The sequence below is a fragment of the Mesoplodon densirostris genome, chromosome 11 (assembly GCF_025265405.1).
Source record: "Mesoplodon densirostris isolate mMesDen1 chromosome 11, mMesDen1 primary haplotype, whole genome shotgun sequence".
In the NCBI taxonomy this organism is placed as follows: Eukaryota; Metazoa; Chordata; class Mammalia; order Artiodactyla; family Ziphiidae; genus Mesoplodon; species Mesoplodon densirostris.
Window position 1 is genome coordinate 47,074,696 of NC_082671.1, and position 55,072 is coordinate 47,129,767.

General features: G+C 49.2%; 4 protein-coding genes across 8 annotated transcripts; 1 reads left to right on the top strand and 3 right to left on the bottom strand.

Moving 5' to 3' along the window:
• The first annotated feature begins 913 nt into the window (after positions 1 to 913).
• Positions 914 to 20,480, top strand: AAAS (aladin WD repeat nucleoporin). 2 transcript variants are annotated; one of them, XM_060112455.1, is made up of 16 exons: positions 914 to 1,144; positions 9,427 to 9,521; positions 11,879 to 11,934; positions 12,247 to 12,338; positions 12,534 to 12,580; positions 12,839 to 12,937; positions 13,260 to 13,403; positions 18,122 to 18,242; positions 18,588 to 18,712; positions 18,900 to 18,960; positions 19,114 to 19,204; positions 19,439 to 19,532; positions 19,597 to 19,664; positions 19,814 to 19,895; positions 20,005 to 20,089; positions 20,220 to 20,480. In XM_060112455.1, exons 1-16 carry the CDS (start codon positions 1,022 to 1,024, stop codon positions 20,445 to 20,447), a joined length of 1,611 nt encoding a protein of 536 aa, XP_059968438.1. In that variant the 5' UTR covers positions 914 to 1,021; the 3' UTR covers positions 20,448 to 20,480. The 2 variants fall into 2 exon arrangements, with proteins under 2 accessions (XP_059968438.1, XP_059968437.1); XM_060112454.1 differs by having other exon boundaries at positions 915 to 1,144; positions 9,394 to 9,521.
• Positions 20,481 to 20,759: 279 nt separating this feature from the next.
• Positions 20,760 to 27,634, bottom strand: MYG1 (MYG1 exonuclease). Its single transcript, XM_060112567.1, has 7 exons — positions 27,387 to 27,634; positions 27,097 to 27,209; positions 23,828 to 23,987; positions 21,686 to 21,838; positions 21,428 to 21,550; positions 21,129 to 21,310; positions 20,760 to 20,976 (listed from the first exon to the last, which is right to left on the bottom strand). Exons 1-7 carry the CDS (start codon positions 27,603 to 27,605, stop codon positions 20,778 to 20,780), a joined length of 1,149 nt encoding a protein of 382 aa, XP_059968550.1. The 5' UTR covers positions 27,606 to 27,634; the 3' UTR covers positions 20,760 to 20,777.
• A 259-nt stretch (positions 27,635 to 27,893) lies between these two features.
• Positions 27,894 to 31,224, bottom strand: PFDN5 (prefoldin subunit 5). Its single transcript, XM_060113020.1, has 6 exons — positions 31,080 to 31,224; positions 30,770 to 30,872; positions 30,425 to 30,456; positions 29,287 to 29,361; positions 29,083 to 29,188; positions 27,894 to 28,094 (listed from the first exon to the last, which is right to left on the bottom strand). Exons 1-6 carry the CDS (start codon positions 31,149 to 31,151, stop codon positions 28,018 to 28,020), a joined length of 465 nt encoding a protein of 154 aa, XP_059969003.1. The 5' UTR covers positions 31,152 to 31,224; the 3' UTR covers positions 27,894 to 28,017.
• A 997-nt stretch (positions 31,225 to 32,221) lies between these two features.
• Positions 32,222 to 53,978, bottom strand: ESPL1 (extra spindle pole bodies like 1, separase). Of its 4 annotated transcripts, none has more exons than XM_060112797.1 (31): positions 53,896 to 53,978; positions 53,377 to 53,469; positions 52,140 to 53,198; positions 51,751 to 51,855; positions 51,239 to 51,359; positions 48,904 to 49,040; positions 47,512 to 47,705; positions 46,966 to 47,205; positions 46,598 to 46,742; positions 46,351 to 46,489; positions 46,018 to 46,157; positions 44,940 to 45,074; positions 43,747 to 43,866; positions 43,081 to 43,252; positions 42,551 to 42,679; positions 42,015 to 42,171; positions 40,957 to 41,066; positions 38,838 to 39,826; positions 38,048 to 38,396; positions 37,688 to 37,849; positions 37,103 to 37,316; positions 36,811 to 37,001; positions 35,558 to 35,685; positions 35,311 to 35,433; positions 34,264 to 34,419; positions 33,985 to 34,155; positions 33,755 to 33,859; positions 33,456 to 33,571; positions 33,211 to 33,294; positions 32,878 to 33,042; positions 32,222 to 32,582 (listed from the first exon to the last, which is right to left on the bottom strand). In XM_060112797.1, exons 2-31 carry the CDS (start codon positions 53,455 to 53,457, stop codon positions 32,381 to 32,383), a joined length of 6,339 nt encoding a protein of 2,112 aa, XP_059968780.1. In that variant the 5' UTR covers positions 53,458 to 53,469; positions 53,896 to 53,978; the 3' UTR covers positions 32,222 to 32,380. The 4 variants fall into 4 exon arrangements, with proteins under 4 accessions (XP_059968780.1, XP_059968782.1, XP_059968779.1 ...); XM_060112799.1 differs by lacking the exon at positions 53,896 to 53,978 and adding an exon at positions 53,715 to 53,889 and having other exon boundaries at positions 46,966 to 47,148; XM_060112796.1 differs by lacking the exon at positions 53,896 to 53,978 and adding an exon at positions 53,715 to 53,889.
• Between the last annotated feature and the right edge of the window lie 1,094 nt (positions 53,979 to 55,072).

The window sequence follows — 55,072 nt, forward strand, 5'->3', positions numbered from 1 at the left end:
CCCATTCTGCATTAGATTACAGTTCTAGTTCCATCCTTTGGAGTTAGGATAAGATCAATCTCACTTGTTTTAAAAAATTGATTTACAATATTATATTAGTTTCAGGTGTACAACACAGTGATTTGATATTTTTATAGATTATACTCCATACAAAGTTATAATAAAATATTGGCAATATTCCCGTGTTGTACATTACATCGTTGTAATTTATTTATTTCATACCTTGTAGTTTGCACCTCTTAATCCTCTTCACCTATTTCTGCCCCTCTCCTCTCAATCTCACTTTCATTCTGCAGTCAGAATGCCTTATACAGGTTTTGGTATTTTTAGGTCCGATCTCCCTGCGCCTCACTTTCCTTATGGTGATATAACAGTACCCACCTCATGGAGTTGTTGTAAAGATTATACAAGCATTTATCATAATAAGTGCTCAGGAAATGTTAATTTCCCAACTGTTCCCACTTTTCCTTCCAGGAGGCCTAACCTTGTGGGCTCTAGGTTCCGGCGGGCGCTGCACTCTCCCTCCCAAGGCCTCCCGCCTGACTTTCCGCCTCCCGGAGGCTTTCCCTCAACTTTCCAGCCAGCTGCCCCTGACACAATCCTGGGAGAGTTTAATTAGGTACAGCGCTGAACGTGGCTTATTTTGGACTTTTCGAGTGCTGAGAGTGAGTGGGAGAGTGTGTTGGGGAATTCGGAACTGGGAAAAACAGCAGTCTCACAGGAAACAAAACAAAAGAAAACAAAAAAACGCTCCGACCCTTCAATAGTGGTCTGCCCTACGGACGTGTCTATACAGGCTCCCTCCGGCCGCCAGGCGGCGCGCGAGGACGCCGGAAGTCTGTCCCGGGACTGCGCATGCGTCCTTCTTCTCCGTTACTCTTCCATTCACTTCCGTTGAGCTTTGCATAGCCGTTTGTCCCAGGCGACTTCCCGTAGGCATCCTAATCTAACCCGGGAACTCAGAGTCGGCGGAGCGGGATCCGGGCGTTTGCTCAGTCCGGACGTCTTCGGGACCGGCAGGATGTGCTCCCTGGGGTTGTTCCCTCCGCCGCCGCCTAGGGGACAAGTCACCCTATACGAGCACAATAACGAGCTGGTGACGGGCAGTAGCTATGAGAGTCCGCCTCCCGACTTCCGGGGCCAGGTGGTCAGGGCGAGGAGGGAGGAGACCTACAGGCATGGGGGGCAGAGTCGGAGAGACTGGGGGAGCAGAGGCAACGTGATAGGGGCGGGGTCGAGGTCCCCAGACTGGAGTATTGGAAACAGCCTGGCCCAGGCTGGAGAAGAATAGAAGGGCTGGGATGTATTTAAGAGCTGGGATTGGAGGATGAGGGATGCTGAGGGGCTGTGGTGCGGGCCTAGTGGGAACGGAGAGTGAGGGCGAATCTAGGGGATGTGAGGGTCAGGAGGACTTCTGAAAAGTTGGTACAGTATCTGGGAGAACCGGGAAGGCACAACCTGGGGAGTTTTTTCCTGTGGTGTTTCTGGGAAAGAAAAGGAAGAGAAACTTGCGTTTATTGAGCGTTTGCTTGGAAGAAAGACGCTCTGAGTCAGGTGTTCTCCACATATGTTTTAATAATGTGATTTAATAATCACAGCAACCCTATGAAATATTATTCTAGTTTTACAGATAAGGGAGCTAAGACCTGTTTCCCTGTCCCACAAGTGTTACATATATATATGTATATGTATTTTTTCTTTTTCCTTTAACATCCTTATTGGAGTATAATTGCTTTACAATGTTGTGTTAGTTTCTGCTGTATAACGATGTGAATCAGCTATATGCATACATATATCCCCATATCCCTTCCCTCTTGCGTCTCCCTCCCACCCTCCTTATCCCACACCTCTAGGTGGTCGCAAAGCACCAAGCTGATCACCCTGTGCTATGCAGCTGCTTCCCACTAGCTATCTATTTTACATTTGGTAGTGTATATATGTCAATGTTGCTCTCTCACTTCGTCCCAGCTTACCCTTCCCCCTCCCTGTGTCCTCAGGTCCATTCTCTACATCTGTGTCTTTATTCCTGTCCTGCCCCTAGGTTCATCAGAATCTTTTTTTTTTTTTTTTTTTAGATTCTATATATATGTGTTCGCATACGGTATTCGTTTTTCTCTTTCTGACTTACTTCACTCTGTATGACAGACTCTGGGTCCATCCACCTCACTACAAATAACTCAATTTCGTTTCTTTTTATGGCTGAGTAATATTCCATTATATATATGTATATATGCCACATCTTTATTATTTTTTTAATTTATTTTATTTAATTTATTATTTTATTTTTGGCTGCATTGGGTCTTCCTTGCTGCGCACGGGCTCTCTCTAGTTGTGGCGAGCGGGAGCTACTCTTCGTTGCGGTGCGTGGGCTTCTCATTGCGGTAGCTTCTCTTGTTGCAGAGCATGGGCTATAGGTGCATGGGCTTCAGTAGTTGTGGCGTGCGGGCTTCAGTAGTTGTGGCACGCAAGCTCTAGAGCGCAGGCTCAGAAGTTGTGGCTTACGGACTTAGTTGCTCCTTGGCATGTGGGATCTACCCGGACCAGGCCTCGAACCCGTGTCTCCTGCATTGGCAGGCAGATTCTTAACCACTGCGCCACCAGGGAAGCCCACATCTTCTTTATCTATTCATCTGTCAATGGACACTTAGGTTGCTTCCAGGTCCTGGCTATTGTAAATAGTGCTGCAATGAACATTGTGTTACATGACTCTTTCTGAATTATGGTTTTCTCAGGGTGTATGCCCAGTAGTGGGATTGCTGGGTCATATGGTAGTTCTATTTGTAGTTTTTTAAGGAACCGCCATACTGTTCTCCATACTGGCTGTATCAATTTACATTCCCACCAACAGTGCACGAGGGTTCCCTTTTCTCCACACCCTCTCCAGCATTTATTGTTTGTAGATTTTTTTGATGATGGCCATTCTGACCGGTGTGAGGTGATACCTCATTGTAGTTTTGATTTGCATTTCTCTGATGATTAGTGATGTTGAGCATCTTTTCATGTGTTTGTTGGCAATCTGTATATCTTCTTTGGAGAAATGTCTATTTAGGTCTTCTGCCCATTTTTGGATTGGGTTGTTTGTTTTTTTGATATTGAGCTGCATGAACTGCTTGTATATTTTGGAAATTAATCCTTTGTAAGTTGCTTAGTTTGCAAATATTTTCTCCCATTCTGAGGGTTGTCTTTTCGTCTTGTTTATGGTTTCCTTTGCTGTGCAAAAGCTTTTAAGTTTCATTAGGTTCCATTTGTTTATATTTCCATTTCTTTAGGAGGTGGGTCAAAAAGGATCTTGCTGTGATTTATGTCATAGAGTGTTCTGCCTGTGTTTTCCTCTAAGAGTTTTATAGTGTCTGGCCTTACATTTAGGTCTTTAATCCATTTTGAGTTTATTTTTGTGTATGGTGTTAGGAAGTGTTCTAATTTCATTCCTTTACATGTAGCTGTCCAGTTTTCCCAGCACCACTTATTGAAGAGGCTGTCTTTTCTCCACTGTATATTCTTGCTTCCTTTCTCAAAGATAAGGTGACCATATGTGCATGGGTTTATCTCTGGGCTTTCTGTCCTGTTCCATTGATCTGTATTTCTGTTTTTGTGCCAGTACCATACTGTCTTGATTACTGTAGCTTTGTACTATAGTCTGAAGTCTGGAAGCCTGATTCGTCCAGCTCCGTTTTTCTTTTTTTTCTTTTCTTTTTTTTTTGCTGTACGTGGGCCTCTCACTGTTGTGGCCTCTCCTGTTGCAGAGCACAGGCTCTGGACGCGCGGGCTCAGCGGCCATGGCTCATGGGCCCAGCCGCTCCGCGGCATGTGGGATCCTCCCGGACCGGGGCATGAACCCGTGTCCCCTGCATCGACAGGCGGACTCTCAACCACTGCGCCACCAGGGAAGCCCCAGCTCCGTTTTTCTTTCTCAAGATTGCTTTGGCTGTTCAGAGTCTTTTGTGTTTCCCTACAAACTGTGCAATTTTCTGTTCTAGTTGTGTGAAAAATGCCATTGGTAATTTGATAGGGATTGCATTGAATCTGTAGATTGCTTTGGGTAGTATAGTCATTTTCACAATGTTGATTCTTCCAATCCAAGAACATGGTATATCTCTTCATCTGTTTGTATCATCTTTTAATTTTTTTCTTCAGTGTCTTATAGATTTCTGCATACAGGTTATTTGTCTCCTTAGGTAGGTTTATTCCTAGGTATTTTATTCTTTTTGTTGCAGTGGTAAATGGGCGTGTTTCCTTAATTTCTCTTTCAGATTTTTCATCATTAGTGTATAGGAATGCAAGAGATTTCTGTGCATTAATTTTGTATCCTGCTACTCTACCACATTCATTGATTAGCTCTAGTAGTTTTCTGGTAGCATCTTTAGGATTCTCTCTATATAGTATCATGTCATCTGAAAACAGTGACAGTTTTACTTCTTCTTTTCTGATTTGGATTCCTTTTATTTCCTTTTCTTCTCTGATTGCTGTGGCTAAAACTTCCAAAACTGTGTTGAATAATGGTGGTGAGAGTGGGCAGCCTTGTCGTGTTTCTGATCTGAGAGGAAATGGTTTCAATTTTTCACCATTGAGAACAGTGTTGGCTGTGGGTTTGTCATATATGGCCTTTATTATGTTGAGGTAGGTTCCCTCTATGCCTACTTTCTGGAGTGTTTTTATTGTAAATGGGTGTTGAATTTTGTCAAAAGCTTTTTCTGCATCTATTGAGATTATCACGTGGTTTTTATCCTTCATTTTGTTAATGTGATGTATCACATTGACTGATTTGTGTATATTGAAGAATCCTTGCATTCCTGGGATAAACCCCACTTGATCATGGTGTATGAACCTTTTAATGTGCTGTTGGATTCTGTTTACTAGTATTTTGTTGAGGATTTTTGCATCTGTGTTCATCAGAGATATTGGCCTGTAGTTTTCTTATTTTGTGACATCTTTGTCTGGTTTGGTATCAGGGTGATGGTGGCCTCATAGAATGAGTTTGGGAGTGTTCCTCCCTCTGCTATATTTTGGAATAGTTTGAGAAGGATGGGTGTTAGCTCTTCTCTAAATGTTTGATAGAATTCGCCTGTGAAGCCATCTGGTCCTGGGCTTTTGTTTATTGGAAGTTTTTAAATTGCAGTTTCAATTTCAGTGCTTGTGATTGGTCTGTTTATATTTCCTATTTCTTCCTGGTTCAGTCTCGGAAGGCTGTGCTTTTCTAAGAATTTGTCCATCTCTTCCAGGTTGTCCATTTTATTGGCATATAGTTGCTTGTAGTAATCTCTCATGATCCTTTGTATTTCTGCAGTGTCCGTTGTTACTTCTCCTTTTTCATTCTAATTCTGTTGATTTGAGTCATCTCTCTTTTTTTCCTGATGAGTCTGGCTAATGGTTTATCAATTTTGTTTATCTTCTCAAAGAACAAGTTTTTAGTTTTCTTGATCTTTGCTATTGTTTCCTTCATTTCTTTTTCATTTATTTCTGATCTGATCTTTATGATTTCTTTCCTTCTGCTAACTTTGGGGTTTTTTTGGTTCTTCTTCCTCTAATTGCTTTAGGTGTAAGGTTAGGTTCTTTATTTGAGATTTTTCTTGTCTCTTGAGGTAAGGTTGTATTGCTGTAAACTTCCCTCTTAGAACTGCTTTTGCTGCATCCCATATGTTTTGGGTTGTTGTGTTTTCATTGTCATTTGTTTCTAGGTGTTTTTTGATTTCCTCTTTGATTTCTTCTGTGGTCTCTCGGTTATTTAGTAGCATATTATTTAGCCTCCATGTGTTTGTATTTTTAAATTTTTCCTGTAATTGATATCTAGTCTCATAGCGTTGTGGTCGGAAAAGATACTTGATACGATTTCAGTTTTCTTAAATTTATCAAGGCTTGATTTGTGACCCAGAATATGGTCTATCCTGGAGAATGTTCCATGAGCACTTGAGAAGAAAGTGTATTCTGTTGTTTTTGGATGCAGTGTCCTATAAATATCAATTAAGTCCATCTTGTTTAATGTATCATTTAAAGCTTGTGTTTACTTTTTTATTTTCATTTTGGATGATCTGTCCATTGGTGAAAGTCAGGTGTTAGAGTTCCCTACTATTATTGTGTTACTATTTCCCCTTTTATGGCTGTTAGCATTTGCCTTATGTATTGAGGTGCTCCTATGTTGGGTGCATAAATATTTACAATTGTTATATCTTCTTCTTGGATTGATCCATTGATCATTATGTAGTGTCTTTCTTTGTCTCTTGTAATAGTCTTTGTTTTTTTTTTTGTTTTAATTTATTTTTGGCTGCATTGGGTCTTCATTGCTGCACGCGGGCTTTCTCTAGTTGTGGCGAGCGGGGGCTACTCTTCGTTGTGGTATGCGGGCTTCTCATTGCAGCGGCTTCTTTTGTTGCAGAGCACGGGCTCTAGGCATGTGGTCTTCAGTAGTTGCGGCGTGCGGGCTTCAGTAGTTGTGGTTTGTGGGCTCTAGAGCACAGGTTCAGTAGTTGTGGTGCATGGGCCTTGTTGCTTCACGGCATGTGGGATCTTCCTGGACCAAGGCTCAAACCCGTGTCCCCTGCATTGGCAGGCGGGTTCTTAACCACTGCACTGCCAGGGAAGCCCCTAGTCTTTGTTTTAAAGTCTATTTTGTCTGATATGAGGATTGCTACTCTAGCTTTCTTTTGATTTATATTTGCATGGAATATCTTTCTCCATCCCCTCACTTTCAGTCTGTATGTGTCCCTAGGTCTGAAGTGGGTCTTTTTTTTTTTTTTTGTGGTATGCGGGCCTCTCACTGCTGTGGCCTCTACCGATGCAGAGCACAGGCTCTGGACGCACAGGCCCAGTGGCCATGGCCCACGGGCCCAGCCGCTCCACAGCATGCGGGATCCTCCCAGACCGGGGCACGAACCCATGTCCCCCACATCGGCAGGCAGACTCCCAACCACTGTGCCACCAGGGAAGCCCTGAAGTGGGTCTTTTGTAGACAGCATATGTATGGGTCTTGTTTTTGTATCCATTCAGCCAGTCTATGTCTTTTGGTTGGAACATTTAATCCATTTATGTTTAAGGTAATTATCGATATGTATGTTCCTAATTGTTTTGGGTTTGTTTTTGTAGGTCTTTTCCTTCTCTTGTGCTTCCTGACTAGAGAAATTCCTTTAGCATTTGTGATGGTTTGGTGGTGCTGAATTCTCTTAACTTTTGCTTATCTGTAAAGGTTTTAATTTCTCCGTTGAATCTGAATGAGATCCTTGCTCAGTTGAGTAATCTTGTTTGTAGGTTTTTCCCTTTCATCACTTTAAATATGTCCTGCCACCCACTTCTGGCTTGCACAGTTTCTGCTGAAAAATCAGCTGTTAACCTTATGGGGATTCCTTTGTATGTTATTTGTTGCTTTTCCCTTGCTGCTTTTAATATTTTTTCTTGTATTTAATTTTTGATAGTTTAATTAATATTTGTCTCGTTGTGCTTCTCTTTGGGTTTATCCTGTATGGTACTCTCTGTGCTTCCCAGACTTAATTGACTATTTCCTTTCCCATGTTAGGGAAGTTTTCAAGTATAATCTCTTCAAATATTTTCTCAGCCTCTTTCTTTTTCTCTTTTTCTTCTGGCACCCCTATAATTCGAATGTTGGTGCGTTTATGTTGTCCCAGAGGTCTCTGAGACTGTCCTCAATTCTTTTCATTCTTTTTTCCCTTTATTGTACTCTCTGGCAGTTATTTCCACCATTTTATCTTCCAGCTCACTTATCCATTCTTCTGCCTCAGTTATTCTGTTATTGATTCCTTCTAGAGTATTTTTTAAAATAAATTTATTTATTTTATTTATTTACTTTTGGCTGTGTTGGGTCTTCATTGCTGTATGCAGGCTTTCTCTAGTTGCAGTGAGCAGGGGCTACTCTTTGTTGCAGTGCACAAGCTTCTCATCGCAGTGGCTTCTCTCGTTGTGGAGCATGGGCTCTAGGCACATGGGCTTCAGTAGTTAGCGGCACGCAGGCTCAGTAGTTGTGGCTCACGGGCTCTAGAGCACAAGCTCAGTAGTTGTGGCACACGGGCTTATTTGCTCCGCGGCATGTGGGATCTTCCCAGACCAGGGATCGAACCCGTGTCCCCTGCATTGGCAGGTGGATTCTCGACCACTCTGCCACCAGGGAAGCCCCTAGAGTATTTTTTTAAATTAATTAATTAATTTATTTTTGGCTGCGTTGCACCTTCGTTACTGCGTGCGGGCTTTCTCTAGTTGCAGTGAGCGGGCGCTACTGTTCATTGCGGTGCACAGTCTTCTTATTGCAGTGGCTTCTCTTGTTGTGGAGCACAGGCTCTAGGTGCACAGGCTTCAGTAGTTGTGGCACACGGGCTTCAGTAGTTGTGGCTCGTGGGCTCTAGAACGCAGGCTAAGCAGTTGTGGCACACGGGCTTAGTTGCTCCGCAGCATGTGGGATCTTCCCAGGCCAAGGCTAGAACCCATGTCCCCTGCATTGGCAGGCGGATTCTTAACCACTGCGCCACCAGGGAAGTCCAGCCCCTAGAGTATTTTTAATTTCAGTAATTGTGTTATTCATCACTGTTTGTTTGCTCTTTAGTTCTTCTAGATCCTTGTTAAATGTTTCTTGTATTTTCTCCGTTTCCAAGATTTTGGATCATCTTTACTATCATTACTCTGAATTCTTTTTCAGGTAGGTTGCCTATTTCATCTTCATTTATTTGGTCTGGTAGGTTTTTACCTTGCCCCTTTGTCTGTAACATTTTTTTTTGTCGTTTCTTTTTTTTTCTCTTTTTGATGGTGGTGCTGTATTCCTTTCTTACTGGTTGTTTGGCCTGAGACGTCCAGCACTGGAGTTTGCAGGCAGTTGGATAGAGCCGGGTCTTGGTGCTGAGATGAGGACCTCCGGGAGGCCTCACTCTGATTAATATTCCCTGGGGTCTGAGGTTCTCTGTTAGTCCAGCGGTTTGGACTCAGAGCTCCCACCACAGGAGCTTGGGCCCGACCTCTGGCCTGGGAACCAGGGTCTCGCAAGCTTCGTGGCGTGGTAAAAAAAAAAAAAAAAAGAAGAAGAAAAGAAAGAAAGAGAAAAAGGAGCAGTATAATATCAAAGAATAAGAAACAAAATAAGATTAAAAAGATAAAAAATATATTAGGAAAAATAAAACTATAGTTGAAGCAACTGGTTGCTGGGGGTTCCTCCCGTCCCCTTAGGTGCCCATGGTTCCTCACTGGTGCCTGGTAGGTGCCCTAGTTGTGAGGAGACACGAATTCCACGTCCTTCTAGTATGCCATCTTGACTCCGCCCCTTTCCACAAGTGTTATATTTGTGGAAACGGGAAACAGGTCTCTGGAGCCTCTTACCCTCAGCCCTGCCGAGGGTTGGAGATGGGAGGAAGTTCAGTAGAGATCTAGGGAAGATTCACTGTCATACCTCCCTTCTGGCTCTAGTGGATCAATCTTCCTGTCCTAAACCTTACTAAGGATCCCCTGAAGACCCCTGGCAGGTTGGACCATGGCACAAGAACGGCCTTCATCCACCACCGGGAACAAGTGTGGAAGAGATGCATCAACGTTTGGTGAGAGATGGCAAAGGGTCTCCTGGGCCAGTGGTCTGCAGATCCTGGAGGCAATGAGGTCACCACCCCTCTGCCTTGGGCTTCCCAGCCCTCTCTAGCTCAGAGCTGTGTATCATTCAACATATCAAATTATCAGGCCTTTTTGTGGAACTCAAGGCTGTGAAACAGTAGTTCCATTTCATCTCCAGTGACTTGCTTTCCTTTTTGGTTTAATTCTGTGAACCTGTTCCCTCCTTATGTCATTATTACTTTCTGAGCCTTTACCTGAAGCTCAGCAAGGTTAGGTATAAGGTTGCAGGGAATAATCTCATACATAGGTCATTCATTTTGCACATGTAGGAGTGAAGCCTGGATTGAATTCCTGGCTGTGCCACTTTTTAGCTGTGTGACCTTGGTCAAGTTACTTAATCACTCTGTCCCTCAATTTCATCTGTAAAAGGGAGCCTATCTTACAAGGTTGTAGTGATGATTAAATGAGTAAAGCACTTAGAACAGTGCCTGGCCCATATTAATCCCATCAAGAGTTAGCTATTATTATTATTATTATTATCATCATCATCATATGTAGGATGAATTCCTACAAATTAAGTAGCTGGGTTCAAAGGGTATGTTCATTTGTAATTTCATGAGCTATTGCCATATAGTCCTCTGTTTAAGTTGTACATATTTACAGACGTACCAACAGTGTATAAGACAGCTATACTCCAATAAAAATTAAAAAACAAAACAACAAAACAAACAGTGTATGAGAGTGCCTGTTTCCTAACACATGTGCTACGAAGCTTTGCTATTTGATATTGCATTACAGTTCAATTTGCATGTCTCCTTGAGTGAAGCTAAACATCAAGTCATGGTCTGAAAAGCCATTCAGTCCTGGGTGCTTTCTCACTTTCTGCCTCTCTAGCTGCTGCTTCTCTTCCTGTTCTCTCTTAAATTTTGGTGTCCCTAGGCTGGACTTGTGATTGATGCTCCACACCTGGGTGTTCACTTGTCTGCCCAACACCCTCAGTCAGATATTCCACAGGCTTCATACACTCAGCATGTTCAAAATCAATCTCTTCATTTTCCTCTCTAAGCCGGCTTCCTCCTTGTGTTTTTCATCTCAAGGAATGGCCTTCCTAGTCATATAGAAGCAAGTGCTTTGAATGTAGGCTCTGGGGCAGGCAGACAGGTTGAATCCTGACTCTGCTATTTCCTGCTTAGTTCACCTTTGATAATTAACCTCCTCACACTCTCTGTTCTCTCACCTAAAAATGCTGATGATAACAATACCTATTTTGTAGGGTTGTGATAAAGGCTGAATTAGATGATGCATGTGACGCATCTAGCCCAGCCCTGGCACAGTGTAAGCAGTATTAGATGCTATAATTATCACCTGGGTGTTTCCCTTGATATTGCTCTTTCCCTTACTAATGTCTAATTAGTCCTCAAATCCTGTCCATTCTACTTCCTGGAGCACTCAAATCTGTCTTCTTTTCTTCATCCCCAGTGGTTCAGGCCACTTTGGCCTTTCTTCTAGATTCCTGAAGTAGCCTCTTAACCCATTTCTTTCTTTCCATTCTTTTTCCCCTCTAATCTGCAGCCAGACTGATCTTTCTAAAATGCCAATGTGATCAGTTTATTCCTCAGCTTAAACTCCCTCTGTGGCTTTCCATTCACTATCTTAGAGCAAGTCGTTTTTTTAAAAATAAGTTGTTTCTTAAATTTATTTTATTATTATTTTTTATAAATCTACCTATTTATAAATCTATTGTTTATCAATCAATCTATTTTTTCTAAATCTATAAAATTTATTTTTGGCTGCGTTGGGTCTTTGCTGCATGTGAGCTTTCTCTAGTTGCAGTGAGTGGGGGCAACTCTTTGTTGCAGTGCGTGGGCTTCTCATTGCTCTGGCTTCTCTTGTGGAGCACAGGCTCTAGGCACTCGGGCTCAGTAGTTGTGGCTCACAGGCTCTAGAGCACAGGCTCAGTAGTTGCGGCACACGGGCTTAGTTGCTCCTTGGGGGCATGTGGGATCTTCCCGGACCAGGGCTTGAACCCATGTCCCCTGCATTGGCAGATGGATTCTTAACCACTTTGCCACCAGGGAAGTCCCTTAGGGCAAGTCTTGACTCCTTGATCGGTGCACAAAGCCCTGAAAGACCTCTGAGCCTTAGTTGCCTCACTGGTGGACAACTTATATATTGTCCTTTCATGGGTACAATGAAAGGACTATATAAAGTACACGTCACATAGTTGTCACTCATTACATGTGAGTGTTATTTTTAATCCATGTTTATTGAGTGAATGAATAGATGAACTTAGAGAGGAGACTGAAGGGATCAGAGTAACTGATTCACAGCTCCCTCTCCTCTTCAGGCGTGATGTGGGACTTTTTGGTGTGCTGAATGAAATTGCAGACTCAGAGGAGGAGGGTAAGTGTGTTTACCTCCAGCCTTCTCTAGTTTTATGGTTGCCATCTCCCGTCCATATTCTCCCTAATTCATCCCAATACCTTTAGGCCCAGCGCCTTTCCCTTTAGCCCTGTATTTCCCGGCCCATTTGACTCTGCTGGTGCCATCTTCTCTTCCCCTCTACCGACCCCCATACCACAGAGTGGGTGCCCAGAGCACTTGTTGGGTAGAAGGATCTGGGGAGTGCTTGCCCTTGCTCGTCCCTCACCTAGGAGGGTGCCCAGTGAGAACCCTGTGAATGGTTTAATCACAGCTGCTTTCTCAACCCCACAGTGTTTGAGTGGGTGAAGACGGCGTCCAGCTGGGCCCTGGCACTCTGTCGATGGGCCTCCTCCCTCCATGGGTCTCTGTTTCCCCATCTGTCTGTAAGTTTGGCTTCCCCCCCAGCCCTCCCTGGCTGCTGCTCCCCCACTCCCACCCCCTCTCCACTTCCTATGTCTTAGGGTCAGGGTGTGATGAGAAGACTGCAGAGGGTATGAATGGTCCAGCTCCCCTGTGGGGGCATTGAGGGGATAAGCTCCTTTTTCCCAGTGCAACCTCTATCCGCTTTGTTATTACAGCTCAAGAGTGAAGATCTGATTGCTGAATTCGCTCAAGTCACAAACTGGTGAGTGTACAAGCTCTGGAGCTTTTGTGGGAAGCAAGTCCTGAACCTTGGAACTTCTTCTGGGGAGAGGGAAATCAAGGCAGAGACTCCTCACACCCCTTTTCTGACTGCTCCCCACATTCTCCCTCCTACCTCCCCCAAAAAGAAAGAAAAGAAGCAGTGAAAAATAACAGTGTCCTCACACGGAAGGGAACCTGAGCTCTGGGCCGGGAAAGGCGAGGTGCAGGTCAGGACTCCTCACCCTCACTCCTGCCCCAGGTCCAGCTGCTGCTTGAGGGTCTTTGCATGGCACCCACACACCAACAAGTTTGCGGTGGCCCTGCTAGATGACTCCATCCGTGTGTATAATGCTAACAGGTATGTGGGGGGCACGCTGGGTGGACTCGGAGTCTTCAGTCTCCATCGGTCAGTCCCCACTTCCTTCTCCAGCCTTGGTGCCCAGGGAGTCCTGCAGTTCCTGGGCCTGGCCCATGGCTCCTTCCAGAACTGGGGTCAGGGAGGCCCCACAAGTGGATGCGTCCTCTTTCCAGATCCAGTCTTTATCCTGTCCTCTGTCCCACAATACCCACAGGCCCTGGATGATCAGCTTTCTCTCTGGATTTCCCTCCTCAACCACAACTCAGCTCCCCTGCGCCTTAGTGTCCCTGCTTTGACCCCATCCCCTCCCCTTTCACCCCAGCACTATAGTCCCCTCCCTGAAGCACCGGCTGCAGCGAAATGTGGCGGCCCTGGCCTGGAAGCCCCTCAGTGCCTCCGTCTTGGCTGTGGCCTGCCAGAGCTGCATTCTCATCTGGACCCTGGACCCCATGTCCTTGTCTACCCGGTGAGTCCCAGCAGTCTCTCTCTTACCTTGGCCTAAGGGTCGTGGCCATGCTGGGGTGGTGAGGAGGTCTGGAAGGAGAAGTTCTTTTTCCTCACAGCACTTCCCAGGGCTACGGGAGAAGCAGACCTAAGGCCAAGGTGGAGGTGCTGAGAAGATCTAATCTAGAGAAAGGGACAGAACTGAGGGCTTCTGGGATTGTGGGGAGTTGTACCTATGGATCATGGATTGGAAAGACTGTCTCTTTCAGAGGACTGCCAGATGTAGGTTTAAAGGAAAGGGGGAAGGGAATTAATATGGATAAAAGCTGAAACCGATGAAATTGGAAAAAATCCCCATGAGGACTAACTAAATATAAAACCAGAAACTGGTTCTTTAAATTATGAATAAAGAAGAAAACCTTTTGGCCAGCCTTATTAAGGTAAAATAGAAAATCAAAGTACACTATTTTCAAAATGGGAGAGAGAACCACAAATATGGAAGAAAATAGAAGAATTATTAGAGCATATTATATATGTTTAGACTAACAGATTTGAAAACCTAAAGGAAATGTTGTCTAGCAAAATATATGTTGTCAAAGTGGACTGTAGAAGCAATTAAAACGGATGAGCTCTACCCCTAAAAAGATGCCAGGCTGAGATGGTTTTATGAGAGTTCTATCTAATTGTCAAAGAAAAGATAATCTGGGCCTCCCTGGTGGCGCAGTGGTTAAGAGTCCGCCTGCCGATGCAGGGGATACGGGTTCGTGCCCCGGTCTGGGAGGATCCCATATGCCGCGGAGCGGCTGGGCCCGTGAGCCATGGCCGCTGGGCCTGCGCATCCGGAGCCTGTGCTCCGCAACGGGAGAGGCCACAACAGTGAGAGGCCCGCATACCGCAAAAAAAAGAAAAAAAAAAAAAAAGAAAAAAAAAAAAGAAAAGATAATCTCCATGTTATCTGAACTAATCCAGATCATAGAAAAATTTGGAAAGCCTCCTGATTTGTTTTATTTTCCTTTTAATAAACTTTGTGCATAATTTTAGATTTTTAGAAAAGCTGCAAAGATAGTAGAGTTTTGGTATACCCTTCACACCATCGTTAATGTCTGATATAACCATGTTAGATTTGTCAAAACTAAGAAACTGACATTTGTATGTTGTTATTAACTAAACTCCAAACTTTGTTCTGATTTCACCAGTTTTCTCATTAATGTCCTGTCCCAGGATCAATCCTGATTTATTTCTTTTTATACAAATCTTTAAAAAAAATATTTATTTATTTGGCTGCACGGGTCTTTAGTTGTGGCACTCAGAATCTTTGTTATGGCATGCGGGATCTTTCATTGCGGCGCATGGGCTCTCTAGTTGTGGCACACAGGCTCTAGAGCACACGGGCTTGGTTGCCCCGCGGCATGTGGGATCTTAGTTCCCCGACCAGGGCTTGAACCCACATCCCCTGAGTTGGAAGGTGTATTCTTAACCACTGGACCATCAGGGAAGTCCCCATCCTGATTTATTTCCATAAAGCTAACGTAACCTAAACCTGACAATAGGTGGTATAAGAAAGAAAATATTTGAGCATAGATTTTATTTATTTACTTACTTACTTCCCTCCTTCCCTCCTTCCTTACTTTACTTCCTTACCATGCCTCGTGGCTTGCGGGATCTTAGTTCCCCGACCAGGGTTTTTTTTTGTTTGTTTTAAATTTTTATTGCAATATAGTCAATTTACAATGTTGTGTTAGTTTCTGCTGTACAGCAAAGTGAATCAGTTATACGTACACATATATCTACTCTTTTTTTAGATTCTTTTCCCATATAGGCCATTACAGAGTATTGAGTAGAGTTCCCTGTGCTATACAGTAGATCCTTAGTTATGTATTTGATATACTGACCAGGGATTGAACCTACTCCCTTGGCAGTGAAAGCATGGAGTCCTAACCACTGGACTGTCAGGGAATTCCCCTGAGCGTAGATTTTTAAAAATGCTTAATATTAGCAAATAGAGTCCAAAAGCATATTAAAAAAAATCTTAACCAAGTGGAATATTCCAGAAATTAAAAACTATTCACCATTAGGAAATCTATTAAAATGATTTGTTACATTAGCAAATTAAAGGAGAAAAGTGTTTATATAAATAAATGCCCTTCTCAATAAGCAGACATTCAGCTGAATACATAAAGTAAATAGGAATACAAAGAGACAACCTAAACATAAAGAGTATATATGCAAAACCAGTGGCTACCATATTGAACAGTGAAATAGAAAATACTAAAGGTATTTCCAATAACGTCAAGATAAAGACAGAGATGTCATTATCACCATTATTAACCAACATTATTTGTGGAGGTTCTTTTGAGGGCAGTTACGACAAGAAAAGGAAACATGGTAAAGTCTTGTGAAAGAAGAGAAAATTATTTTTATTTGATGATATGATTTTAAACCTAGATAAGACAAGAGATTCAACCAAAAAAACCTATTTAATCTAATAAGAAATTTAAGTAGTAAGGTAACTGGATCCAAGAAACTGAAAATGTAATAGCTTCCCTTTGTACCAACAATAATCAGTTGAGAAATTGCAATGGAAAATATGTTCTATTTACAATAGGTACAACAATTACTATAGATTACTAGGAATAAATCGTTAAATTTATTTCATCTGTTAGACATCTGAAGAAAGTGGTTGAAGAATATTAAACAAGAGCTGAATTAATGGAGGGACGTGTTATATTCCTGGGTAGGAAAATTTAATCATGAAGATGTCAAATTAAGTGTATTTCCCATCAGAATTCTGCTGGTTTTTGTTTGTTTTTGTGAACTGGACAAAATAATAGAGTTTTTATGAAATAATAAATGTGGAAGGATTGCCAAGAAAAGTTTGAAAAGGAAGCATATTGAGAGGAGATTTGCCCTACCAGGTATTGAAATATTTTATGAAGTTATAGTAATAGAAAGTTATTGGCATAAGATCAAACAGATCAGTGTAACAGAAAAACATTCAGGAACAGATGTAGGAATTTATGGAAATTTAATATATGATGAATTTGGATTTGCATTGCAATAGAAAAGTTCGGTTTTTTGTTTTTTATTTTAGTGGTTTTGGCATAATTGGCTATCCATTTAGAAAATAATACAGTTTGTCCTTGCTTTACACTTTATATACAAATAAATTCCAATCAGACAAAAGAACTAAATGTAAAAATAAATAAATAAAAGGACTAGAAGAATGTATAGAATGCTTTTTGGCCCATTCAGAATTATAGTATTATAATAATAATAATTATTATTATTTTTTTGGCTGCACCATGAGGCTTGTGGGGTCTTAGTTCCCTGACTGGGGATTGAACCCTGGCCCTCAGCAGTGAGAGCGTGGAGTCCTAACCACTGGACCGCCAGGGAGTTCCCAGTATGCTAGTATTATTAAAGTTGAAATGTTCAATAATATCCAATACTAGCAAGACTAGGAAAACTGCTAGTAGAGTATATTGTGGTATGAACTTTTCAGAAAATATTTGTTGGCATATTTATCTTTTGAAAGGTTCAAGCCTTTTTTTTTTACCTGCAATTCCATTTTAAAACTCTATTCTACACAAATAATGACAAGAGTACATAAAGATATAGGGATTTTTTTTTTTTTTTTTTTTTTTTTTTTTTGCGGTACGCAGGACTCTCTCTGTTGTGGCCTCTCCCGTTGCAGAGCACAGGCTCCGGACGCGCAGGCTCAGCGGCCATGGCTCACGGGCCCAGCCGCTCCGCGGCACGTGGGATCTTCCTGGACTGGGGCACGAACCCATGTCCCCTGCATCGGCAGGCGGACTCTCAACCACTGTGCCCATCAGGGAAGCCCCTAGGGAATATTTTTTGCAGTACCGTTTGTAATAAAAAATTACAAACAACTGAAATATCCATTTGTGGTGGCATGACTGAATAAATTATAGTTCATCTATTCAGTGGAATACAGTGGGGCCACTGAAAAGAATGAGATGGATCTCTGTAAACTGAGGTATTGTCAAGTTAAGAGAGTTAGTTGTAGACTGGTGACCTAAGACCTCATTAGAGCTTAAGGTGGGTATAGTTGGGAGGAAAAAGGACAAGGTGGCATTAATTTGGCTAGTAGCCTGTACCCGTCAGGCCACGTGTGTGGCTCTGGAGATACAGAGCTGACGGACACAGCCGGGGTCCTCAACTAGTCCCCAGTCTAGTGGGGGAGGTTGCCATGTGTGCCGTCTTTGATGAGGAGAAAATGATGTGGGAGCACCGAGGAGGGAAGCTAATCCTGACAAGGAAAGGCAGAAAGACAGACTTAGGAGCACAGGATGAATTCTGGAGAGTGGCCGATAGCTGTAGGAAGAGAAGAGATGGGAACCTTGAAGTGATGGCATGGATTATCCTATGCTCCAGGCAGGATGGTCCTGTGGGGAGAGGGCTCTCATCTAGAGCAGAACATGCATCTCCCCAGCCCAGTACCTTCTAGCTTTACTGGTCACAAGTTTTGGTCTCTTTCAGGCTCTTTTGTCCCTTTCACCCATTTTTCTTTCTGGACCTCCCGATAGTGACTGCCCTTCCTTCCTTCTTTTTATTTTTCTTTAACTTCCATGATCCTTATTCATTTTTCCCAACCTGGATTTGAACTCAGAGGGGCCATTGGGATTGGGAAGTTTTAGCAGGAGGAGGCAAGGGAAGAGAATCATGGGGCTTTCTTCCTGTTGTCTTCTGACTCCACACCCCGTTTCCCCTCGGCAGACCCTCTTCTGGCTGTGCCCAAGTGCTCTCTCACCCCGGGCACACACCTGTCACCAGCTTGGCCTGGGCCCCCAGTGGGAGTCGGCTACTCTCAGCTTCACCTGTGGATGCTGCCATCCTGGTGAGTTGGTCCCCACGCCTCTTTCAGTCATTTCAGCCACCCCTCAGACTTGAGGAGAGAGCTTTCTTTGCCTGGTGGTGGGAAATACCCTGGGGGAAGGAGAGGAATAGCTGTCCATTCAATCTTAAACATATCCAGGGGAAGGCGCTGCACCAGCCTGCCTCCTCAGATGTAGATTTCTGCCTGCTGTCAGTATAAACATAACCCTATTTCCTCCTGTTTTAACTGTCCCTTTCCCGCGTCCTCCTCCTCTCTGGTTCTTTGTACCTTAAGGAAGGGCGGCCCACCGTGGGATGGTAGGGATGCTTGAAGTCTCCCGTCTCACTCTCTTCACCTTTCTCCTAGGTATGGGATGTCTCAACAGAGACCTGTGTTCCCCTTCCCTGGTTTCGGGGAGGTGGGGTTACCAACCTGCTCTGGTCCCCAGATGGCAGCAAAGTCCTGGCTACCACTCCTTCAGCTCTCTTTCGGTGAGTAGGGGGAGGGCGGGGAGCGGGGCAGGAATGACCTAGAGAAAGGCACTAGGCTCCTGGAACTGCAAGTGCCACAACCTTCTGTCCGCGTTCCCATTCACCTGAACGTGGGACTGACAGGAAGGGAAGTCCAGGCTGTGACACCTAGAGTTCCTAAGCTGTGACCTGCCTCTCTTTGGCACAGAGTCTGGGAGGCCCAGATGTGGACTTGTGAGCGGTGGCCTACCCTATCAGGGCGATGTCAGGTAGGAGGGACTGTGCGTCTCAGGAGCGGGGGCGGAGGTGGGCCCTGCTCCTCCAGGCGTGTCCCCCCACCTCCTCTACTTCTCTTCCTCGTGTGCTTCCCTCCTGTATTCCCATAGACCACTCTTTCCCTGCCTTTTGCTCCCTGACCCCAGACTGGCTGCTGGAGTCCTGATGGAAACCGCCTGCTGTTCGCTGTGTTGGGGGAACCGCTGATTTACTCCTTGTCGTTCCCAGAACGTTGTGGTGAGTCCAGGGAAACACTTCTGGATGCACAACATCTGGGGGTAGTCGGAGGGAGATAGGAACCATCTGGAATATGCTGCTCTGAAGGATAAAGGGAAGTAAAGAAGCTTGGGGGAAAAAAAAAAGGAATAAGCTTAGGAGCCTTGAGTGGTGTTGATGCCTGTGATGGAGAGGAGGCAGGGGCCAGTGGGAGGCCCCTTTCTTGTCCCTGGGAGCCTCTGCCCTGATCCACAGGTGAGCGAAAGGGGTGCGTTGGAGGCGCGAAGTCAGCTACGATTGTGGCAGATCTGTCTGAGACGACAATACAGACACCGGATGGAGAGGAAAGGTGAGCTGGGTGGGCGAGGGAGGGACCACGCTGAGCCCTCCCAACCTGCTGTTCTGACCCATAGGCTTGGGGGAGAGGCTCACTCCATGGTCTGGGACCCAAGTGGGGAGCGGCTGGCTGTGCTCATGAAAGGTAAGAGGAGGGGAGGGAGGCCTTTGCTCAGGCCGCACCATCTTCCCATTAACTGACTGTTTCCAGGCCCTGGCTGCAGTTCTTCTCTGCCTCTGCCCTGGGATTCTGCCTCCAGAGTTCCTTCCTATCCCTGCATCCACTTCTTACAGGAAATCCACGGGTCCAGAATGGTAAACCAGTCATCCTCCTTTTTCGCACTCGAAACAGCCCTGTGTTCGAGCTACTTCCTTGGTAGGTGCTGGGCAGGTGTGGTTCCCCCCCGGCCTCCCATACCAAACCCATACCCTCTACACCTGCCTTCTGCCTCCAGCAGCCTGCTCACCTTTCCTTCTGCCCCTAGTGGCGCTGTCCAGGGGGAGCCAGGAGCCCAGGCCCAGCTCATCACTTTCCATCCTTCCTTCAACAAAGGAGCCCTGCTCAGTGTGGTGAGTAGGCCAGCTGCTGCGGTTGCAGGAGTGGGCTGAGGAGCTGAGGGCTGCAGCTGCCGTGTGGCTCTGCTGTATGGCCTTCTTTGGGCTCAGACTGGTCAGACTTTGCTTTCCCCTCTCTCTGCAGTGCTGGTCCACAGGCCGGATCACCCACATCCCTCTGTACTTTGTCAATGCCCAGTTTCCACGTTTTAGCCCAGTGCTTGGCCGAACTCAAGAGCCACCAGCTGGGGGCGGAGGCTCTATTCATGATCTGCCCCTCTTTACTGAGACGTCCCCAACCTCTGCCCCTTGGGACCCTCTCCCAGGGCCACCCCTTGGTTGGCCCCACTCCCCTCACTCCTGCATTCAATAATAAAAAGTGTCCTTTTTTTTGTTTTCCATTCAATTATGAGACTCTTACCTTTACCCAACATTGGGGTACACTGAAGAAGAAAAAGGCATGGACTTTGGGTTAAGATCTTGGCTCTTTCACTTTTTAGTCATTTCTTGTGAATTTGGTCAAGTTACTTACCCTTAGAAACTGGATAGTTTTCAAATGATATGGAAAGCAAAGCTGAGAAAATACCTAGCACAGGCTCTGGCACATAATAGATGTTGCACTTTTCCCAAATTTCAGCAAGTTCCCAGAATGATACGGGGCAGTAATGGAGCAATACTTCGTCAGTATGAGACAGAAGAGATTTTATTGGACTAGGGAATTCGTGGGAGGCATAGGTGCTGGGCGCTGGGCCAAGGTGGCACGGGCCATGCTCAGAGCACCCTCTCGGGTACGGTGCCCACCAATGAAGCCACTGGCATGGACAAAGACACAGCCAGGAATCCCACTGACCTGGTCCAGGGCCTCATCCCGAAGACCCCGCCATGACTCTGGCAGGGGCAGCCTATGAGTAAGCAGAAAGAGGGAGTTGGTGGGAGCAAATGGAGGCCTTGAGGAACTGGGAGAGGGGGAGCAGAAGCCTAGGTTAGTGGCCTCCTCCTCTGACAGGGTTGAAACAGGCCTGAAGGGCTGCAGGGCGGTCCCCTAGGGCCTCACCTGCTCTGGAATGAATGGGGCTCCTTAGGCACACACTGTACCCGCCACTGTCCAGCCTGGTCCATGTAGATAACAAAGGCGATGGTCCCCGGGGAGGACAGCCCCGATTCCAGGTGGTAGAGGTGCTCCTTCCAGGGGCATCCACCCTTCACCAGTTCTATTATCTCCCCACTTGGGTCCACCTGAAAAGGAAGTGGAGCAGGGATAGAAGGTTTAGGGTAGGAGTGGGAGCCCCTGTTGGCCAGCAGCCCGCCAGGAATCACCAACCTGAGCCACAGTGCCTCCTCCCAGGCCAGTACCTGGAACCGCTGGGCCAGGGCCTCTTCCACCAGGGCGCGGGCTGGCAGCCAGCTGTGCTGGTACAAGTCTAGTCTCTGCAGAAACTCCTCTTGAACCAGGTCCACTGCACGCTTGAACCCGGCCTGGGAATCACATGGAAATTAGAACCACAGTGCTGGCCCAAACTGCTAACTCTGCTAGGGCTTGACGGGGCAGCCTCTCATTTTCCCCTGAGGTTCTCACGTGCCTCACGGTCTCTTCCCCACGGTCGTCCTCACCTCAGTGTCTTGGTTGGGCTGGTTCCAGGTGGGATTAAGCCGAGCAACCCGGGCGCTCAGCGTAGTGGTCACCGCGTACCGAGGCTCTCCCTCCTCCCACTGAGAGATCCCGTTGTCCACCGCATCCACCTCCTCCACGAAGTTCTCATACATCTAAGGCAGCATAGGAGAAATGCTCTGGAGGGTGCCTACCATTTGCATAAAGCTTTATAGGTCTCAAAGTTTGTGCATACACAGTCTTTAATCTTTACTACAGCCCTGCAAGGATCGCCCAACATTAACTGGATGAGGAAGGGGGGAATTGGGGAGTTCAGCAGCTGGCTAAAGGTCAGAGAGCATACAGTGCTGGGGCTGGAATTCAGATCACCTGGTTTCTAATCCAGTGCTCACTCTAGTACCGCTCAAAGCCTGAGCCAAGGCCAGCCTGTGTGGGGAAGGGGCTGCTGCCTTCTGAACAAGGAAAAGTCTAGAGTTCCATGAGGGGTTCTGTGGGAGTGGATCCTCATGGCCTGGGGGCATAAAGCTCCAGGTGAGCTGAGCAGGCTATTCACTGATCCAGTTAAGAGGTACAGGAGGAGGGCTCCCCTAGTGGTGCAGTGGTTAAGAATCCACCTGCCAGTGCAGGAGACAAGGTTCAAGCCCTGGTCCAGGAAGATCCCACATGCCGTAGAGCAACCAAGCCCACGATCCACAACTACTGAGCCTGTGCTCTAGAGCCTGCGTGCCTACAGCCCGTGCTCCACAACAACAGAAGGCACCGCAATGAGAAGCCCGCGCACCGCAACAAAGGGTAGCCCCTGCTCGCCGCAACTAGAGAAAGCCTGCGCACAGCAACAAAGACCCAACGCAGCCAAAAAAAAAAGAAAAAAGAGGTACAGGAGGGTCTGGCCAAGCACACCAATCAGGTGGGAGAAGATGAGTACTGGACTAGACATCAGGGCCGGGAATGTGGTCCCAGGGAAGCCCATGATGTGCCACGTGGCATCAGCAGTTGCTGCATCTCCTGAGCCTAAAGAAATGGTAGGATGGGGCTTCCCTGGTGGCGCAGTGGTTGAGAGTCCGCCTGCCGATGCAGGGGACACGGGTTCGTGCCCTGGTCCGGGAAGATCCTACATGCCATGGAGTGGCTAGGCCCGTGAGCCATGGCCGCTGAGCCTGCACGTCCGGAGCCTGTTGCTCCACAACGGGAGAGGCCACACCAGTGAGAGGCCCGCGTACCGCCAAAAAAAAAAAAAAAGCTACAAGGATATACTGTATGGCACAAGGAATACAGCCAATATTTTATAATAACTATAAATGGAGTACAATCTTTAAAAATTGTGAATCACTATGTAGTTATACCTGAAACATAATATTGTACATCAACTGTCCTCAATAAAAATAAATAAAATTAAAAAACCTTGGGCATAATTTAGTTCAATTGCTTAGAAACCCCTTAGCAGTAGAAGGGAAAATTGACCCAGGCAGTCTAAAACCTTAGTATTCCAGAAGCTCCAATTTACCGTTCATATTTCTTCAGTTTTGGATCAGAGAACTGAACTCAACAGCCTATCTGCAAAAAACAGAGTTGACTGCACCTGCAGTTTGACTTGCTGTGAACTTCACATTAGTGGGGTCAAGTAGGTGTCCTCAGAATCATCGATCCAACACGCACACCAGGGACGCTAGCCCTGTTCCTTCCCCAACCACAGGCACCTGCTGAGCTGCCTGCAGGGGGCGCTGAAGAGGTTTTCATAATCAAGCCCTTCCCAGTTTCTCAACTCAGTGTGCCTCCAGTGAATACAGTGGTGCCCGAGATATGCTGCCCTCCACCTTCGGGGCAGCCAGAACCTCAGCCATACGCTTCCAAACATAAGCAGCCTCCTCTATTACCAAGTTGTTGAACAACTTATGTATGTCAGGTCATGCTTTATAGTTTTCAAAGCCCTTCCCCATACATTACCTCATCCACTTCTCACAAGCACCCCAGGATGGAGGCAGGAAGAGACTAGCCATTCCCCTGTGAGAAGATGGGCCTGACTGAGGGAGAGAGCAGTGGGCCAGCACAGGTCAGGAACCCCGACCTGAGCCCAATCCTGAGTGCCACTCCGGCCCGCCTGGTGGAGATGCATGTGGGGGGCATCTCTGTCCTCGAGTCCCCACCTTGTCATAGAGGGTGCCCACCATGCTGTCCTCTTCGCTAGTAACCAGCAACTGGGCCAGCAGCTTGTGCCCGAAGTGCAGATAGATGAGTCCCGCACTGCTCAGCTTGGTCTGCCACGGCTTCCCAGGGGACAGGGAGCTCATGGTCTCCGTGAAAGACCTGAGGAGCACAGGGGGGTGGGGCTGAGGCAGAGCTGCCCCGGTTCACCCACAGCGGCGTGTGCATGTGCAGGCACGGTGGGGTGGGGCGGCTGGGGAATGCTGTGGGAGTTGGGAGAAAGCCCAGCTGGGGGGGCTTTGGCTTGTCCTCAGGGGTCAAGATGGACTTGAGTTTGGAGTCTCCATTCATGCATTCATTCGACAATGGTTAACTAAATGCTTCCCCACATGCCAGGCTTTGTGTTGTAGACATTAGAGATGAAAAAACTAAGACCTGTCCCCGCCTTCAAGTTCATCCGCCTAAGGTGGACACACACGCACAAACAACCAAGGGAATGCTCTAGCTAGTTATAAACAAGGAAAAGGCAAGAGGGAGGAAAGGGTTCAGGAAGAGAGCGTTCAGGTCATTTCTGAAAGATGAATTAGTGGGTGTTTGCCAGACAGACAAAGGGTGAAGGAGAAAAGGCACTGCAGGTAGAGGGAACAACATATACAACAGCTAAGAGAAAGATTTCTCCATGGAACTGCAAGAAAGCAGCTTGGCTTGAGGAATGAGTGGCAAGAGATAAGGCAGGGGCCGGACCAGGGCAGGCCTTGTATGCTACACTTCAGAGTTTGGACTTCATCTGTAGGTAACGCAGAGCCACTGAGAGAGTGTAAGCAGGGCAGTGCATGTCAGAAAGAGCACTGTGCCAGCCAGCATGGAGAAACGATGCAAGGAGAGTACCTGCAGTGGTCTGGGTGAGTAAGGAAGGCAGGGTTTTGAATAGCAGTTCAAGAGAGGACACAAAAAAGGTATGAAAGTTGTTCGGGCAGTAGAAACTACAGCTGTAATTTCTAAATACCAGTCCATCAGAATCACCTAGGGAGCTCATTTTTTGGTTCTAATGATTAATGTTCTATTGCTTAGGGAGATCAGTTCATGGGTGTTCATTTTCTTTTTATTAAATTTTAATTTATTTTTATTTCTGGCTGCATTGGGTCTTTGTTGCTGTGCGCATGCTTTCTCTAGTTGCGGCGAGCGGGGGCTACTGTTTGTTGCGGTGCGCGGGCTTCTCATTGCGGTGGCTTCTCTTGTTGCAGAGCACGGGCTCTAGGCGCACGGGCTTCAGTAGTTGTGGCACTCGGGCTCAGTAATTGTGGCTCGCGGGCTCTAGAGCGCAGGCTCAGTAGTTGTGACACATGGGCTTAGTTGCTCCGCGGCATGTGGGATCTTCCCGGACCAGGGCTCGAACCCGTGTCCCCTGCACTGGCAGGTGGATTCTTAACCACTGCACCACGAGGGAAGCCCCATGGGTGTTCATTTTATGTTTTATGTTCCAGAAGTGTTAAATATATTCTTTTATGTGTCAAACACTGCATAATTTTTTTAAAAAAGTATATAAAATCGGGACTTCCTTGGTGGTCCACTGGCTAAGACTCCACACTCCCAGTGCTGGAGGCCCGGGTTCAATCCCTCATCAGGGAACTAGATCCCACATGCTGCAACTAAAAAAGATCCCCAATGCTGCAACTAAGACCCAGTGCAGCCAAATACATACATACATACATACATACATAAACATATAAAAACATTAGGAAAAAGAAAGTAGTCAATAATGTCAAGTGCCGGGCTTCCCTGGTGGCACAGTGGTTAAGAATCCGCCTGCCAATGCAGGAGACATGGGTTCGAGCCCTGGTCCGGGAAGATCCCACATGCCACAGAGCAACTAAGCCCATGCGCCACAACTACTGAGCCTGCGCTCTAGGGCCCGCGAGCCACAGCTAACGAAGCCTGCACTCCTAGAGCCTGTGCTCTGCAACAAGAGAAGCCACCGCAATGAGAAGCCCACACGTCGCACCGAAGAGTAGCCCCCGCTCACAACAACTAGAGAAAGCCCGCGTGCAGCAACGAAGACCCAATGCAGCCAAAAATAATAATAATAATAATAACTAAATAATGTCAAGTGCCACAAAGAGGTCAGTAAAGGTGAGACCCTCAACCAGCAACCCGAGCTTGGTGTTGAGGTCACTGGTGCCCTTTCCACAGGCATTTCCAGTAGAGAGATTGGGAGAGAACTGGCTGAACGAATGAATAAATGAAAGGATGGATGAACAGAATGTGCAGCCAGGGTCAGCTCTTCTTTTGAAGAGTGCTGAGAAGTGAGGGTGAGAGATTAGGCTGTAAATACCGGGAGCATTCCCTCCCGACATCATTTATGAAAGTAATACGTGTATTTAGAAAAAAAGGGAGAGAAGTAGCGAGGGAAGGAGAGAGAGAGAGGGAGAGAAACAGACTTAAAACAAAATAAAACCTCCTCATGACCCCTCGGAGATAACCAGTTTATACAGTGTGGTGTACATGAGGGAGGGTTTGGGGGTTTTTTCACTCCTTTGTTTTCAAGATGGGAGATGCTTAAGCAGAGTTCCTTGCTGTAGGCAAGAACTAGAAACCCTGCCATGTCAAGTCCCAGAGCATAAAATGATACACTGGAAAAGGGGCAAGCAGAAGCAAACAATGTCTCCTGAGTTGGGAGAAGGGAGCTGTTCAGGAGTGAGAAACTGAGGCTGTCCATGCAGGAAAAGCTCAACTTCCTTTAAAGGGAAGAGACAGGATCACTCACTAAGGTAGTTTGATGAGGCAGGGGCTTGAGGAGAGGGGAAAAGGACTGGAATGGTACTGTGGATAATGGGCTACCCTCGGATAAGACTGATTTCCCAGTGGAAGAGTGTCAACGACAAAGGAAGACAACACACACCTGAACTATCAGGACCCACACAATCGTGTGGGCCCAGCAGTCTGAGGTGGGGCAGCAAGGGCACATGACTGGATTAATCCCATGGGGTATTCACTGGGGTGACGATGGGGCTGGTGGGAGAAAAGCCTGACCGAGCCAACGAAGGAGGTGAGTTGGAAGGGGCCCAGGGACTGACCCGGGCCAAGGGAGGCCCAAGGCCAGCTAGATGGGTGCAGAGCAGTTGGAGAGCTGGAAGCACGGAAGACGCTAGTCCCATGGGGCTCAAGAGTTTGCTTTCCAGGATGAGGCGGTTCCCTTCGCTGACGCAGTAGACTGGAGCACTGAGAAGAGTTGAAGTCAAGGAAAGTTAAAGAAATGGTAGTGGGAACCCACCTCTGGTGATGGTCATATCGGTGTCTCTGAGGGTCGTACTCGCCACCCACGTCTACCACGATATCACAAGAAGCCAGTTTCTCGGGGTCCCGGGTCCGCACAATCTCTGCATCCTGCAGGGGACACAGGAGGTGAAGAGGCTGCCGGGGTCGCACGGGTAGGGGATTAATGTTGGGCTTCCAGGGAGCCGGGGAGGGGAGGAGGGTTTCTCGGGCGAGACCCCGTTAGGGGAACGCGATTTGCCCCGGAGACTCGCCGGCAGCCCCCGGGTCAGTTTGCGCTGCCCGTACCCGGTACTCGGGCAGGAGGCGCAGCAACGCGCACGCCAGCGCCTCATCGCAGTGGAAAGTGCCGTTGTGCGTCCCGATTCGGGGCGGGGCCATGAGGTGGCTGCGCGGTCGTTTGGAGAGTGGGACGGACTCCAGGCTGCGCTTGAGATGCGCGCTTCGGCGGGGTGGCGGCAGCAGCACCAGCAGAGGTAGAGAACCGCGCAGGAAGCGGTGGCCCATGCAGCTTCCCCTGTGGGGAGGCAGGGCGCCGACCCGGAAGAGGAAGCGCCCGGGCAGCCCCCACTTCCTCTTGCCGGCCGTTTCCACGACAACCGGCCGCGCAGGGAGGGCGCGCCGCCCGGCACAGAATTTCGACCCCCGCTCCTCGAAGGGCCCTGGGTGGAGCCTCCAAGATGAGCACTATATCACCCCTGCTTATCAGGCTCCGGGAGGGGCACACCCTCTCACCACCGCCCTCCCATTCATCACCAGTCCCTCGCCTAATTCAAGAAAAGACCAACACTCTGCCCAGCTGGCGCATTTATTAGCATTAAGCACAAGACCCTCCACTTCCCGCACTGCAGGAAAACACGCCCACAAAGTCCCAGGCCCCTGAAGCAGGCGCCCTATGTCCGATTTCTGAAACAAGCTCTCAGGCCTTGGCGGTAGCCTGAGGTGCTCCCAGGGCTGTGAGCTGCTGAATTTTCTGGCTCATCATCTCCATGACAGCTGTGGGAAAAAAGAAGAGTCAGACCCTGGTCAGAAGCTAAAGGCGAGAACCCAGAGTTAAGGAAAAGTGACAGGGAGACAACCAACTACAGTTAATAAAACTTTTAACACAGTGATCCACTGTGGAGGGCACACACAACACAAATTTAGAGTCTAAAATGTGTCAGTAAATATGAGAACCACTGGGATATAAAAAGGAACAAAATACAGTATTCAAATGAGTCAGATATAACCAGAAAATAACGTGGAAAAGATGTTTGCCTTTAGAACAGAGGTTCTCAATCCTGACTGTGTAACACAATCACCTGGGGAGCTTTTAAAAAAACATTGTTCCCTGGAATCCCTGCCACCCCCCACTGACTTACGGTTGATCCTTGAACAACAGGGGTTTGAACTGTGCAGGTCCACTTATTCGGGGTTTTTTTTTTCAATGGTAAATTCTACAGTACTACATGATCCATGACTGGTTGAATGTGCAATGCGGAACGGAGAATATGGAGGGCAGACTGTAAAGTTATATGCAGATTTTCTTCTACTTCACCAAGGGTTGGCACCCCTAACCCGCACACTGTTCAAGGGTCAACTGCAGTTGGTTTGGAGTGGGCCCAGGTTCTCTTTTTAAACTCTCTGGGTGATTCTTAATGTGCAGCCAGGGCTGTAATTGCTAGCAGTTAGCTAGTTAGGGCTATATTTCTTTGCCGGGTGTTCATTTACATGCATCTTCTCCCTCATTCCATGCACACTAAATAGGAACTCAAACACAAAAACAAAGACATGATTCCCTTTCTCTAAATTTCTCAAGCACCGAACCCAGGAATCTATAAATAGTGGGTATGTAATGCACAGAATCTAAAGAATAACACATCAAGACACCAAAGAGAAAACCATGGTTTTAATCCAGCAAAGGGGACATCCCCATGGATCACAGTGCAATCCGTTTATAATGGCTGTAGAAAGGGTTCAAAGAGGTGGCCAAGGCCAAGCTTACCCTGTTTCATGGCATGCTTCTCCTGCAGAGCTGGCTGGATTTTCTCCATTTGCTTGGTGAGGAAGTCTATCTTCCTCTTGAAGAAGTCCTTAGCATCCTCAGCCGTCTGCAAGGTCAGAGGTGAATAAGGGGTTAAGAGGAGACCCCATTCTGCACTCTAGAACTCCCCCTCAGAGGGGCATCCATATGCTTCCTTCCACTCACCTTCTCTACATAGTAGCCAGTTCCCACATCGATGAGCACATGTTCCACATCATGCAGCTTCCCAGGGACATACATCTGAGAAGCAAGGATTAAGGGAAAACTAGCCCAGCATAAGTCATGATTCCCTGTCAGCTAGTGTGCTTGACCTCCTAAGACCCTTCTTTCTAAAAAGCTATAAGGTGGGAATTCCCTGGCGGTCCAGTGGTTAGGACTTGGCACTTTCACTGCCGGGGCCCGGGTCTGATTCCTGGTTGGGGAACTAAGATCCGGCAAGCATCGGGGTGCAGCCACAAAAATTAAAAAATAAAAAGCTATAAGGCCCAAGGACCAAATAATCTGGAGGCCTACGAACTCCAAATGCAGAGAGACAGGGAAGTTGGTTCCTTATGGAGAAAATCACATATGCTGATCTTGCCCTCATCCCATCTGCCACCTTCCAAGCAGTTCTTACAGTTCTTCCCATTAGCCCTTCCAGAAAGGCTAGAGTGATTTTTTTTCCTGTTGCTGTTGAGTAGCTGAGTGAAAAGGCAGCCTCACTTTCCCTTTAACACTCCCAAACATGAATTAGCTAATTCCTGAGTAATTTAATGTTCATTATTTAAGCGATCCCTACTACGCTGCTATTCCTGTGCTTCCCTTTCAGCCTGTCAGTTCTCTGGTACAGTTTACAGGTTCCTTATTGTCATAACTTGCTCACTCAAGTAAAACATTCAACAGGTAGACACAATCCAGGTTTCTTAGTAACAACAGTTTAGGAATAAGAGCCACAGTTGAACTTAAATTGAGGATTAATAAACAGAACCAACCCCCTTGTTTCTGTATCCTCTATTCTTCTATTGCTTATGTTTTCTAAGTTATTAGTAGAACTGTAAACCACCAGTTTTACCTCCCTATTAGGTTATATCCTCAAACAGCAAAGGGAAATAATCACACCTCAATTCTATATACACCTGGGTGCTCACAAAGCATTAGCTGGATGTTGGCCCCGGGTTAGAGAGCAGAGCTAGGAAGCGTGTATAATAGTACTCTCAGAACCATCCGAGCACTCTGGAGTAATTAAAACCTCCCGTCCTTCTTTGCAGGTTAGGTGTGAGGAGAAAAGGAGAGGGCAGGGTAGCAGTTCCTGCAGAAAGGATACAGAACTCGTCAGTGGGACCAGTAATTCTTTCCCTGTGAAAGCAATTAAGACAAACAAGTGGGGGAGGTTGGCAGCTCCAACGTTTAGACATTAAAGGGAGTTTCAACACGGTACAGCACCTAGAGACTGTACGAAAAGGACGGAAATAGGGACAACAGGAGCAGAAGAATGTCCTGGACATTTCAATTCTAGGTAAGCAACATGCAAAGGGCTCCTGTAGCAGTATACAATACATAATGGACTGTTCTCTCGTCTCAGGTAAGGAAAAGTGAATTAGGAGGCGGGAAGAGAGGAGAAGCCGGCTCGCCACATCCCCCAGGTTGCCTTCACACGCCTACCCCGTACCCTCGTTGCTTTTGTTCAGCACGTTCAGACAGTCCTTGGCTTCCACGTACTTGGTCTGTACCACCTTGAGCTGGGCAATGGACGTGGACAAGAACTCCACTTCCTACAGAGGATGGGAATGAGGGTCAGGGTGAGGGCTGGCGGGAGAAGGGGGCACAGCCGGAGAAGGGGCGGGTCCTGGGACCGCGTGGCGGTTTCGCCTGGAAAGGGAAGCCTCCCCAGCTGGGGAGGAATGGAGTGGGGCGAGGGAGTACGCGTGGTGGGGAGGGATGTGACGCGGCAAAGGGGTGTCTCTGGGGCCCATCCCCACCTGGTCCAGCTGGTTCTTGAGCATTTCTAGCTGCGGCAGATTCAGCTCGGTGATATTAACCGACTGCGCCATGCTGGGAAGGACGACTTATGAAGCAGAAGCCGGCTGGGCGAGCAACGCTCTAGCCATCCTCTGTGCATCTCGATGGCTGCGTCGGGAGGCCTCGCTGCGCCAGACGTCTCTATGGTCCTCCGTCCCGGAAGGGAAGGAAAGGCTGGTACTAACACACTAGTCTCTTGACTCCCGTTGGAAGAGAAAGGGTAAAGGCACTTTATTTTCTCACAGCGTCCCAAGCCTAGCGTAGTCAAGTTGTAGCAAACAGGATTCCTACGCTCAAGGAACTTAATCTTAAAAATACTCAGGCCATAACCACAGCGTTGTAAAGCAATGTATGCTACTCCACGTAGGTGATATAAACCTAGTGACAACGGGCAAGGAGGAAGCCTGTGAAGTTCTCCGAGTTGGGCGGGGGGGAGTAGCACTGTGAAAGGAATGCTTTGGGCAGATGAAGCGGGAGTCCGGCGGTGGAGAGAACACAAAGGAGGCCCGTTATCAACGAAAAAGTACAGCAGTGGGTTTATTAATCAGTGCAGTGTTTTACCATGTGCTACAAGTGAGGGATACATAAGAGTGTTAAGATACGTACTTCTGAACTTAATCTAGTTGGAGAGAGAAAAACCGTACATCAGCATCAGAACCCCCCAGAATCTGCTGCTAAAGTGCATGGCACTAACAAGTGTAACAGCTGTTTGTGGGGAAAGGACAGCAGCCTATAATATCCACTTAGGAGGGGGGCAAAGCAACTGAGGCATTAAACTTGTGTCACTCCCAGGATACCTGAGGGCAGGAAGACAGGATAGACATGAGGGTACCTGGCCAAGACACTCTCAATGGATCTATCTCTACCTTTCCTTGGGCCTTTGTCCCCACTTAGAGCATTTTGATGCCCCTCTCTTCTTCAGCTTTGTCTGCTGAGGCCAAGACAGGCCCAGCTTTGTCTGTTGGTTTTGCCTTTCTTCCCAACACTCTCAGACTTGAACTCCTTCCTGCAAGCTATTCTTATCTATTTATAGTACCACACAGTAGGAAGCCGGCAATAGTCTTATCTTCAAATGTTCTCAGAGGAACTACACAAAACAGGGTTTAAGTGATGTATCTTTATTATATTAAAAATTAAAAGGAAATGTTTCACATAAAACACTGGGGAAAATCATTTAAAATATTTATCGTAAGGGCCAAATCTAAGTTTGGAGGTAGAACAGTCACATGCCTTCTATCAGCAACAGGAGAGCTCCAAGGGGTCACTGCAGGGAGACAGGCAAGCCATAGGCTACAGGTGCAGCCCCAATAAGATACTTGAGTCGGGGAGCCTGGCGGGCCTGGCTGACATAGTACAGAAGTGGGGCTCCTGGGCCTGCTCCAAGCCAGCCCTGCAGCAAAGCCTCTGTGTAGCGGTCAATGTCACGGTCAGTTACATCCCAGAGGTTGCCTAGAAACAGGGGGCTGGGAAAAGAGAAGGAAGAAATACAAAGTAAGGGTCTAAAACAGAACACCTAGGAAAACATGACTGGTGGTGGTGGTGGTGGTAAGTTGAGGGGGATTAAGCCAATGAGGAAGTCCCTTGACCCAGAGTTCCAGGAGGAGGATAGAGGATGGCAAAGGGTCAAGGGCCCAGGTATGCCAGGGAAGTAGGGTGGGAGGAAGGAGGTGGGGCACAAAAGAGGAAGAATTTAGGGTTCAGACCTGGGAAAGCACTTGGGATGGGGACCTAGGATGGACTTTGCCCCTCAAGACTCACCAGCCAGCCATGATATACTTGAGCACGATGCCAGCCCCCTCCAGGTTTCCGTGCACAGCCAGGGCTGCACTGCTGCAGCCAAACAGCAGGGCCACCGCCCGGCAGTTCAGCCGCAGGACAGCCTGCCCATCCAGGAAGCGGGCACCGGCCCCATGCCCTGCATAGCTGAGGCAGAAGGAGGCGAGATGAGCCTGACCTAGCAGGGCCAGGCCTCTGCTGTGTCTCCAGAGGTGTCCTGAGCCAGTCAGGGGCTCCAAAGCCCCAGAGCAAACCGTGATGATACCCACCCTGTGGGACTGTCCCTCTCCCCACCTCCCTGCCCTGAGCACTCACATGTACAAGTCATGCTCCGCCAGGGCCGCCTGCACCTGTTCCGGGCTCGGCACCTCCCCGACCACTCCTTTCCAGCCAGCTTCACTACAGGGAAAAGGTAGGCATAAGAAGGGTTATGGGGCAAAGAGGGCAGAAGGAACACTAGGGAGGACGTGGGCTGCGACATTTGATTCTGGAGAAAAGGACATTTGCCCCTGTGTTGTGCTACCCTTCCCCACCCCCCTTCTTACTCTCCTCCCGCTGACCTGCTAAAATGGGCTCGGAATTGCTCCTCTGTGCTTGACAGGTTATTGTGGGGATTCAGGACGTAGAAGGTACTGCGAGGATCCACCCCTTGGCTCAGCACCGACGAGGCCCCGGACTGAGGGGGAGACAGTGGGGATCAGGATCCTGGTCGGGCCCCAAGGCCCAAGCTCCCACAAACCCCAAGCCCCTTTCCACAGCTGATCCATTCCTAAGACCTCCTCCTTCTCTTCCCAGGTTTCTCTACCTTTTCTTGCCCAATTACCCATCACCCCCAGTCCCCACTCCCTGAGCCCCGCACCTCTTTGATGATGGAGTAGCTGAGTAGGAATCGGAAGGAGGGCAGCCGAGTGACAGGCAGTGCCCGGAGGCTGGGCATGCTCTCCCACGGGAGCTTCTGTAGGTCCTGGGCAAAGAGCACTCAGAGGTTACTGTCCTGAGCCAGGGGTACACAGGAGTCAGAAGGGGCATGGCGGCGAGTAGCTATCCACTGCCCACCAGGCGCTGCCCCTCCGGCCCCTGGCTCCTTACCTTGTCCAGCACCAAGACAAGATGCCCACTGCTTGGTACCGTCTGACCCTGTAGACGCTCCACTGCCTCACTCAGGAGCTCTTGGGCTCGTTCTGGCAGGGCTGGGCACAGCCCATAAGACAGGGCTTGAACGTCCTGTGGGGTGAGGGTACTGGCACCGCGGAGCATGATCTGCGGGGGAACAGTGGTCATGGAGCACCATAGCTCCCATCTCCACCCTCAGTGGCAGGTGGGAAAGCTAAGGCTACCTTCTTCCCCTTCCCTGATTGCTCAACTCACTTTCAGCAGAGTGGGGTCGGGATACTTCCAGCCACATTCCTGCAGCAATTCTTGTAGACGGGAGGCCTCCTGGACAGGGCCGGGGTCCTCACTGGATGGCAGCAACAGTCCCCGCCAGCAGCCCAGCACATATTTCTCTAGGGAAGTGGTGAGAACCTGAATGCAGAACAGATCTGTCAGTCAGAGAGGAAGCTGAGTTTCTTTCCCCACAGGCACCGACATTTTGGAGACAAGGAAATGGGTCTTCCGATAAGTGGATGTGCCTTACTTATCCTACTGCCAGTCATAAAAGGCAAGAAGCGAGAAACATTTTTCATTTGTTGAGACTCTGGGGGAGTATAGATAAGACGATTTGTAGGGGGACTTCCCTGGTGGCGCAGTGGTTAAGAACCTGCCTGCCAATGCAGGGGACACGGGTTCGAGCCCTGGTCCGGGAAGATCCCACATGCTGCAGAGCAACTAAGCTCGTGTGCCACAACTACTGAGCCTGCGCTCCAGAGCCCGCGAGCCAAAACTACTGAGCCCGCGTGCCACAACTACTAAAGCCCGCGCGCCTAGAGCCCATGCTTCGCAACAAGAGAAGCCACTGCAACGAGAAGCCCGCGCAGCACAACAAAGAGTAGCCCCTGCTTGCAGCAACTAGAGAAAGCCCGCATGCAGCAATGAAGACCCAACACAGCCAAAAAAATAAAAAATAATATATATATTTATCTTTAAAAAAAAAGATAATTTGTAATAAATCACTACGTTTTGACAAATATGAACAGGTGGGCAAAAGCTAAAGCCAGGAAATGAAATGAAAGCTGTGGTCGGGAGGCTGATACTTGGGCTTAACTTCTTTTTTTGTACTTATCTTTAAACATTCTATTGCCATAACCCCTTCCAGTCTCAGACTCTTGTTTAAAGCGCTTCCCAAGTGACATAATTTTTTATTTAGGCCTACACTTCCAGAAAGGACTTGAGGTGGCTCAGCAAGAACCTGGGACCCCTGAGAGAGAAGATATTCCTAGGGCAGGCCGGATCCCACCCCACGCTGGGGACACACACCTCCATCCTACGGTCCAGTTCCAGCCGCCCCGTCCACCATTCCCGCTTGTCAGTACAGCTGCTGTTCTCTTTCTGTTCCTTCTGGATGGCATCAAACTCTTTCAGGGCTGAACTCACAGAAAGCTGAGGGAGATGGGGTTGTAAGAGTTCTGCTTGTCCACGTGACCACCATCTCTCCATCCCCCAGCCACAGCCTGACCAGAAGCCTGCCCCAGCCCAACTTTGCTCCCCGGCCCAGAAAACCTACCTTGTTCTGGGCAGTGGGGATCTGCACAGTGACTGGGGGATTGTCTTTTTCCAGCCGGGTCAACAGGAGGGTGTCACCCATGGTTCCAGGCTGGAGGGTGGCCAGGGCCAACACACACACGGTCACCCCTGACACACAGGACATGCCCAGAGTTATTTCAGCTGTTACAAAGAATTCCTTTCCCTGTCTTCTGCATGCAATCCCTGTCCATCACTCAAGACAACTCCTAGAAGACTTCCCTGGCCACTGGAGTTCAAAGGTGCTCTCCCTACCCTAACAGCTCACTGTAGACAGAGACCATGTTTTGTATTTATTTGTGTCCCTACAGAAACTAACAACCGCTGCCCCCCACCACTCCCCACATACAGTGAGGCACTCAAATCATCCGTGAACATGTTTCATGTTAGCATAGGAAGACCCTGGACACCGGAAACTACTTACCCCTAAAGTAAGAAAGACACTGAATTTGCTGGTAACTCAAATTGAGATTAAAAAAAAAAAAAGAGGGGCTTCCCCGTGGCGCAGTGGTTAGGAATCTGCCTGCCAATGCAGAGGACATGGGTTCGAGCCCTGGTCTGGGAAGATCCCACATGCCGCGGAGCAACTAAGCCTGTGAGCCACAACTACTGAGCCTGCGCGTCTGGAGCCTGTGCTCCACAACGGGAGAGGCCGCGACAGTGAGAGGCCCGCGCACCGCGATGAAGAGGGGCCCCCGCTCGCCGCAACTGGAGAAAGCCCTTGCACAGAAACTAAGACCCAACACAGCCATAAATAAATAAATAGATAAATAGATAAATAAATAGATAAATAAATAAATTTAAATTTTAAAAAAGAAAGACTTCTAGGGCCTCCCTGGTGGCGCAGTGGTTGAGAGTCCGCCTGCCGATGCAGGGGATACGGGTTCGTGCCCCGGTCTGGGAGGATCCCATATGCCGCGGAGCGGCTGGGCCCGTGAGCCATGGCCGCTGAGCCTGCGCGTCCGGAGCCTGTGCTCCGCAATGGGAGGGGCCACAACAGTGAGAGGCCCGCGTACCACAAAAAAAAAAAAAAAAAAAAGAAAGACTTCTAGATTTAAGGTATGTCTGTTTGGTGAGAGGTACAAAATGTCTAATCAATGGAAAAGTATGACACGGCCTTCCATAAGGATCATAAGTCTGTGTGTGAACTAACTAATGCCTTAAACTCCTTCACCCAACTCTTCCCTAAGAAGATGAATAAAAGAACAGCAGAGGCACTGATGCCTGCCGCCATACCACTGGGGATCAGAGCCAGGCGCTCCTGGAAACTCTCCTCCTCAGGCTGGGGGAAGTGGCCAGATCCCGACGCTCTGAAGGAAAAGAGGCGCTGGATGCGGGCCAGGGGTATGTCTCCAGGCCTCTCCTGGAGGTTCAGCCCCTGCAACGGGTCTGCTATTTCAAGCGATCCTCGGCACTTCTGGGCCTTGCTGCAGGCAACACAAGAGGGGGTGAGTTCTGCCTCCTTCAAAGTCTGGACCACTCCTCCCAGTCTGTCCCAGCACAAGCCTTAGGGATGGTGGGCACTCACCTGAGCTGCCTGTGGAGGTGGATGAGCAGCTGGTGGCGACAGGTGATGGAGACAGACTCGGTGACAAGGCAGGCAGTGGCGTAGGGATGCCGGTGGCCCAGGCACAAGGCCAGGAGGCGGCAGAGGTGAGCGTAGAGCCCACTAGGAGGGCAGTGACTGACCCCACGGAAAGCAATGCTTAGTGAGTCACAGATGGAATCCAGGATAGAGAGACCTAGAGGAAGGTCAAGACACCGATGAATCCCCGACTTCCTAACTGATAGGAACTTTCCAAGAATGAGTGTCTATCTACTCTCCCACGTGGAAAACAGCAGCTACGATTTATGAAGGGCAGTGTGCCAAGTGGGGAGCTACGCAGTTTACACGCATCAACTCTCTCCATCCTCCCCAAATTCCACCTTACAGTTAAGTAAACTGAAGCTCAGAGAGGTGGAGTGACTAGAGTTCAGCTAGTAGACAAAGAGTGCTGGGATACAAACCCAGGTTCAAAGGCTACCAGATCCAGATGGTCCAAAACCAGAACCAAGGACAGCATGGAAAGGCACTGGGATCAAGTGATCACACCTTTGTGGTCAGTGTACTTACTGACGGCTACGGGGGCCGAGGGGAGTCGGAGCCGAGGACCAAGATCCTTGTCTCTCTCCTTGTCTGGGCCCCGGACAGGCAGCTCCTCTTTGCTGGCATCCCGTCTCAACACCTCACATTCTCCTATGGCTGAATCGAGCCCTGGAGCTGGGGTCTTCCCACCTGGGCAGACAACACGACTCTCCTGTAGAGTTCCCTCTTCCTGCCATCCCCTTTGCTCTCCCTTCTAGGGTCTGGTCCCAGAGCCAGCAAAAGAACTTTCTTCCTGTTCCATCTTTGGCACCAGTTATTTCTCATGTTTTGGCCCCAGGGCAACCCCGAAAAAACATGGACCTCTATCTTCCACCCTTGCCATCACACCTGAGGCCGAGTCTTCCCCATCAGAGCCCCTGAGGATCTCAAAGCTCATTTCCATCTGCTTGTCAGTCAGTTCCTCCTCAAGGATCGTCCTCATCACCTCGGGGCCCAGCTCCTCACAGTGTCCTGATGCCAGCTTCTTGACTCTCCGGCTTCTGCCACTGAGGCCAGGGTGCCCAGGGGCACTGCCTGGGGCAGCCACCGTGTTTGTCTTCACGCTCGAGCCCTTCCTGGCCCGGCCCCGGCCCCGGCCCCAGCCCCGGGAAGCAGTGCCCCGTCCCTTGGGTCCCTCTGCAAGCTGTGCCCCAACTGAGACAGGGTCTTCCAGGTCACTGTCATCACTGAAGTTCACCTAGGATGGTGGGAAAGGGAGAAGGGCCAAATGACAAGACATTGTTCGCCAGCAGGTGGCGCTGTGGAGGCGCCATCACAGAAGCCCTTGGGGAAGATTTAAGAATCAACCTCCCAGGTATTAGGCCACACTCAATCAGGGGCAGTAACTCTGGGGTGTGGAAAGAGGGAGAGGAGGAAGAAACAGAAGATAGGGAGGAAGGATGAAAAGGGAAAGGAACCGTATAGAGTGAAGAAAAGTCCCTTCTGTCTGAAACAAAGATGGACTTGAACTAGGTCTTGCTGTGGAAGATGTAGGGGTCCTGCAGTAACAGGAGAGCTTAAGGTTCCCCCCCGGCCCCCAGCCCTAGGAAGCTATTCCAGAGACACCTGCTCTGCAGAACTCTTCTCCAGGATCACCCCCACTCAACACCAGTACCACCTAGCCACAGTCCCATCTCACCTTGAGGCGTGTCTGGACCCTCTGTTGTACCCTGGGGGCCTTGGGAACCTCAGGCTTGCTCTTTGTAAGGAGGGCTTCCTCAAACACGGTGAAGGGGACACGAGGGCCCCCCTGCCTGACCCGGCCTGGGGGCTTAGGTGTACAGGGTGGTCCTCCACCTTCCAGACCTTTCAGAGAGGTATTTGAGAGCGGCAGGGTAGCAGAGACCTCTTGCTGGCGTCTTCGTCCACAGTGTTTGTGGCTCCAAGGCTTAGAGTGTTCTGAGCCTGCAGGCGTCTTTACTGATGGTGGCTGCCAGCCCCAGGAGCTCGCAAAAAGTCGGGGAGTGCAGCAGCTGAGGCTAGCCAGCTTTGCAAGGGCCTGAACCAAGAGCAGGTTGGCTTGCCAGGGCTCCAGGTGGGGTATCCGAGCCGCCACAAACTTTAGCCCCGACTCCAGGATCTTCCCCAGGCTCTTGTTTGACGGCTGGCTCAGCCCCTCCAGTGCCAGCTGTGCGTATGCCTGAGCCGAGATCTCATCGAAGAGGCCCAGGACAGGAGAGGGGGGTGCTTTGTGATTCAGGGAAGCTTGTAGAGCTTGGGTGAGGCGCTCACTGGCTGCGGGGCAACACTTCAGCACAACCTGCAGCAGATCCAGGCCCTGGGCCTTATGGCCCATGGCCAGCCTCGCCCCCGCTGTGATCAACACCCAGCGCAGACAGACTGCTGAGAGGACAGGGCTGGCACAGAGCGAGCAGTCACAAGTGGGCAAATGGGTCAGGAAGCCAGGGCTGGGCTGGGGCTTTGTCTTCAGGATTGGGGAGGAGTTAGTAGAAGGTGCTACAGGGCCAGGCTCCTTGGCCACGGTGGCCACCAGCTCCAGGGCAGGGCCTCTTAGAACAAGCTCTTCCTCTGGAAGCTCTGGAGGATGGGGCACCCAGGCCCGCTGCTTCCCCTTCTGCAAGTGGACCTTCTTCACAGAGTCTGGGTGTTGCGCTAGTCCAACAAACTCTGAGGAAAGAGTGGAAAAAGAATTACAGAACTGGGAGAAATGATACCAGTGTCCTGAGCTACCTCAGCGGCCAATGACCTATGTGATTTACTTACTAACTGTTCATATATATTACTGTACTAACACACTAAATATTAGCATCCTTACTATTTTTTCGATAAAATCCTAACATTTTCTCCCCTTCTAACAATGCATCAGCACAGCCCACAGAGCCCCCATATCTGCAGCTCAGAAGGCTGCATGGCTCAGGCCAGAAGGCCGGCACCCAGAGGCCCAAGTCTTAATCCTGTCTCTGGCCCCTGACTAGGCCCGTGATCCTGGCCTCAAACATTGAATTTCTCAATTTTCTGAGTTTACAAATGAAAAAACTCTACGTTCCCACTCAACTTTCCAGGGTTTTGTGTGGGTCCAATGAAATACTACAGGTAAAAGTGGTTGATAAGGAAAAAAAAAAAAGCACCGTAAGTACAATATTTTATTATTAGCTTAAACCCTTCTGAGGATGCTACATTTGTGCTGCCCCATACAGTAGCCACACGTGTGGCTACTGAACACAGGAAGTGTGGTGAGTACCTAAGGCACTGAATATTCAATTTCATTTAAATTAAAATATATTAGTGCTGGGAATTCCCTGGCAGTCCAGTGGTTAGGACTCAGTGCTTTCACTGCACAGGCCCGGGTTCAATCCCTGCTCCAGGAACTAAGATCCCGCAAGCTGCACGGCACAGGCAAAAACAAAAACAAAAACAAAAACAGAAAAACAAAAAAACATATATATATATATATATATATATATGTGTGTGTGTGTCTATACGTGTGTGTGTATATACATATATATACACACATATACATATATACGTATGTGTGTGTGTGTGTGTGTGTGTGTGTGTGTGTGTGTGTGTATATATATATACATATTAGCACTGAAAACTAGAAGCAGGTAAGGTTAGTCCTGGGCAGCCCATCTGAAGGAGGGACACCAGTGGTCTGACTGAAGTGAAGGGAGCTTTGCCCTGGGACAGAAGTAAGTCTGATTTAGAAGAGAACCTAACCTTGACATGTAAAGCTGTGTTGCAGTGCGTGCATCACTCTCATCGCCGCCCACGGGCATAGGGGCTTGGCTGCTCACCTGTGCAAGACTCGAGCAAGAACAGAACCTGCTGTAGGTCCGACTGACAGAGGTCAATGTCATTGCGCGTCAGCTCCAGCTCCCCCTTCAGCACCAGGAACAGGGCACACCTGGTTGGGAGAGAAGATGACGACCCATTAATGGAATACTTTGTTTTCCTGGAGAGTCATTTTTAAAAAAAATAAATTTATTTATTTATTTGTTTGTTTGTATTTTTGGCTGTGTTGGGTCTTTGTTGCTGTGCACCGGCTTTCTCTAGTTGTGGCGAGTGGGGGCTACTCTTCGTTGCAGTGCCCGGGCTTCTCATTGTCATGGCTTCTCTTGTTGCGGAGCACGGGCTCTAGGCACGCGGGCTGCAGTAGTTGTGGCATGTGGGCTCAGTAGCTGTGGCTTGCGGGCTCTAGAGCGCAGGCTCAGTGGTTGTGGAGCACGGGCTTAGTTGCTCCGTGGCATGTGGGATCTTCCTGGACCAGGGCTCAAACCCATGTCCCTTGCAGTGGCAGGCAGATTCTTAACCACTGCGCCACCAAGGAAGCCCTCCTAGAGAGTCTTTCTTCCTGCCCCTTTCCCAGGCAGAGCCACCACAGTCTTTTCCAGCATCCAGAAGGCCTTTAATTCCTAAGGCTGACTTCAGGCACTCCCTGACGAAAACCCTCTACACTCATCTCTCAAACCAACTCACCCTTGTGCCTGAGGACAGGATTTCCCAGACCGAACTCCTCACCAAAAGGATCCTCCGGGCAAAGAGATTTAGGGAAACACTGTATACTAGATCTCCCTCTGGAGATTGATAATGTGTTAACACATTAACACATTGTTACACATGGAGATTGATAATGTGTTAACACATGTACTGGAGGACATGATAAGTCCTATAGGAAATGAAAACATCTAATCTTGATTAACTCAGCATTTCCCACTTGTTTGCCATGGAATGCATTCTTCCACCAACCCGTCCAAATGTAACATGTTAATCTGTGGAATAGTTTGGGAACCCACGGTCAAGGTCATAGGCGCTCAGGTTGGGGAATCGGCATCCTCTTGGGCCCTGTACTCACTGGCGCGGTATCTGCAGCTTTGTTGTAAGTTTCAGGGCTTCCAAGCAAAAGGCTTTGGCTTCGCTCACACTACCCAGGTGGACCAGGCGGGAGACCAGTTTCTCTGAGCAGCTTAGCACCTCAGTAAGAACCTGCCATTTTTGTACCAGATTTTCACCTGTAGCAAAGGAGAGAGACGGGACCATCATCATGTGGAACCAGGACCTGTAGCCTGGATCCTCTGCAGACAAAACTGCCAGCCCCGGGCTCCCCTGGTGGCGCAGTGGTTGAGAGTCCGCCTGCCGATGCAGGGGACACGGGTTCATTCCCCTGTCCGGGAAGATCCCACATGCCGCAGAGCGGCTGGGCCCGTGAGCCATGGCCGCTGAGCCTGCACGTCCGGAGCCTGTGCTCCACAATGGGAGAGGCCACAACAGTGAGAGGCCCACGTACCGCAAAAAACAAAAACAAACAAACAAAACAAAAAACAAAAAAAACTGTCAGCCCCCCCCATCTAGCCTGTTCCTTCCCATGTTAGCTCTCCTCCTCGGACTTACCATAGTCCAGAAATGGTGTCTCCACAGCTGTTTTTTGAACCGAGAGCACATCGCTGCCCATGAGCAGGAGGATGATGCTTCGGAGGAGCTTATGGGCGTCGATGAGCGCTATCTCAGGTGTCTGCCAGCCTGTGCAAGTGTAGGGGGAAGGTGGGAGGGACAAGAAGGGAGATGATATGGCCAGAACTTCCACCACCTTCAAATAGTAAGAAAGCAAATGCAAAGCATGCTCTCACCCTCTCCCTCCACGCTTAAGGCAGACAGAGCTAATCAATCACAGAACTCTTTCCCCTGAGGCTACATGGAGTCTCAGAATCCTTGTCAGTGAAGTGTTCAGGGCAGTCACTAAGCAGTCAATTAGAGTCAGCAAGCAAACTGAAACTCATTTGCTATCCCAGGCCTGCTCTGGGCAGCTTCTAGGTAGGCTCATCCACGCAGTTGGACAGCAGAGGGGACGAGGGCAGAGAAGAGCTGACAGTGGACAAACAACACAAACCACACAAGGAGGGCCATCCACCCTCTTCTTTCACCTTGGGCACAGAGTTGCTCCCACAGGGAGGCTGAGAGGCTGTCTGATGAGAGGCTAAGGTAAACTGCCACAAGCTGCAAGGCCTGGACACGTAGCAGGTACCAGGCCTTGGATGACCTCTGGAGGGCAGGGTCCTGAAGCACAGACAGCAGCAGAGAGGCACCCTCAGCCACCTGGGGGGAGGGGGAAGGGGCGGAGGAGAGCAGTGAGTGAGGTAGGATCAGCAATTCAGAGCTCAAGGTGCCCCTATAGATCACGTAGCCCAAACCCCTGCTTTTCAGATGATAAAAGCTGGAGAGAAAACTAGAGCCTGAAAGGGCTTAAGACTCAGCCAAGTCACATAGCTAGTGTGTAAGAAAGCCCAGTCTTTTGGATCCCACTGGATTTCCAGTCGAGGGCGCCAGTGTCATCCCAGTTTCTAGTCACGGGACAGACTTTCCCCCTTGCCCCAGAGGGAGCTGGAAAAGAACGAAAAGGATGGAATGGCTCCTAGAGAAGCACAGGTGGACGATCCACGGGAGATGGCAAGGCGAGATGGTTCTGCTCCTCGGGGCCACGATATTCTCCCCAGCTCCACGGAAGCCTCAGGAGCCAGAGAGATTATCTGGAGAATCCTAAAATCCTTCCCATACCCAAGACCTTCGGGGATCAAGAAAGTGAGAAGCACCTTCTGGCAAGCACAGTGGAGTCGACTTCGCAGGAGGTCACAGGTCAGGGAGAGGAGCAGGCAGGTATCTGTGGTGCGATCCAGAAGCTTCAGACTTGATTCTGCCTCTTCCAGGTACAACTGAGGAAGCAATCGGGGGTGCGTGAGCATGCTGGTGAGGAGAGGCAGCCAGACTCTTCAAATTAAAGCGGATTAGAGCATTCGCAAGCAAAATGTTGACCTTGTCCAATTAAATATTAAATTATTTCAAATATTATAGTCTACGTAGGAATTATTCTCTCACTCACTAAAATGCTCATTTAGTACCTTTCCATTAACCACTAAGCTAGAGAGACAAAGCTGGATAAACAGTAAGCAGGCCCTTCCATCCAATAGCTTGCAGTGCGGGGGTGGGGCGTGGGCATACCTACGTAATCATGATACAATGCCATTAGTGGTTGGGGACCCAGGGAAAGCGGTTGATTTTGCCCTTGAAGAAGGGGACATATAAAATGCTTTATGAAGGAGGAGACAATAGAGCTAGGCCTTGAAAAGAAAATATGGGTTTGCTGAAGGAAAAAAAAGTTGGGGCGAGGGTGCATTTAGGGTGGAGGGTCTACCACAACCAAAGACAGCGGGGTACGTATGAGGAATATAAAGTAAGTGGTACAGATTAGCATAAAGTTCATGGTGTGGAGCGGCAAGGCAAAGAGTGAACCAGAATATAGAAGGTGTGCAATCCAGAGTAAAGGATCTGGACAGTAACCCTCAGGTAGCAGGGAAGCCCATGTAATCCTTTAAGCAGGAAAGACATAAGATCACATCTGTGCCTAACTTGATCCCGCTAGTAGCCGGAGTGGAAAAGAGAGGAACTGGAGGCCAGGAGACCAGTTAGGATACATTATAACAGCCCTAAGTGAACAAGAAGCATCAACTGGGACAACAGAAATGGCTGGGAAACCCAGGATTAGCGGCGGATTGCCAGTGCAGACTAGGTAAGACTGAATGAACGGTTGGTTTGGCAGTGAGACAGAGAAAGATGCCTCCTCTCCCCCAGCTGCATCCCAACCACTCCACACTTTACCATCCTTCAGCCAAATGTGGCGCAGAAGGCAGAGAAGCCACTCCTTCAGTAGCCTACCTTCTCAGAGGAGAGCTGGGTCACCGAAGCCAGGTCCCCCTGCAGCCCCAGGCTAGCGCAGCTGGGCACTCACCTGGGCGTAGCTGGGACAGCCGAGTGTCAGGAGGAGCTGGGTGACGTGGCAGGAGGATCCGGCTGCCTTTGCGTGGTCCTCCAGTCTCTGGGAGACGATCCGTATGAGCAGGAGGACCTCCAGAGCTTGCAGGGGCTGGGAGGCCAGGAGCAGCACATTTACCCAGCTCGCGCTCAAGCCTTCATTTCTAGCCCCTCCTCTCCAGCCCTTTGGGACCTTGGTCTGACCTGAGGGCCTGGCTGGAATGTGGCCACCCAGACAGAGCAACCACTGGCCATCCTCAGGGAGCCGGAGAGGAGAGCAGCGAGGGCGTCTGCAAACCCTCCTACCCCCCCACTTGTTTTAAAGGCCACACGCCAGTTGTCTTCAATAGCCGGGATTTCCTGAGCGTTTGCTATGTGCCAGGCACTGTCAGCTCACTTTATTTTCATAGCAACTCTAATCCTAATTTTAGATGAGGAAACTAATAGGTTAACATATGTTAAGCTGCTTGTCTAAGTTCACAGAACACGTATGTGGTAGAGTCAAGACTCAAAGCTAGGGCTCAGGCAGCTTCCCAGGCTCCTCCTGCTAGGAATATGACCCAATGCCCACAGTAACAAAGATACTCTATGTGCAACGTCCTTTGTCAGAGGTTCCTAATATGGGGTCCAGGGAAGAGCTTCAGGGAGTCCTTGAAAACTGACATTGCATGTAAAAATGTAAAATTGTATCTGTAGGCATTTATGTATTTTTTCTGAGTATACAGGTCTCAAATTATCTGATAATTACTAATAATTATGGCTAACGTTTGAGTATTCCGTTTACCCATACCATCTTTCATGCATTATCTCACTGAATGCTAACAAGGCTATGAGTTAGTATTATTATTACCCTCATTTTAGAAATAAGGAAATGGGCTTGGAAGGTTAAGCAGTTTGCTTAAGGCCATGTACTAGTAAACGCTGGAGCCTGGATTTAACTCAGGGAGCTTGGTGACAGAGCCCACACTGGATGACATGACTTCTCAGCAGGGACACAGGCCAAAGAAGGTGAAGGAGCTGGGTTTCTGGCCCGTGTCAATGCCCTGCCCCGTTACCTTTGCCACCAGCTGATAGAGGGCCGCTAGGATCTGCAGGGAGGCTGCTGTCTGCTGCAGACACCGCACAGCGGGGGCCTGCCCCTTTGTAAGCACCTCCTTCCACAGGGCCAGGGCTTGGTCCAGGCATGTGGACTGAGCTGTAAGTCAGAAGAAAGGAACCAACCATTCTCTCAGTGTGGGCATCTGGGGAAATGTGGTCCTCTTCCCCATAACAGCCTCTGCCCTTGTGCCCACCTTCCACTCCACAGGGCAGCCTCCCTCACACCTGGGGTACCCGTAGGAAGCCACAGAGGAGGCCCTATCCCACCACACTACGTTCATGGCCCTCACCAGCATCTGCAGCCAGGTTGAAGGCAATGTTACTGTATAGGAAACGATCTTCCTGGAGTTTATCTTCATAGTTCAGGTCATTGACTTCAAACTCCTCCAGGTTACTCGGGGCCTGGGCCCTCCGATCCCGCTCAGTACCCTGGATGGGGCGATCAGGGTGAAAACAGGGTTGTCACGAGTTTACTGGGGTCCAGGGAAAATAAACCCTGTATCCAGTCCTGCTCAACCCCACAGCAACCATGCTCACCTCCTGCATTTTGGCCTCCAGGGTACAGATGTAGAGCCACAGCAGGGCCTGTGCTTTATCATCCAGAAGCCGATCCTTGGCCTGGGCCTCGGGCCTCACAGACTCCAGAAGCTGCAGGGCTTCCCGGATGGCATCCAAGGCAGAGCTATAGGGAGAAGACGCACTTAAGCCAGGCTACTGTGAGTACCTGCCACGCTGTCCTGGGAAGGGCCTTCTGCAGCACAGCTGGCCTCATCCTTTGAATTGAGTTCCCATGACCACAAACTAAAGGGAGTGCTCAGGGCCGTGGAGAGGGAAACGGGCTCCAGGAAGGGTGAGAGGAGCCAGGGCAAGAAGCAAGAGTGGCCTTCCCAGGCCTTCCTCCTCACCAGTCGGTCTGCCGGGCAAAGTCGTGATAGCAGAGCACCTGAGCCAGTTCCACCAGGTGGGTGGCTCGGGCCCAGGCTCCGGCCGGTGTTTCCTCGGGGCTCAGCTCCAGCAGGTCGCAGATGACATTGAAACGTTCCTGCCCCGTGTTGGCCCGCACTGCCTTGTAGGTCCGCAGCTCCTCCCTGAGCAGGAGGGCCAGAGTCTCTGGGTCCCAGCCACTCAGGCTGTCTCGCAGCGTCCTGAGAGAGGGCAGGCTCAGCACTGGGGAGCCCATGAAGCATGGCGCCTCTGCCCCAGGCCAAGGAGTCCCCGCCTCAGCTTGCTGAGAGCTCAGTTTCCGGTGGTGAAAGCAAGAACAATTGCCTGTCACCGCTGTCCCCCCACTACCCAGCACAGTGGCTGGCACACACAGTTGGCACTCAGTCAATAATGATGAATGGAGGAAACAGTGCCTTTTTCAGACATGAGGATGAATGTGACCATGAGTGCCAAAAGCAGCCCTATCCAGGGGATAAAAATGGTTGTCCCCCTCCCCACCAACTCACTTCAGCTGTAGCTCCTTGTCTCCGGCTCTGGCTGCATCCATCTTGACCCGGACCCAGAAGGTGACTGGCTCAGTCATGTGTTTGGGGCCACAGGGCTGCAGGGCTGCCAGCCACAAAGTCACCATCTTGCAGCCCTGGGCCTGTTTACCCAGTTTCTTCAAACTCTCTACGTGCAGCCGGAAGCATCTGTGCAACTGACCAGAGGAAGAAAACAGACCAAACTGGAGAGAGGAAGCAAAGAGTCTGTACCATGGGGGTTAGAAGATGTTGGGGGTAGGAGTTAATTAATTAATTAATTAATTTTTGCTGTGTTGGGTCTTCGTTTCTGTGCAAGGGCTTTCTCTAGTTGCGGCAAGCGGGGGCCACTCTTCATCGCGGTGCGCGGGCCTCTCACTATCGCGGCCTCTCTTGTTGCGGAGCACAGGCTCCAGATGCGCAGGCTCAGTAGTTGTGGCTCATGGGCCCAGTTGCTCCGCGGCATGTGGGATCTTCCCAGACCGGGGCTCGAACCCGTGTCCCCTGCATTAGCAGGCAGACTCTCAACCACTGCGCCACCAGGGAAGCCCTTCCTGACCCTTCTCAGCAAATCACCACCTTCTCCTGAGTTGGAAAGGCGAGACCATCTTGGCCTTTTCCTTCTCCCTCCGTCACACCAGTCACTTTCCAGGTTAATCCTTGACTTCTTGCACTCACCCACCTCTTTCCATCCCTTGGGAAGCTGTTTCAGTTCAGACGCCCACCCTTTCCTGCCTGGGCTGCTAGAGCCACCTGGGTGCCTGGTGTTGTCCTTTCCTTCTGTTTATTCACCACAGTGATGCCGAGAAGCCCAAGATACCAATCCGATACCAGGCCTCCACTTAAATCGAGAGGCTCATCAAATGAAACCCAGGGCCCTCTATGACCCGTCTTGCCAACCCATCATTTCAGGGGTATTCTTGCTTTATAACAGTGGTTCTCACTCTGGTTGCCCAAAGGACCACATAGAGGAACTTTAAAAAAAATATCCAGATGCCTGGGCTCCAGTGCCAGAGATTCTGAAGCAATTAGCTTAGGACAGGCTTTAGAATTTTTTTTTTTTAGTTCACTCAGGTGATTCTAATGTCTAGCCAGGTTGAAAACCACTGGCCCAGGACAAGGCTAAATGTAAAAAGTGAGTCAAAAAAAAAAAGTAAATATGAAGACATGGTGAGATTTAAAAAATTTACAAAAGTGAATCAATCAAAAAAATTAAGTAAATAACAGTACAGGTGAGGTCTGGGAAACACTGCCCCAGGTACTGCTGCCAACATGCAGCTCCTAACTCTCTACTCCAAGGCAGGGTCCTGGCCAGGCCCTTTCATGCTACTTGAGCCCCCTCCTCCCTTCAGTATAACCTCCCTCCGGCCCTCATACCTTCTCAGGAGGCACCTCAGGATAGGTGTCTGGCTTTGCCAAGCCCAGGTGCTGACAGAGGGGCTCGGAGATGGCACAGGCCTCGGCATAAAGCTTGTGACTATAGAAGTTGTAGGCCAGGTTACTGGTGTAAGAGGCTGCAGGGGAGAGAGAGGACAGCTGACCGCAGGAATGGTTCCACTGCCCTCTGCTGTCGGAGGGGCAGCAGAGAGATGCTAAACCTGTGGTCAGCTCAGCAGTCCCCCGATCAGCCAGGAACCCCCATCGCTAGGGAGTGAGAACGGGACAGTTCTCCCCTTCATGCTCCAAGTCAGCCCATGCCCTCCATTCCAGGAAGGCAACCCCACACCAGCCAGCCTCTCTGCACTTGTTTTACAAGAGCCAAGTCCTCATTCCCACACAGGGCCCGTCTCTCCTCACATGCCAGTCTCTGTCTTCGTCTTGCTCCAAAGGTCAGCATTTTGGGGGAAACACTCTGGCCTATCCTTTACTTCCCTCTCCTTCCCTCATTCCACTGAAGCCACGCTAGCCTCCCTGCTAGTCCTTGAACACGCCAGCCCCTCTCCTGCTGTAGGGCCTTGACACTGGCTGTTTCCTCTGCCAGGGGAGGTCCTCTCCAGGTTTCCACATGGTCAATTCCCTCACACCCTCCAGGCTGTGCTCACGTCACCCTCTCCAAGAGGCCTACCCTGACCACCTTTTTTTTTTTTTTTTTGGCCACGTGGCATGTGGGATCTTAGTTCCCCAACCAGGGATTTGAACCCGCACCCCCTGCATTGGAAGCGTGGAGTTCCAACCACTGGACCGCCAGGTAAGTCCCTGACCACCTGTTTAAATGGTAATTTGCACCCCCTCACCTACCCTGACCTCCTAACTCCCTTTCTTATCCTGCTCTACTTTTCCTTTCCCTCCATATTTCTGATCACTTTCTAACATGTTGTACTTCAATTATTCTACTGTTTATGATCTTTCTCCCCCAACCAGAATGTGGCTCCATGAGAGCAGAGATCTTTGTTTTATTTACTGACATATCTAAGTACTCAGAACAGTGTTTAGCACATAGTAGGTACTCAATAAATATTCACTGAATGAATATAATTTTCCTAAATTCTAGCTTAGGCAGCTTCTTGGCTATTGATGTAGATGGCTGGGAGAAAATAAAGCAGGTCTTCAATACTCTGTGGGAAGAATTTCCATACTATTAATTTTTGTGACTCCTGATGACATTTTCACCTCTGTGGCCAGGTTCAAACTGAAAATATGAATATGAAAAACTCTCCAAAACCTTCTAGTGACTGAATTCATTAGGTTTATATAATTCAAACTAAAGGGCTATGCTTTTTGTAAAACTGAGGGGGAAATTTATTATGAAATACAAGACAGGTAAAACTAATTGATGTGGGCTTCCCTGGTGGCGCAGTGGTTGAGAGTCCGCCTGCCGATGCAGGGGACACGGGTTCGTGCCCCGGTCCGGGAGGATCCCACATGCTGCGGAGCAGCTGGGCCCGTGAGCGATGGCCGCTGGGCCTGTGCGTCCGGAGCCTGTGCTCCGCAACGGGAGAGGCCACGGCAGTGAGAGGCCCGCGTACCGCAAAAAAAAAAAAAAAAAAAAAAAAAAAAACTAATTGATGCTGTTAGGAGAGTTAGTGGTTACTGTTGGGGTGTGGGGACCAGAAGGGGGCACAAAGAGGGGTTTTTTTCAGGGGTCTATGTCATGCTCTGTTACTTGACCTAGACGTTGGTTACAAACCATGCACACTTTGTAAAAATCCATCAAGCTGTCTGCTTATGATCTTAGTATTTTCCTGTATGTATATTTCAATAAAAAGGGTGGGGAGAAATATATATGCCTGTTGGTTAATACATACATATACATAGTATATATACATATAGTAGATATACACAGTATATCTCTAGAGGGATACATAAGAAATTGACCATATTAGCTGCCTCTGCAGAGTGGGACTTGGGTGACTAGGATTAGGCACAGCAGAGGGACTTTTCGCTGTATGCCCTTTTGTGCAATTTGAATTTTGAATCATGTGAATGTTCTACCTGGTTTTAAAAAATTTAAGTTATAAATGTTCTACATTTTCATGAAACAAATACCAAGTCAGATTTCAAAGTCAATGAGAAAAAAATTCACATCTGCTATGATAAATGAGCCTCATCACTTCTCTCCTGCTGTTAAATACAGAGATCCTTATAAATATCTTTCTCACTGCCTCCCTAAGCCATAGGGAGGCCCCACAGAACTATCCAGCTAGTGCTACGTGCCTGCCTAACAAGCGATGACCCTCCCAAGAACCCTGTATCTGGGCCCTAGGGCACTAACCAGTCCTCCCCAGGTAGTCAGTCAGCTCTCGGCCTGACAGGCCCTGTAAGGCCTCCATCATCCAGACAACAGTAGATTTGCAACTTTCCACTAGCTGGGCCAGGTCAGCCAAATCGCCTTCCTGAAGGGACAAAAAAAGTGAGAGGAAACATAATAGGTCTAAGGTGATGTCCACCCCACCTCATGCCCAAAGCCAAAGCAACCCCAAAGCTCTACTGAGGGCAGTCAAGCAACTCCAGACCCTAGGACCTGTCCAGGTATTTTTTTTTTTTTTTTTTTTTTTTTTTTTTGCTGTACGTGGGCCTCTCACTGCTGTGGCCTCTCCCGTTGCGGAGCACAGGCTCCGGACACACAGGCTCCGCGGCCATGGCTCGCGGGCCCAGCCGCTCCGCGGCATGTGGGATCTTCCGGGATCGGGGCACAAACCCGTGTCCCCTGCATCGGCAGGCGGACTCTCAACCACTGCGCCACCAGGGAAGCCCCTGTCCAGGTTTTTTGATTCCAGACGGTACCTGACAGCCTTGGGCAAAGTCATAAACCACCGTAGTGTAGAGGTGAAGTCCCTGAAAGTGCATCTGAACCAAAGCCTGCAGTTGCTTGGAGGAGTCCCCACAGACCTGAGGAAGGAAGGGGAAGCTTGGTTTGAGGGACAGGGAGCTCCAAGCTGAAGACTGGCCCAGAGCCCTGGAGAGCTGAGACAGCCCGGGGAGTAGGAAGAAGGACATCAGGATGGGCCACTGCCCTCTCAGCATATACTAGGCTGCTTGCTGGCTGGTAGGCATGGTCCAGAGAGCAGCTTACCAAGGCGGGAGCCAGGGCTTCCAGATCTCACCAAAGACCCTAGCCCGATGGAGAGTCCACAGAACCACATTCCCACCCTACCTCTAGGTCCTTAACTCACACCATCCTGCAGCTGCCGGATGAGCCAACAGTAGCTGCCAAGAAAAGCAAAGAGTCCCAGGATGGCATCAGGTCCATAGTGCCCCTTGGTGCCTCGCTCCAGGACTGAAAGGAAGAACTGGCAGCTGTCACACAATGCCCGCAGTGCGGGTGACGGTGCCTCCATGCTGTTTTTCAGGACAGCTGATGCCTTGATCAGAAGCTCGGCCACTGCCTGGGGTCCTCCCTCGCCAACCTGCAGCAGTTCAACTGCCAGCTGGCAAAGCTGGAGGCTGGGGGCCAGACGGGTGTTTTTCAGGTAATCGTAGGCCTTCTCCACTGCCCTGGTGGCTCTGGCGTGGTGGTGGCCCCAGCAGAGGCGACGGCAGTGTTCCAGGGTGAGCTCCAAGAGACAGAGGGCCCTCTGCGGGGAAAGAGGACCAGGAGAGCCTCCTCCCTCTCCCACCAAAGCTCTGATCACATGCCTGGAGAGCAGGTCATCTAGGAAATCAGCATCTGCTTCATTCAGACCATGCCCACTGCCTTCAAATAGCTGATTGGCAGCTACCACTCGACAGGCTGTGGGAGAAGCAAAGTGGGGAACCTCACAAGGGGTACTTTCATCCTCCAAGAGTACTAGAAAGCTCAAGGCCTTTAGCCGAGCTGACAATGCAGCTTGACGCTCCACCAGGGCTTCTGCTCCCTTCCAAAGCAGAGAAAAGCTGCCCCGAGCCACAGCCTCATAGTCCTGGGGAGCAGCTTGTCGAGAACACTGCACCAAGCAGGTATGGAGGGGCTGAGCGACTCGGAGTGTGGCCTCTGGGATTCCCTGTGCAGCAGTGTTCCGCAGAAAGATGAAGAGAATTCGTTCCAGGTAGAGGGGTGGGCGCCGGGGTGTAGACATCAAGTAGCCATCGCAAGCCACCTCTGCCAGCTCCAGCAGGCTCCCCAGGTGCCTAGGGCAAGCCAGCTTGACAGTCAGCTGCTGGTTGCAAGCCCTCAGGATGGCATCACAAGCTTGCCTCCTCTCGGCATCAGATCGGCAGCTGGGAGAATCAGCTGGAAGCTTGGACAGGAACTCCTAGGAGGAGAAGATGTGAATGAGGCTACCAAAGGAGAATAAAAAGATAGGGAAAGGAACTAGAAATGAGATTGCTCAAGAGTGGATCTCCTACTAATCTGCCTCTTCAAATAAGTCAAAAAACAAAACAGCTCAGCTTGGTAAGCCAGGTGTATCCACAGCCAGACAGCACTCCCACCTTCAAGTCAGGCAGCAGCTCTTCAGCCTCCTTTGGACTTCTTAGTAGAGTCTCAAAGTTGACTCCTTTGAAGCTCCTCATGGCGCCGCGGGACTAGGGGAAAGAAAACGGATTAGGGAAGGCGGAGAAGATTTGTAAAGGAGCTAAATGAAGGGCGGGAGAAGGGCTTGAAGGCCGCGGAAGGCGGGGGGGGGGGGCAAAAATCCCATCACAAATCCTATCGGAAAAACATGCATGCCAAGACGCCGGGCTCCCATTATAAACCGACGCTTCTGCTATTCCTTCCTCCCAGCCTATCCCCAGCCTCGCTACCCGTCCCAACAACCAACGCCCCACACCGGAGGCCTCCACCGAGCTCTTCAGCACCACCACGACGTCCCGGGTCCCTCGTAGAGACGCCCGGCCTCTTCCTCCAGTCAGCGCTGGGGCCCCATTCACCTCGGCGCATACATACGTTCACGAGTACCTCCAGGCCTTCCGGTACCAGAGACCGTTCTTCTTCCCAGGGGCAGGACTTACCCACTAGGCTGAGTACTCCGCAAGGATCCAAAATGTAACCTTCGTTTTCCGCGCCAGCCCCTCCTTTCAAATATCCCCAGCGACCAGTCAGCGAGAGCTACGTACCGCCGGCGGGCCGCGAGGCGCTCTGGGAGTTGTAGTTTACTCGCTGCGCTGCGTCCTCACGTGACGCCGGCCGGTGGGGTCTATCCTCTCTGAGGGCTAAAGCCTTTTGGGAGTGTGGGGGTTTCCCGCATTTTCTAGTCGGGGACGACTTCCTCAGCTACGTGTAGCTTAACTGCTATTGTGAAGGTCAGCCCCTGCCTCCTTCTCCTCCCCTTTATCTTCAGAGCTCGGAAAGAGTTTAAATTTGCAGACAAGGGAAATAGGTTAGATAACAAAAAGAACTTACTTGGAAACTCGAGGTTTGGGTTACTAGGAAAAAAGGGTATAGCCTTTCATGGAATTCTTTAAAATCATAGTTTTCCGGGGCCACTGACATGAGTACTGTGGCGACTTCCAGCTCTCTCTGCTTTCCATCCTTGCTCCTTGCATCAGTTGGATTGTTTGAGGAAGACAGAGGATCTTCTTGATGGGGAATGGAGGGTAGAGGGGTGGGGGTGGAAGCTGTGACGACGGGAAGAACTAGGAAAACTCATTCAGTGGGATATTTCGCAGTTTTTAATGGCTTATATGCGGTAAGTGCTAACTACTTCCCCAAACATACACGTTCACTTGGCTCTGCTTCTCTTCCCTTCCTCCAAAGAATTCGGTTCACAACTTTGGGTCTTCCAGTTAGCTTTTCCCTGATGAACTCTATTAACTCATCCTTCTCTATTATTGGTTTTCTTCATCATCATCAACCTCTTTTAGGAGCTGAGAATCTAGCAGGTAAGACTTTAAAAACAAACAACAACAACAAAAACAATGACGAAGAATCTCAGCGTTGTAATGGTAATATTGCTGCAGGGGCTAAATGTGTATGATACATCAGTTCTCTCAATACTCATTTCGTCTTGCTTACACCTTAGCAGTCAGTGCTTTGACAGTGTTCTAGGACTTTTTCCCTATGTATATCTACTTGATTCTCCTCAAGGGCAGAAAACATCCTTTTTTTTTTCCTTAAAGAAGACGTTGGGTGTAGGAGTTTATTAATTTATTTATTTTTGCTGTGTTGGGTCTTCATTTCTGTGCGAGA

Coding starts and splice junctions, on each gene's coding strand:
- AAAS (XM_060112454.1), top strand. CDS start 1,022: ATGTGCTCCCTGGGGTTGTTCCCTCCGCCGCCGCCTAGGGGACAAGTC. Junction 9,522..11,878: donor AAGAGATGCATCAACGTTTG/GTGAGAGATGGC, acceptor TCTCCTCTTCAG/GCGTGATGTGGGACTTTTTG. Junction 20,090..20,219: donor AAGGAGCCCTGCTCAGTGTG/GTGAGTAGGCCA, acceptor CTCTCTCTGCAG/TGCTGGTCCACAGGCCGGAT.
- MYG1 (XM_060112567.1), bottom strand. CDS start 27,605: ATGGGCCACCGCTTCCTGCGCGGTTCTCTACCTCTGCTGGTGCTGCTG. Junction 27,210..27,386: donor GCCTCCTGCCCGAGTACCGG/GTACGGGCAGCG, acceptor TGTCCCCTGCAG/GATGCAGAGATTGTGCGGAC. Junction 21,839..23,827: donor TGGGCACCCTCTATGACAAG/GTGGGGACTCGA, acceptor ATGCTGCCTTAG/ATGTATGAGAACTTCGTGGA.
- PFDN5 (XM_060113020.1), bottom strand. CDS start 31,151: ATGGCGCAGTCGGTTAATATCACCGAGCTGAATCTGCCGCAGCTAGAA. Junction 29,189..29,286: donor CTGGCTACTATGTAGAGAAG/GTGAGTGGAAGG, acceptor CTGACCTTGCAG/ACGGCTGAGGATGCTAAGGA. Junction 28,095..29,082: donor GAAGCATGCCATGAAACAGG/GTAAGCTTGGCC, acceptor TTTTTCCCACAG/CTGTCATGGAGATGATGAGC.
- ESPL1 (XM_060112797.1), bottom strand. CDS start 53,457: ATGAGGAGCTTCAAAGGAGTCAACTTTGAGACTCTACTAAGAAGTCCA. Junction 37,317..37,687: donor CTCGGCCCCCGTAGCCGTCA/GTAAGTACACTG, acceptor ACCTTCCTCTAG/GTCTCTCTATCCTGGATTCC. Junction 33,043..33,210: donor GCGGAGCATGACTTGTACAT/GTGAGTGCTCAG, acceptor CTTCTGCCTCAG/CTATGCAGGGCATGGGGCCG.